The 54910-nt window shown below is 42.6% G+C and overlaps 1 protein-coding gene, 1 non-coding gene and 2 pseudogenes across 7 annotated transcripts; 1 reads left to right on the plus strand and 3 right to left on the minus strand.

The window, feature by feature from the left end:
- Positions 1-1758: 1758 nt before the first annotated feature.
- On the minus strand, positions 1759-28344 carry Rgmb (repulsive guidance molecule family member B). 6 transcript variants are annotated; one of them, NM_001372256.1, is made up of 6 exons: positions 28248-28344; positions 27719-27942; positions 26718-26793; positions 23110-23372; positions 17768-18276; positions 1759-4899 (listed from the first exon to the last, which is right to left on the minus strand). In NM_001372256.1, exons 3-6 carry the CDS (start codon positions 26720-26722, stop codon positions 4243-4245), a joined length of 1434 nt encoding a protein of 477 aa, NP_001359185.1. In that variant the 5' UTR covers positions 26723-26793; positions 27719-27942; positions 28248-28344; the 3' UTR covers positions 1759-4242. The 6 variants fall into 6 exon arrangements, with proteins under 6 accessions (NP_001359185.1, NP_001359186.1, NP_001359187.1 ...); NM_001372257.1 differs by lacking the exon at positions 28248-28344 and having other exon boundaries at positions 27719-28163; NM_001372258.1 differs by lacking the exon at positions 28248-28344 and having other exon boundaries at positions 26718-26840; positions 27719-28163.
- A 1879-nt stretch (positions 28345-30223) lies between these two features.
- Positions 30224-30739, minus strand: Gm3292 (annotated as a pseudogene).
- A 3907-nt stretch (positions 30740-34646) lies between these two features.
- On the minus strand, positions 34647-34753 carry Gm25598. The gene has a single exon (XR_003952467.1). It is a non-coding gene; the product is annotated as a U6 spliceosomal RNA (small nuclear RNA).
- Positions 42340-43901, plus strand: Eif3s6-ps3 (eukaryotic translation initiation factor 3, subunit 6, pseudogene 3; annotated as a pseudogene).

Consider the following 54910-nt stretch of genomic DNA (forward strand, 5'->3'; position numbering starts at 1 on the left):
CAGTACATCTAGATCTGAACCTGGATCCTCAGGATTGTGTGGCCAACAGCGGACTCCCTTCCCAGATCCTGAAATAGTCCCAGCTGTATAGATTGCTTATTGATGGCGGGTGCATTTGCACTTTGCCAATACATTTGTGGTTTAGTCTTACCTATTTGATTTGGTTACAGAATCCTTTCCTTTCCTTTCCTTTCCTTTCCTTTCCTTTCCTTTCCTTTCCTTTCCTTTCCTTTCCTTTCCTTTCCTTTCCTTTCCTTTCCTTCCTTTCCTTTCTTTTCTTTTTTTAAATTTGGACTGTTTTCATTTTTTTTTTTAATAAATGGATCATAGCTAGATCACTTATAAAGAATTAATTAGAGGTTGGGAAGACATGCTTAGCCATTAAATTCATTCATGACCATAGAAAAAAGAACCTTCAATTAGGAAACACTGCCCCGTTTTTGTTTCCTTCTCATGGTAGTTTGCTAGGCCTCCCTTAATATGTTCTGGATAACAGAATCAGTCTACTCAGCTGATCTGACCTCATTCTCATAAAACCAGAGCGAGAACTGGATGTCTGCAGTGTGTCCTGCTGGCCCTGGGTGCCAGTCTCTGTCAGTCTGCAAGCAAGCTACAAGAGAGAAGACACAGACACCACCACCCCAAATACGGTGACAGCACATTGGGGGAGCATTGTATTATGTAGTTGACAATGTGAAAGAGCATACTAAGGGTTCTCTGGAGGAAGGGGAGTGAATTAAAAAAAACAACCCACATCATTGATTTAATTTCCCTTTAAAGGACAAAGAGAAACGGGAAGTAGAAACAGAATTCTGAACGTCTTCCTTTCTGCCTTCTTGGGGATGGGGGCGGGGGTGGGGCGGAGAGCGGCTCCTTGATTCACACAGAAATTGACATTTGGTTATAGGAATACAGGGTAAATCTATAATGATCTAAGACTGTCTTACCTTGGTCCACTCTAGGCAACAAAATAGCGACATACACACACATTAAAAAATGAAATTAATCAGGCAACATACAGGATTCTTAGATTCTTGAATTCCAGAAAACTCAAATTCGCTTGCTGTTTAGGACAACAGAAATCTTCTCTGGGTATCTGGAAAACTGGATGTCTGCTATGGAGAAAACCTGGGTGTGTACACTTCTGTTATACACACAGCTACTCAGCACCGGTAACTGTATCTTTGGCTTCTGTAGCTCACACGATCCAGTTGACATATAATTTCCCATTTATGTGCTCTGAACTGCAAAACACACAGCAAGCTCTCTACTCAAGAACTCTGGGTCCCTCTGCCCGGGCTTACTCCACTCAGCATCCCGCCTGGCACCAGGTGGCGCTTTCCTGAGCCTGTTTCTTCTCCCAATTATTCTACCCTCTATTTCTTCAACACAGATAACTTATAGTCACAGGACATCTCCTTTTAAAACACCCAAGAAATGAGGGTTTGCAAGTCTTCAAAGACAAGAAAACCAATCCTACCTCCCACATATTTTCGGTATGGTTAAGTTGCCGATTTCCAGTTGGTCTTCACAAGACCTGGAGTGCAGTGTCCTCAAGGGGCAAAGGTACTCGTTTAAAGACAGATCTTAGGACCAGTCGGACACTGCTTTATTTGAGATTGCTTAAGAGTGAGCTAGGGGAGCAGGCAGTACATCCCATCAAAAACGATTAGGGTTTTGTGAATTCCCTTCCTTTTTTTCTTCTGCAGAGGTTCCTCGGCTCGTCCAGTAGGTGTCACTATAAGCAGAGAACAAACATCGGGCAGCATGGTCTGGAACCTTTATTTTTCTAGCATAATAATTTAACGTATTTACATACTACACACTCACTGTTTTTACACAGAAACTTACTCAATATACCTATGAACCACATCTACAGGTTTCTCTGCAAAGATTCGACACAATGGGGGGGGGGGTCAAGCACAGCAGAGGGGGCAATGTGGTTTTGAGTATTTCCAAAGAGAGACATGGGAAGATCTGTGAAAATCAGGGTTTTGCCCCAAGTTTTAAGCTCTCCCAGGAGACCCGTGAAAAGCTATAGCCTATTTGCTTGGCAGTATGGTCTGAAATTCTTCTGGCTTTGGACTTCATAGGACAAGTTCAAGCAATTTATGTTCCTTAGAAACCCCAAAGAAAACCTGGCCCTTCTCTACAAAAGTACTTGATTTCTAAAAGTTATCTGTGGGAACTGTAAAGGACACACAGGGACACCAATTCTGAAGGAGAACACTAACACATTATTACTAACGCCACTGCTGTAGGACATCTCAGGGCACCCTCTCCAGCTAAACAATACAGCTAAATAAGGAAACTTTCTTTTCCAAACTATTGGGTGGACACGGTGGCTTTGTTCTCCTCAAAAGGATAAAAGGTGTAGCAATCACACACTCTAAAGGCAGACCTTGTAGAAACGTCTATTGTTTTTACTTTTATATTTGCACAGAAATAGTGGTTCAAAGTATCCAACATTTTCCCTTCCTTGTTCAACGCAATCACAAGTTAATAGCTATTGACAACTTCTGAACTTGGCACATGGCTACACAGGTGAACCAAAGTGGCCATGCTTGAAAGCTCAGGGTTGGTCAGTCCTAAAGCAGCTTTCCTAGAAGGATCGTCTTTTACAGATCTAGGTCCTAACTCTCTGGAGCTCAATCTTTAAGAATACAAAGCAGGGTGCCTTCATAGCTGCCCCCAAGGTGAGACTCTGCCGCCTCTAGATCAACACACAATCCCACCCATTGGCAATATCACTTCTAAGAAACACATCTTCACAAAAGACTCCCCGTTTCCTGCCAGCCTTTGTCTGTCAGTCCCACTGGCCAACAGGACATGTCAAAAGGCATCGCCTTGTCCCAACAACGTTATTTAAGGTTTGTTATCTTTTGCTTGTGAAAATGAAAACTTTAAATATTAAAACACAAATCGTATCACTTCTTGGAACCAAAACACAGTTAGTTATAATAATACAAAGCTACCTATTCAGGAGTTAACTTTGCTAGCCTCACTGTCTTCTGTTACGTCCCCTTTATAGCTGACACCAGCAATACAATGCAGGAGGCATGGGAAGACTTTACCTGGTGAGGATCTCACTAAGCTGGCAGAGAGTTGAAAAGACGGCGATGACTTGGGGAGTGAAATGCCTAGTTATGACCATCAGGACGCATAGGCATCCACAGGCAAGTGCATACTAATACACACCAAGACAGATTTTCTCTTCTTCAGGCCGTACTCCTGGACCTCAGTATCAGAGGAACACTAACAGCCAGTGCTTGGAATCCAGAGGGGAGGTTAAGGAGATGCTGGAGCAGAGCCAGAGAGCACTGTCAGGACTCCAAGCAGCCAAGGAGAAAGTCAAGAATGTGACTTTTACAAATTACAAAGGAGGGCAAAGCATGATCTCTTCTGAGTTGATTTTGTTTTGCTTAAAGAGTTAATGGAGGGGAAACTACAATTTACACCGGGATAGAGGATGAGATAGAGTTACCAGCTGGGGCACAGCAAGATGCCTGGTATTTACTTGAAATGGCCACCTCCAGACTGGTACATAACAAACATCAGCTTCAGAAGGGTCACCCTAGTAGGCCATATGTGCTCAAATGCACATAAGCGAAGGCTGAAGTTGTAGCACTAATGTGCCCATGTACTGAAAAAGCGAATTGTTAGAAACAGGGCTCGTTAGTGAGATCCACATTTTAAGAATCAAAAGTACTTACAAGTGAGGGGACAACTTTCCTCTCAAATTGACACTTCAAAGGAAGGGAGACAGCTCCATCAGGAACTGAGTGCCTTGGTAAATCAGTAGCAATCAGTAGCCATGGGAAGTGCAGGGGGAGCAAGCAGAGGCGGTACAAACTAGTCACCTCCAAATGGATCGCTGTGGTTGGTGTCTGTGTATATGCACTGTACATACTAACCAGGTACACACATAAATATTTAATATATAAAAAATAAAGTGCTTTCTAAGAGGCCCCTAGGCAGGGACGTTATAAAACATTTCACAAAACAGCAAAACAAAATTGATACAATCAAAAAAACAACACTATAACCAACATAGGTGAAAACAGCCAAACACATAATGTACAATCTGGTGTTCCAGGACAAACATCTGTCATATACATGGTATATACATATATACTTTTTCACTCAATATATTATGACAATATATATTTAAAATTTTGTTATAGACAAAAAAAAAAGAAACTCAGAAAAACAAAAAAACAAAACAAAGACAAGAAACAACTCCTACAAAAACATAATAAGGATCAAGCATGTGAGTCCAAGACCAACAGGCAAATCCCTACATCCCCCACAGCTGCTGGGGAAGATGTGCCAGCGTTCCTTTCTTGGGTGCAGCGCTTCCACATCCTCCAAGGCACTGTGGGCTGCAGCAGTAAAGTTGGCATCACCAGTGGTGAGCAGGTCGAAGACACACGATTGGAAATAGATGTCCTTCACCGGCATCTTCTCGTGGCATTGGGTGCTGGCAGTCTCCAGTGTGTAGCCAGGCCAGGCCTGCACTGAGGTGGTGTGAGGCAGGCTGTGCCCCAGGATAGCAGACACCTGGCCTTGTCCATCATCAATGCATTCACTCATGGGGCAGCCATTCACACACAGCTGCAAGTCCTGGCTTTCCTCATAGGACATGGCCAAGTCTTCGGGCATCCGGATAGCGAGGGTTAGGTAGCGACCCAGCTGTCGCACAAACACTGTGGTGCCTATGTAGCGGGCATGCATCTCTACGTAGCGGCCACTCTCCTTCTCCACGATGTGAAGACTCTTCACGTCACCGTCCCCCCCACTGGTGGTGCCATCTACAAAGGCGGCCGGCAGGTCATCTGTCACAGCTTGGTACACCTTCTGATCCGTGCACTCGTGCTGTGCTTTGAAGATAATCGTGACCTGTGGGGTGGAAGATGCACAAGTTAACACAGCTGGGGGGAGGGCGCCACTCCACAGCAGAGCTCCCTACGCCTGCTTTGGAGCGAGCCTTGGGAACAGTACATTTATTTGTCTCCTTCTAAAACTAACTAAAGTAGAGCATAGTTGGGGTGAGGGTGGAGGTTCCTGGCTAAGATGAACAGAAGCTTCTAGGGGCTTAATTAATGATATATCTAACAGAGCCCTGCCTTCTACAGAGATCATTCACTGACTATCTCCATTTTGCACGACTCATCACTATTAATATAAATACTGAGAGACAAGACAGAGGCTCTTTGGGGGTGGGGGTGGGGTATCCGCAACAACTACCAATCATGTGCCTCGGGAGAGATCTCTTTAAGTCTCTTAATCAAATGTTTTGCATAAGTGCTTAATCCCTGTGACAGGGAATTATTTGGCAAGCATGGCTCTCAAGCACTGGCAGAGATAACATGCTCCAAACCTCGGAACAGAAGATGGTTTCCTTAAACTCCACCAGGGGCCTGACTCCTCACAGCTTTTCCCAGTAAGCTCTTAATTTTCCAAATGAAGCAAATAGTTCAGAGAGGGAAAAAAAACCCTTACCCATTGATAAATACAAAACCTTCCTCAGTAAGACCGCTCTTGTCCTTGCGGAATCCTTTTGTTATAACAATTATAAAAAACTGTAGCAAATGAACCTGTTCCCAGTTTTGCAGTCAGCTTCTGAGGGGACAGGTTAAGTAGGAAGGGGCAGAGTTCTGTGTGCCCCTCCCCCAGCACCATCTGACAGAGCCTCTGAGATTCAGTTTACGCAGTAGCAGTTTGTTACAGAGCCAGTTATGCAGTAAGTTTGTTTGTTCCGGTTTTTTTTTTTAAATTAAAAAAAAAAAAGAATAAAGGACTGGGTGACTTGAGTCAAGAAGGCAGATAAGCCACACACTCCACGAAACTCTGATGCCGTGAGACTTAGCTCCTGCAAGGAAACTAGTCAAAACAATGGACCCTTGTTTAAGAGGCCAGAAATGCCCCCCAAATCCTGACTACCACCCTCAAGCTCACGTCTGAAGTTTCTCCCCAAGTCAGCCAGCAGTTGCTCACACTATTTAATTCCACATGTTCCCACTGGTGGTACTTGACTGGAATTTTCCAGTCATTTCATTTGACTTCAGCCAGTTACAAAGCCCAGCTCTGAGGCAGCTGCACTGCAGCAACTGGCTAAGTTCATATCCGTTGTTTGCAGCTGCAACTGAAAGCCAGACAATGTGCTGTGAAACCCTGGGCTTTCTCCCCTAATTACCCAGAGCCACAATTTGATTTCACGACGACCAGCCCTTCTCACATTTCAACACCTTCTTTACAAGCCAGAGAAGGTGACTAGAGATGACTTGAGGAGAACTGCTGACTCTAACCATGGGACCTTCCCCTGTGAGGCGGTCTGAGGTGGGTATCTAAGGAGACTATAAAACACATTTATTTGGTGGCTCTAAAGTCAGTTTGACAAGTCCTTTTTTAAGACAAGCTGGGATTGCTAGGAGGTGAAAAGATTAAATTCAAGTAAATTCCGTACCTGGAAACACTGGGGGAAGGATAGAAAACACTGAAGGTTAACCAACACAGACAGCTAAGAGCAAAGTCAGTAACATTGTTTCACATAGTCCTGAGCACAGATCGGCTCAGCTGAAACACAGTCAAAAACTGAGAAAATCCAACAACTCAGTAACGTGTCTTTCTGGTCTAACAAACTTGTTTAAACCAACTTGGCATTGCATGCAAGGACTATGAACATTTTGTTCACATTAGGAAGAGAGAAAAGGAATTCAGTTTTGTTGGGGCAACAAAGCAGAGCTATCCAATTGCAAACCAGTTACCAAAAAAGACACACAGGAGTCAATGCTAAGATGAGTGGAATAGTTTCATGTTTAACCAAGCCTGCCGTTTTCATTAGGCACAGCAATTCCAACGTGGAACTCAGGACTAGTTTTAAACACCCCTCACCCACTTATCCTCTGTGATACAGCAGGGCACATGGAAAACTAGTGTTCTCTTGGGCCTGTACCTATCGAATATTCTACTCTACCTTATAGATTTTGTCTACTCATTTTACTTGATGAGACTTTCTGTCTGATAAAATTACAGTGCTATCTTTCAGTTGGCCATGTGTGTAGAATTATCTGTTGAATCAACATGGCAAGGGGCTGAAAGAACCTCAGAGCATGGGGAAGGGTCCCTGAGAAGTCCCTTGTAGTTTAAGTGTGTACCTGAGCAGGGACCTAGATTCATAATCAATGCAGTGTAGAAAAAACTCTGGGTAGCAGTTTCACATGACTTGAGTTTTGTAATTCCATGCCACTCCTCAGAACAATTACAACACAAGCTCTCAACAAGCAAGCACTCAGCTGTGACCAGCATGAAATCCATTTTAGATTGTCTACCTCTCCAGGAAAGCAAAGCTGTTCGTCCGTACTAATTCTCACTTTAAAAATATACAAAATTTCACTGGAATTTTTGCAAATTCCAAACCTTAAGAATGTTCACATAGCAGCCATCACAATCCTAAAATGGGTATTCAAGTTGTTTACAGCTTTCACTTAGCACTTAGAAACTGTAAAACACCGGCCATGCTGCTTGCTTCCCCTCCACTAACTGATCCATATTCAGTAATAACTCAATTTGTCACATCTGCTCATGCCACACCATTTATTATTGATGGGTGGCATTTCTGTGCATTTAAAACATCGATGTCTTTTGTTAAACCTCCTCCATGTAGTTCCTCTTAACCCCGCCTTAGACAAACTACTCTAGCTTTCCTCATTCATTTTTAATCTCACTCCAGAGATCTCCACCACCCACAGGGTCTATAAGGAAGAGAGGGAGAGCAGCTACCACATACGAAAGACAAAAGGAACTTAAGGGCTGTTATAAAATGAAGAACAGCGAGCGGCTCTCAACCTTCCTAATGCTGTGACCTTTTAATATAAATATAGTTCCTTGTGTTGTAGTGACCTCAACCATGACATTATTTGTTGCTACTTCATAACTGTAATTTTGCTACTGTTATGAATCATAATAGAAATATCTGTGATTTCCAATGGTCTAAGGCCACCCCTTGTGAAAAAGGTGTTTGAGATGCTCAAGAGGTCACAGCCCACAGTTTGGGTACCACTGGTTAAGGCGCACCTGCCTGCCTCTCTTTCCAGCCAGCAAGTCAAGGAAATACACGAAATGGAATTGAACAAGTCCTGAGGAAGATCTAAGCCCTGCCTCACCAGTATACAGAGAAATCTTCCCAAGGTACACTACTAGCCTGGAAAACACCACACTCAGGTTTTAAAACACAAGCCCACAAAGTCGGTTCTCTGTATAATCTGTAGCTCTAAATACATCGTGGAAAACAGTTACCAGGGTTCAGTCAGCCCACTTAGCATTACAAGTACAAAGAACTTTCTGGAATGAATCCTCAACAAGAGAACTGGGCTTTCAGAGCTAAAAATGGGACTAGAAATGAACCCAAAGCAATGAAATGGAATTGAAAGGTAATTTGATTAGTATCTGGTCAAAATTCTGCCCATGTACAAGGGAGTTAAAATGAATTTTATTTCATCTAATTAACTGATATGTCCACGTTGTCAAGTCACCTGGGTGTAATTATGTTGAAAAAACAGCAGACCCTCAAGGAGACCAAGCCTGGGCTCAGGCTCCCTCGGGCCTGCACATCCTCTAGACAGAATAACAAGATCATTCCAACAGCAGAGCACACTGTAGTACACTGGCTTCGTCTCCATCCCTAACACACCCAAATTCTACTCATGAGGCCAGTTTTTCTCAGTGTGAAGAAGCTCACTGAGGAAGATCTCGACTGTACTTTATTTCCAGGGTCACCAGAGTGTGGACTGTAGCTGGGGCCTCTTCTGTGTAGGCAAGGAGGGGACTGATCTTTAGTTATATAAAACTGAGGGTAACTCTATTTTTCACTTTTGTGAAACAGGGAGGAAATTCTCTCTCACACACACACACTTAGATTAACTTTTTGTCTGAACAATTTGATGCAGAGCCCAGACAAGATTTTATATGTAGTATACTAAATGGAGGGTGGTAGATACATGCTGTCACTGACAATGTCCCCCAAACATCAGGAAGGTGGTCTGTTAGGAAGCTGCAAACTCAATAAACTGGAAAGCAATTTTACAACCACTATTTAGATTCCAACAAATATTATACTCACAGAAAGTCTAAGAATTGCAGAAGTATAAGCTGTTAAATGCTTTTATTGGTTAGAACGATATACTAACAGTTAAGACAACACATGTTTATAAGGCGAGCAGCATATTAAAAATCTTACCCTAGATTCCTTTTAGGGTTTAGGCAAGACTAAGGTTATATATACCTTCAAAACAGGTATCAAGCATGTTTGCTTCTACAGAGCTCACTGCTCAGAGCCCTCACGGGCAGGATGCAGCCTTCGGTGTTGCCCTAGGTAATGAACACAAGCAAGAACAGGGGCTGCTTTGGCCGCTGAAGGGGTACTTGGCAGCAGATGGAGAATTAAGAAGCCAAACCAAAGGGGAAGGACACCCACTGCTGAAGGCTGCTAGGGTGGTCCAGAGACGCACCGAGCCCAGTCGCTGGAAAAAGCTCTGAGAAGGAAAGCAATCTGGCCCAGGGATAAGACACGAAACGGACAAGCACAGAAATGCCAACTTTCAAAAACCAGTTTCTATATAATTAAAACAAGGAAGGCGGGAAGCGTAAATAGGCAGAGAGACGGGGAAGTTAGCCAACTTCCTTCCACACACCAGAGTAACACCATGCAGAGCATGAGGAGGCAAGCCCTCTGGGCCTGCACATCTCAGCAACTTCAAAACCTCCAAAAGTCTGGGTTCAGAGTTTGTACCTCGAGGAGGCCGAGAAGTATTACAGACTAAGGCTGCCACTATTTCAGATCAGAGGCTAAAAACACTTCAAAGGTTGAGAGCTGTGGTGGGGGCAGTAGCCCTCAGCTAGGCAGAATCTGTCACAGCAGGTCCCAGTTTCCAGGAGGCATCCTCTCTGGATAAAGGGCAGGACTACAGATCCTTCAAGTGCTCAGGGTAGAGGTTCCACTGTAGTTCCCAAACCGATGGACAGTGGGAAAGCATGGCCTCTGACTACTTCTCTGCATTAGGAGAGGGAGAGAAATCCTCAACTTCTTCACAATACACACAATCTTGACATCTCTAGGTTCAATCAAGTTCCCAAAGACAAAAAAGAAAAGGATTGAAACTGTTAGAATTGGTTAGTAGCCGGGTGTGGTGGTGCACGCCTTTAATCCCAGCACTCGGGAGGCAATGGCAGGTGGATTTCTGAGTTCGAGGCCAGTCTGGTCTACAGCGTGAGTTCCAGGACAGCCAGAGCTATACAGAGAAACCCTGTCTCGAAAAAAAAACCATTAAAAAAAAAAAAAAAAGAACTGGTTAGTAACTGACCAAAAATCTCCTTGTGCCTGGGTAGGAAGAGGGGAGAGACGTCAGTACCTGACAAATGTCTGTAGGTCCAGACTGAACTCTGAGCACTTGCAGGGGAGATGAGAAGTTCTGTTTAAATGCTGTGGTACCCATCACATCCACAGTGCAGACAGTGTGCCAACGTAAGAGAAACCTACCAGAGTTAGCTGGACTCCCCCCTTCCCCAGCCCCAGCCCCAGCCCCAGCCCCAAATATTAAAATAATCAGCTAAGTGGAACAGAAAGAGCTCCCAATTCTCTAGCAAGCTGGTTTACTTGAGTTCTATTCTCTCCCCCAGTATCATAGGTTCACTCCAAGGCAGTCTAGTTTAATCTCTCTTAGGTGTGTTAGCTCTTCCTCCTTACCACTCAGATAGGCTGAGCACTTTGTTAAATTACCCCACCCACAAGAACACAAAATCCAAACACTGGAAGGGCAAGTTTCATGGCAGTCAAAACAAATAAAGAAAAACCAGGGAAGAGAACATTTTCATTGTTGGATTTTTCACTGTTTCTTTGTTGCAGTTTCATTGTTTCAATGTTTCATTTTCATTGTTGTACAGTTAGGTAACTCTCAGACCACATTCCACAGAGGCAGAAAGTGTTTGGTGAGCATTAATTGAAGCCAGCGGCAGCAACATCACAAGGGAACTCGAACCACCAGCTTTTCCTTCCCCATCCTTCCCCTCAAAGAAAACTGAACAGGGCACAGAGAGACATTTGGAAACTTGACAGAGAAACAAGTTCTGACTCTCAGTTGTGTATCAGACTTGGCTTCCTGCCCTTGCCTTAAACTATGGAGGAAACTATGGAGGAGAGCGGGTTTGCTTTGCAGCAGCAGAGGCCTACACCACACAAGGAATCCTGCCTGGCTTGGACAAACCTGTTTAATTTCACTTACCAAGGGGGATTTTTAGAAGGTGTCCTCCTTCCAAGGGCATCTGGAACTCGGGAGTGGGCAGTGTCAGGAAGGAAGATTCAAAGATGGCAAAGAACTTCTTACCCAGAGAATTTTAACACACGTGGGAAAACCAGGAAAACACAGCATAAAGACGAAGCAAGGAGGCCATCCATCTAACAGAATGCTCTTTCACTGTACACACCAGTCACCCAGTGAGACTCCTCCTTTCCCCTTTCTTCTCCAACATGCACTTGGAAAGCTTTCTGCCTCTGGGCAGTTTACTGAAACTATACCACACCGTAGTTCCTGCGGCTAACACCTTATAATCAGTACAAACAGCAGCCCTTCGGGAAATTGAGAGGGACAGCGGACCCAGTTTCACCCAGAAGCGGGGCTCATTTGTTCTTCTAAAACCCATTCTTTAACATTTCAGTGCTGCTTCTAAAATAAAAATTCAGGAATGACAAAAATGTCTAACATATTACTTAACAAGGGTTTTAAAAATTAGATGGGACCCTGAAAGTTAATCAAGACCGGTGACGGTGGAGATATGGAGGGTGGGCACTAACTGTGGGAGATGGGAAGCCAGAGTGTCAAATCCCAGGAGCAAGCAAGGCAGAAGGGGTCGGCCTTGGATGATGGCCCGTGACACCCTCCACGGCAGCTGCTCTCTCTGTATTGCTTCCTGACACCTGTGTCACCCTGCTAACTAATGTCTCTGGGAATCAATGCATTCTACCAAGAAGCTCTTAAGACAGCTGGGTCTGCACAGAAATCTACCCTTTCCTGATGCTGTACGTTTCAGGTATGTGCCCAGACAATGCAAAGGCTACATTCACCCCTACATCTCCTACATGATGATTAAGAAAAACAAACAAACAACAACAACAACAATAAAACCCCCAAAGGCAGCAGCACCAAATTAGTGACATTTTTTATCAGAAATTATTACACCAAGGGAGCTACAACTATAAACTAGCATCTTTGTAGTTAAGAAGGATCATACGGAACAAATGTATATATCAAAAGCAAATCTCAGGTTTCAATGACCAGATACTTCTAAAATTAGGCCCCTCACCACCATGCCTACCATCACGTGAAGGAATGGGGTCCATACTTCTAAGCACAATTCAACCAAAGCGAAAGAGGAACATCTTCATTGATAAAAATAAAAGGTCACTACTGTGTCACAGGTATCTACAGTTATTAAAACAAATCGTTGTAGAAACTTGGCTACAAGAAAGAAAATATTCTAAGGTGTGAGGTCAAGAGAGGACCGATTTCCAAACCTTGATCTGGAGATGCATTTAAAATGACAGCTGAAAGCTTGTGCAACGTGGGCATGTCTAAGCAATAGATAATAATCCAGAATGCTCTGCATGGCCACTCCTGCTGTGCAAGTGTCTAAGGGCTAGCAGAAAGAAATGGTCACAACATGTTCTAGTGCTACCAAGCACTGGTGGATTTTATCAGAATGGAAACCTTAGGCTACACAGCTCGAGAAAGACATTAGCCAAAAAGAAAGAAAACCAAGCTCTCTGCGTGTCTGATGGAAACTCTCAGAACTTCCAAGAAGCAGCTAAAGGATTTGAGACGTATAGATATTATGAAATTGTTTTGGCTAGGCACTGGGCACCACCCACAGGATAGCAGGAGCTGGCAGCCACTGTAAGAGCTAGAAGTGTCCTACCTGGCCAATAGTTACCTGGCTCAGGGAAGCCCAAGGAACAACCTCTTTCTTAAAGGCAACCTGCCGGGGCAGTGGTTGCACACGCCTTTAATCCCAGCACTTGGGAGGCGGAGGCAGAGGCAGAGGCAGAGGCAGAGGCAGAGGCAGAGGCAGAGGCAGGTGGATTTCTGAGTTCAAGGCCAGCCTGGTCTACAGAGTGAGTTCCAGGACAGCCAGGACTGCACAGAGAAACCCTGTCTCGAGAAACCAAAAAAAAAAAAAAAAAAAAAAAAAAAAAAAAAAGGCAACCTGCCTTACAGCAAACCCTTTCTCTGGCTCAAGGAAAGAGCCCAAGATGTGTGGTTCCCAATCTTCCCTACTTCTAATTTGTTTACATGAGATTTAAGTATTTTATAGAAAACCAGAGAAGTGGGAAAGACTATGATTACATACAAATTAATGGGAAAAATAAAGCAAATGAATACTTGTGAAAATCATTACTAAAAGCACGCCGTTGTTAGGAAGGTAACAAAGTATTTAAACTGAAGAGTACTTTGAAAGGTATACCTGAGAGCCTGACTTACTTTTAGTTTCTATATTACATTCTATCAGTTTATCACGTGTTTGCAAGGAGAGCTCATGCGGAAATCAGGGCACAGTTTGTAGAGTCCGGCCTCGCCTCCCACTTCAGTTCAGGAGCTGACCTCAGGTTGTAAGGCTTAGCTGCAGCTGCTTTACCCACTAAGCCATTTTGCTAGCCCGAGATTGAGGATTTAAAAAATGTCTACTTTCATTTTCATTCTTTGTAGGTCTGAGGAGGTAACTCACAGGAGGCAAACCCTCCACCACTAAACTCTACTCTTGTAACTTGAATACGTGGGCACATACGAAAGGATCAAGAACTTTACTTTTTAACCACCCCACCATCTGAGACCATGCATTTACATATCCTCTCTAAGGACCTCTGTTTAAGAACAGAAACCCAAGCCATTGAATGGGTATGTTGAGTCTGAGAGTGGCAAAGAAAACGTGAAGCAAGCCAGGCGTCCCTAGGATAGGTCACCTGACTCCTCTGGGGCATGTGAGGTACAGGCCAGCCACTGCCATGTGGTTCTCTGGAACTGACAAGGTATAACTGCCTCTTCCCCAACAGGAAACCCTTTTTCTCTTTGTGCTCCTAACGTTGTCAGTTGTAGCCCCCCCCCCCCCCCCCCCATTTCACGTTCTCAGAGCCTGCATGCCTGCAGCTGCCTCTCACAGCCGAAGGTGGGGAAGATGTCTATCTGAGATGAGGTGGTGTGTGTAGGTGTGCCAGAGACTCTTGCAGCCCCGGGGTGGAGAGATGAAAAACTTGCCCTGGCTCCCCACCCTGAGCAACATATCTACCTGGCAAGCTAGTCCACTCTTACAGTCTCTTCCAGCGAGCAAGGGTATAAACAAAAACACGGAGGCCCTGAGAAAACATACTTGTGCACACCGTGAGCACCTGGAAAACATGCCCTTCTTTACCCATAGGGAGGGGAGAGCCAGTGTGTGGCAAGAGGAGTGGATGAGGAGAGATAAAGCCACATTAGACCATAGGCCTACCTGTCTTAGTTCACTCACTGCTCATACGAGAAAAAAGTGTAGTTAATAAATGTCCCCGAATACAGTGACTTCATCTTACTTTAATCTGTTTCAGTGTCCTTTGGTGACAGGTGGGAGATATGTTTGGAAGAGAGACCTCACTAAGTTCAACTTGCAGGGAGCTGGCTCAAGAAGCCGGGTTCCCAGAAGCCAGTTGTCTTAGTGACCTCACACTGGGTAAAATACCCAGGGTCTAGCATTTCTCACAGTGAGATGCATGGATGTTTCAATGTAACACTTGAGCCTCTCTCAGCTGGCCTTCCACCTGGCATAGTTACTCTTTAAGTACACTGATACAGCATGCAGGTCTTGGAAAATGCCTGAGCACACAGGGAAGGTTGAGCTCAGCTTTGTACAGTGCTGACTCACTCCACACTGGTCTGAGTAGGTCCAGCAATTCTCAGTAAGAAAATGAAGTGTACCTCCCGAAGACTGGGTTGGTACCCTACTGTTTATCGGAAGTGTTCTAGCTGATGGAATAACACCTAGTGGATTCCTATAGGACAGAATTTGGGGATGGGGTGGAAAGCAGGTGGCATCTAGATGGAAGGAGCTGGCCATCTCCCCATCCAGTCACACCTTGTCCCTAGTCTCAAAGCGTGCAATCTTTCTTTTCTTTTCCTCTCTCTGGACAACTGGATGCTTGTATCTTGTCTTGCCTGAGGCTCAAAGCAGTAGATTCAGTCAAGCTAGGACTGAAACCCAAATGACCCTTCTCTCCTTTTTGCTGCTTCTCCTCAGGTACTTGTCACAGAGATAAAAGGGAGAAGGCTGCTGTGTGCTGAGATTCACATGAAGAAAAACCTTTCTTTCTTTCTTTTTTTTAATAAAGAGAAGGCATTTTAAAACAGATTTAGAAAAGAATTCAGATTTTGCTTAGAACGTGTTTTGTAAGGCACCGAGCCTCATTGCTATTAGTTTTATTACCACTTTTTCTTTAAAGTCCTTAAAGGCAGGTTTGCTGCATAATCGCAGGCCTTCGCTGATTTCAGCAACACGTACCATACTGGCCTTGAGACAGAGCATGGAAACTGGCCCTTTGGATACAGGGGCGCCCTGGAGAACACAAATACTAAAGCCAAGCGGCCGGTGCTGGGGTGGAGGACCACAGAGCAGGGCTGAGCAGCATGGGGGCAGGGCGCTAATGCACAGCTGAGAAAGCACACATTCCAGCTGTCTTCTGGAATCCCTGTCAGAAGGGTTTCCTCCATTTTGAAAGAACAAAGAATTTGGCTCTTACCAGATCAAGAAACAGACCTTTTTTTTTTTTTTTTTAAATATTATTATTAGTTTGCTAATCTAAATTGTTCTCTGTGTGTATATGTATATATAATAAATTATTATTTAATTTGAACAAAAGTCTTCCAAATCCTCAACTATTTGAACAATGGATGACTATTGCCATGTTTGGGGTGTCTTATGACTGTTGTAATCCTAGACTCCTAGACTTTTGGCAATGGTCTAACTTACAACTTCATAATCATTTGTTTTTTAACACACACATAATATATATATATGTATATATATATACATATATATATATATATGGCTATGTATCTATCGTAAGGGATTTTGTGTGTGTGTGTGTGTGTGTGTGAGTGTGTGCCTTGAGTTCATGTGCACCATGCACATATATGTAAGTGCCTTCAGAATCTAGAAGAGACCATCAGATTAAGGATCCTGAGTCATATGGTTGTGAGCTGTCAAGCTGGTGCTGGTAACTGAACCCAGTCTTCTGCAAGAGCAGTAGCTGCTCTTAATTGCTGAGCCATCTCACCAGCCTCCTAATCATATGTCCTTATAATCCAACTTTTACCAACCCCATAGTCTGAGATCTATGAAAGAAAAGTTATTTATAAACATATAGGGCCAGAGAAAGAAAGCTTTATTTTGAGATGTAGAATGTGCTAAGGCAAGAGGCAAGCCTGACATTTTACAGGTTTGAAGTATAAACATTTTGGAGATCCCCTAAAGTCTGCTGTGCTGGGACAGTCTCTGTGCTCAAGAGCAATGCCTTCTATTTTTAGATTTGTGACACTCCTGGGTGTCTCCAGATATCTCCCGAAGTGTTGTAAAATTCCCTTCACAAAATGCCAAGTAAAATAATTTAAACTCACTTAAAAATATGCCACACATTTGGAGGCAAAGGCAGGAGTCAAATGAACAGCCACAGGACTTCAAAAGCTTGATCTTGGTCAATTATATTTAGTCTATGACAACTAAAGAGCAGATATAATAAATACAGGAAATTAAAGCAAGATGAGCTAGTCTAACTGTGGCGTTCGTGGCTGGGGAAGACAGGGAAGGAGGGAGTTTAGTGGGACACTGGGAGAAACTCCTTTGACTTTATTTACGAATGGTAAGTTACTTAGCCCTGACTGGTACTTGGAGACCCTCTCCATACTTTCTTCCACCTTGCATTGCAGGAAGATATCAGTACCTTGCAGCTGGTATCAAAGGTCTCTCCCTATACATGATCAATTTCTTCAGAATAAACAAACAAGGAGCACAGACACTGGTTCAGGGTAAGCCTAACGTAATTTTGCCAACTTTCTTCTTAGCTTCTGACTTACAGTGTTAAAAGAGGGTGTGAGATTACACAGGGCTTATACAGCACTGTTCTGCAACAGCCAATCCTTAACTTCCTTGGTTACCAAGAGGTTAGTAACTAAAGCACCATTGTGGGTTTGCCACTGGGAAGCCTGGCTTATGGCCATAACATTTACTATAGCTTCTAACTCTCCAATAAAGTACGTTTCCTGATGGGCCACTGCCCCAGGCTTCACAGCTTTCTTTATTCAGAACACCCACTTTCATCATCGGATGAATTTGAACGTGGATTTCTTCGGGAAGAGTCTCTCACACACACATGAGCTCTCACAAGACCTCAGTGGGGAGGGCACATGTTTTTCTCATTAAACAGGCCCGCCTTTTCTCCCTGGAGAACTTGATTTCACTGTTTACGTTTTATCCTTCCTATCATTGTCTAGTTAAGTTTAGACCCACATCTTACATACCAGAGAAAATCTCTCATTAAATAATTTCAAACCTTTACCAACTCTGTTAATAACTTTCCAAGAAGATATACAAATGGTTCCTCTAAACTAGGCCTTTATAACAACACATTTTATAAGTTGTCTGAAGGACCGAACAACTTGAATGGAAAGGGGGGCGGGGGAAGATGCATACTCGCCTTGTTTGTAGCAGTTGCACTGGACCCGGGGACCACAGGCACGTTCGTCACTTGAACCGAAAGGTAATTGTTGTCTATGAGTGGCCAGGCCCCTTCCACTTTGCATGTCTGGAAGTGATCCTTGAAAGTTCGAAGGTGAGGGTCTCCAAACAAGCCACAGAAAAGGTAATTGGGAGGTCTCTGGTCCCCTCCCCCATGTTCTCTGACTCCCCCGTGGCTGTGGTAGTTACAGGGGTCATGGGTCACTTCCGGATTGGTGGAAGATGTGGGTCCATCCTTGGAACAGTTCCTCTGGCTCATGAGATCACTGATGCCTAACACAGCAGAATGGTACACCAGGTTGCCTCGGCAGGCCTTTGAAGTTCGCTGGGTGCAGCCAGCATAGGCGCGAAGTGCCTTGCAAAACTCAGAGTCAAACCCATCAGCGGCAGAGTTCAGGTGTGCAGTCAGGGCCACGAAGTCTGTGGTACATTTCTGGATTCGGCATTGAGTAGGCTGTTGGCAATCACCTATGGGAAAGAAGGCAGGATCAGGCATGCAACTGGGTCATCACTTCCTGGCCAGCATGAGGAGACGCTATTCTCCCTAGGAACTGTCTTTTCTATCTCATATACTCCCATTTTAAGACACCTTCACAAACAAGGTTATATTGTGTTATTACGTCTCTCAAATGAAGCCACCAGGAGAAAAACTTGATACAGTTAACTGAAACTTTGAAGCTTGGTCTTCGGTAACTGAACAAGAGTCTAGTCTAGAAATAATCACCAGGTTAAAATTGCAAATGAAATATTGTTTCTTGTTTGCTATTTTGACAAAGAGCCTTCTGCTCCAAAGCAAAGTCAAAGATATGGGCTGTTTTGATTTTTAAAGCTGTATGAGTAATTTGCTTTAAAAAGCAGTGGAGAGATACACTCTGCTCACAGCTATGATTAAAGCCTACACACCCAAAGAAAGGCTAAAATGCTAAATTATAGTTTGTTTAAAATAGCTTTACCTGGTTTTCTATGGCTACAAGGTAAGAAAATCAAAAGAAAAAAAATCAAGTAGTAAGTCACTGTACTTTCCCCGAAGTACATTACTAATAAGCTACATCAATGCATCCAGCCACAACGCCTTAGCTCCTATAAGACCTAAGTACTTGGCTAAAAAAGTGATTCACCTGACCAAGATCCAACTTTACTTCTCTTAACATGTCTGTCACACAGATCTCAAGCAAACCACAAGCACAAGACAACTAAAAAAGTATGCCACATCAAAATTGTTTTTCAAAGTGGAATCAGAGAACTGTAGAGTCAAGAATTCCGTGTGTGTGTGTGTGTGTGTGTGTGTGTGTGTGCTTGTGAACATACACAACTCACTTTCCCTTTTAACTCGGTTAAAAGAAAAAACAGTTTAAAAAAAAAGTTAAAATGAAAACCCAAGTATAAAAAGTTCTTTATTTAAAAAAAAAATCCAAATTATCTGTCACTTGTCTCTCATAGAGCAATTCATTAAATGTCTCAAAGCACAAGAGAAAAAGACAAAACAAAACACAGTTAGTCACCTGTACCAATTGATTACATATTGTTTCCAAAAGGTCTCCTGAAGAGAAACACTGGCCTATTTCAAATTGTATAAAATGAACTGTAACATATATTTGTTACTTAAAATTCCTTCTAGGTGTTTAACTTATGGAAGGAAGGCTTAGCTTAACATCTTCACATCTTAGCAGCATCCTCTTCTAAAGAATGTGCAAGTTGTAACCGCTGCATGGTTTCCAGGCATAACAATGTCTCACATTTTGTATTGGGGGGGGGGCGCTGACGTCACCGGATTATCCACTGGTTTTGGCTAGTTGTGTGTGTGTGTTTAGTATATGTATGAGTGTTTTGCTTGCACATATGTCTGTGCACCAAACGCATGCCTGGTGCCCTCGGAGGCCAGATAGATGATGGTGTTGGATTTCCTGGAACTGGAGTTACAGATGGCTGAGCCATCATGTGGGTACTGGGAATCACACTGGGATCCTCTGGTAGAGCAGCCTCTTAACTGATAAGCCATCTCTCCAGGGCCTAGCTTTGGTTTTGTTCGGAGACAAGGCAGGTTTCATTGAATTGTAGCCCAGGCTGACTTGAACTTGCAATCTTTCTGTATCAGCTCTCAGAATGTTCGATTACAGGTGAATGCCACCATGCCCGCCCCATTAAAGTCAGTCGGTTATTTTTTAAATATGTAATTATTACAATATGTGGATACAATAAACTTCAGGATTATCAGTACTTAAAATTTCACCTGATGGAAAACATCATTTAGTAATCTCTATATTGATTTGAAAGGTGCCTGAATGTTTTTAAGTTTTAATTAAATGGTAAACTTATTTCTGCTTTAGCTGGAGAGAAGTGTGGGAGGGTAACAGTCTGTCACTGTTGTGAGAGTTCAAAGACCCAGTTGAGCCTTTCTTTTCGTGTTTACCAGAATAGACGGGGTTAAAATTATTTTACTATTTTGGAGCTATGGACTTATAACACTCACTAGACCACTTTAAAAAAAAAATCACAAAGTCATCTTCATGTGCTTGGTCCATTCAGGGCTTGTTCAGTGCAGCACTGACAGAGACAGCTCGATTTACAAGGTCCCTGTCTCGAAAACAAATGGATTTACTTTCAACTACTTCTACCGAAGAACAAAACAATCAAACCAATTCACCATCCCATAAGCCTTCAAAGGAAAAGGGCATCCAAGGTCTTGCCTTGTCCTGGTGGGATTGTATACAACTAACTTGCCTTAAGGTCAGTCACTGATAGCTGAAGAAGCAGCGGGTGACAATGAGACCACTCTTCTTTTAAAATAAGATACACAGCAAGCACAAAACCAGTAAAAGCAGGGCCAAGATCACTCCCTAAGGAACAGCTCTTGGACCTTAAATAATGACAGCACTAGAACTTTCCGCTAAACTTGTAGGGCCTATTTGTTCTTTTTATGGTCTATAAAATCTATCTGAGCACACAGTTACTTATAATTATTTCAAATAGTCATAAAATATCAAAAGTAAGGACAGCAGGGAGATACAGAAGCCCAGTGTTTAGAAGAAGAAGATGCAGCATTTATTCCCAGTGTTCTTTTGTTCCCACCTGCCCCCCCCCCCCCCATTCTCAAGCTTTCCTTTTTTTATGGTGGGTAGGTGCTGACTGCTTTGAGATCACATACAAAAACAGCTCTTTTGCTTTGGCTGAGGGGCCTAACAGTCCTTGGCTGTATGAGGATCAGAGGGAGGAGGGCTAACTGAGGAGAAAATGCTTTGAGGTCAGCATTTCCAGCTCCATCACAGGCTCCGGGATAATGACTAATTTGTAGCATACACCCAGAAATATCCCAGCTTCATGAATTTATAATGACAATGCACACTTTGCCTGTTAGAAGCGGTAATGTAAGCCTCCTGTCAACATGCCAAGACAATGCAGGGCAGAAACACTCTCCAGGATGTGGCCAAGGAGGCCATGGAGGGTCTGAGTAAGCAAGAAGGCCTGTATGTGATTGTCACTCACGAACTGCAAAGGTCTTCTTAGAATAAAATCATAAGATAAAATACATGTGAAAATAAACAGGCCATCTCCCAAGGGCAGAATTCAAAAGATGCACTTACAAAGAAAAATGTCGTATTTTGGTGTCAGGTCATCTCCAATTGGCGTGTCTTGTACTTTCAGCCAGTTACTGTAAGTGCTAAAGGATTCGTGGTCTAGAGCTTTCGTTTCATTATTTTTTAATGAACATAAGCAAGACAGCTTCCTTCACACCAGGACGACGGCACAATTGCCAGGTTATCGTAAAGGAAATGAGCTCTGGTGAAGCTGAATTGAGTGAACTATGGAGCCATATGGGGCACAGCGGCAAATGATATGGACTAAGACGTAAAACATATGGCGGTCCATCTGCAAGTAGCACTGGCTAGGTTCCCTGGTCTGGAAAAGAACCCCTGCATTTCAAATAGAACGACTCTTCAAAGAGATCTCTCAAAGGCAGCTCTGCTTCAGCAAGTTGTTCACAGCAATGATACCCTTGGGTTCAATCTAAATGTGCGCGAAGTCTGCGTTACTGAAAGGAACCTTGTGGTCCAAAGCATCTCAATTCGGTAAACCTTTAGTCCAGTTTCTCATGCCTTTCACAGGGCAGCAAAGAAGTCTTCAGGAACTACACTCCAACCCTGTCAGGACCTCACAGCAACCAATATCCAAGCTGCCAAGAGCTCAACCTAGCTTTCCAGTTTCCCTTTCATAAAACACAGTTTGACATAATGGATACATATTTCTCACCCCAACACTCCTGAATACTGGAACATTAACAAAAAGTTTCCATGAAACCGCTTGCAGACATTTTTCTAAGGTTCTATCTAAAGCTACTAATTTAAAGCCTTAATCATTCCACAACTGGCTATTACATTAGCATAACTAGTCCATTTCCCCAAGGGACACTGGTACAATGCAGCTGTTATAACACCTCGAAGAATTGTCTCTTCAATGTCATTTTATTCTACCTAAAAGGCCTTTTCAGCTACTTTAGCACGGTTGGTATATCTTATCACATAAAAAGTTTTCTGTACAGCTGAGTGATATTAAACTAGGATTCTCCAGACTCGAGCGGAAGGGCCTCCAAAGAAATCTATGTAAAACAATGATCCTTTTAATTTTTGTACTATAGGGAAATTAACGCTCTAGGCAAAGTTAAAAAAAAAACAAAAAACACGGCACTTCCTTGTAAAGAAAACAAAAAACAGGCACCACACAAGGGCCAGGGTCAGGTATATCCACCCGAAGGGCACATTCCTCCCTCGGCAGGGGCCGTGCGGACCTTCACACCGCAGCAAGCATCTGTCAAGCCCGCTAGGAACCGAAAACACAAGGCTGCCCTCAAAGCACGTCTTCAACTCGCCAAACTCTGCGCTCAAAGCAGCATTCGCAAAACCGAAAGACATCCCGGTTAAGTTTCTTCGGAATTTACCCCCAAACTCCGGTGCAAATCTTTGCACCGTGTGCGATTCCGGGCTTCGCCGCCACCCCCAGCTGTAGAGGAGAAACAGCACAGGGCTCCCAGTCTCCGCTCGCAGGCGACCAGGGTGGTGGAAACCCGATCCGCAGCGGGCCCCAGTAAACACTCCTGCTGAGAGCAATAAAGGCCCGGGGTGTCTGTCCCGCACACGGGCCCCGCACGCTGGGACCCGACCACCGGCTGTCGCCGGCGAAGGCCAGAGGCGTAGGGCAGGAACGTGAACCCGAGACGGTGAGCGCCCTGCTCCCACGCCAGGGCCGTGGCGTTCCGGACCCAGAACAAAGCCCGCGAGGCCCGCTCCCCACCCGGCCCGCGCCTACCTGCGTGGAGCAGCCCAAGGCTGAGCAGCAGCAGCAGCAACAGCGGCGGCGGGGGCGACGGCGGCCAGAGCCCGGGGCGGCGGGACTGCTCAGCCCCGGCGGCGGCGGGGGCGGCGGCGCAGGAAGGTGCTGCTCTCACGCCCATGCCCGTCCATGCAGGTCTCGTGCGCTCCTGCGAGGGCGGCGGCGCGGGCGCAGTGGCTGGGCCGGGCCTCGGACTGCGGCATGGGCCGGGGCGCACGCCTCGCTTCCTCCTCTTCCTCCTTTCAGGCCAGCGTTCGAGGCCGGCCGCCACCGCCGCGATGAGCAGGGCGTCGCGAGCGCAGGGAGGCGGCAACAGGGCGCAGAGACATCGAGACGGCCGGACGTGGCGGGCGGGCAGAAAGAGGCGGGAGAAAAAGATACAAAGACCGTGAGCGAGCGCCGACGGCAGCCGGGAGCTCAAGGGCTGAGCCCTAGCTGGCGTGGGCTCGACGTGCGTGGATCGGAAGGACCTCACCAGCCGGAGCAGGCAGTGGCCCGGAGAGCTCCGCACCGCGGCCTGCGCGGTCAATCAATCTCAGCCCCGCACTTTAGCCCCGCCCTACCAGGCTCCCACCAATCCTTGGAGGCCCCGCCCCCGGTCAACCTCCTCCTCCACTTTCCATTGGCTGCGAGCGTGCCTCCCGCCCTCGCGTCTCACTCAAGTTCCGTGTCCGCCGCCCGCGGGTGGGGCAGCTTCTTCAAGGCTCAGCCTCCCTCCTGCCGGCTTCCTTGTGCTTTTTTTTCCTCCAACCCTTTCCGCGATCACGGTTTTCTGGTACCCAATAGAAATGGGCGACAGCGAACCGGCCTTTAACCTTTCCTTGAATTAATGAGCTTCAGGTTCAGCTTCCTCCTAGGTTTTTTTTTTTTTTTCTTCCTTGTTTTTAATGACCCTTCCCAACTCCTTTTCCTATCCCTGAGAGCTTCAGTTACTTGCAGGAAGCCAGCGCTTTCCCAAGCTCTGTGTAGCAGGTCCCCCTCAACCCCCACCCCTGTCTCAGCCAATCGCAACTGTTGGACGTCGTAGCAAATTTGTTGGGGTCTCTTGGCAGAACAAGAGTCTATCCGAGCCGCGTTAGATACTCAGATGACACCGAGGTCCGTAGCAGATGGGTGGACTGAGAAGGTACCTGCGAGCTCCCAGCGGAATTCGCTGGCAGCTGCGTGAGGCTCTGGTGTTTTGGTTTCTTTGACATTTTCCCAGCTTCAAAGCGGAGAACGGGAGTCAGGGATTGGGCGAACTTCAACGTGTTCGGTTACAAGGTAATTAGATTAATGAGAGTGGTGAGTTTTTATGCAGTGCAATTATGCCACGATTTCTTGTTGCTCGGTGGCTTTTCCACAAGTTTCCAGTCTATTAAATTAATCCAATGGTAGGTCTGTTTCTACCTGACTTGTCCTCCAAAACCTGGGGCAAACCCCCTCCAACTATCTCCAAGGAAAAGGGCTAGTAAACGGAGACAAAAGAAAGCACTTGTGGAGGAGTTGACGATAGGATCCAATTTGTCATCAGATAGTGTGAAGTGGCATCTCCTCTGGAGAGTGGCGTCAGTGCTCCTAAGAGCCACGTTACTTTCCCCCTGCCTCTGCCATTCTCCAAACTGTTGAGGACTGGCATTTAAAATGCACTTAGCGCAATCTAAATTACAGTTTGCAACTTCACCTGCTACATTACCCAGAATCTCTAATTAGGAATCTCCTATCAACTACAGGCACATTAATATTCCACATGTTACAGTGTGCTGATCAATGACCAAGGATAATTGGGGGGCAAGCCTTAAGTCTCCCCATCTTATTCATTAGACACACTGTGGATTCCTCAAACCACCAGATCCCTAATGAAGGAGACCTGTCTGTTTTTACTGTAATTTTTCATTACTTATTACAGGCCATGATGATTCAAGTGGTAAACACACCTTTCACTACTCAAGATATAATCCAAGCCTTATGTCTATCTTTAATATGCTTAATAATAGCCTCAGAGTTGCCTGGAGAAATGACTTTTCATGGGGGGAGGGCTGGAAGAATCTGACAGCTTTACATAATGGTGTATACTAAATGCTATCAGGACAAACATTTTTACCATCTTGCAGTTACTACATATAATAGACGAAACACAGTTCAGAAAATATTAATAAGCATCTTTCTTTTAAAGAGTGATCACATGATGCTCTTCTTAAAAGTTCTTTTAGCTTGGAGCTGTAGAGATGGTTGAGTGGTTAAGAGCAGTGGCTGCTCTCCCAAAAGACCTTAGGTTCACTTCTCAATGCCCACCGGCAACTCACGATAGTCTGTAACTCCAGTTCCAGGGGATTCGAGACCCCTTCACGTTCACAGGCACCAAACACACACATGGTGCACAGACACACATGCAGGCAAAATGTTCTTATACAAAGATTTTAAGTGCTTTTAGATAGCTGATTAACAGCAAAGTGTAGAGTTTTCTTACCTCAATATTTAATTATATCCCCAAAGGTACATTAGGCTATCATTACATCTCATATAAACAAAAGGTTAAAGATCAGTACATTCAATTTGGAGTCTTTCTGCTGATGACTTCGCTTTTTCTGCACTATCTTGTGTGTATATATGTATGTATATATATATATATATATATATATATATATTTTAAATACAAGGGGGTCTAGATATTCTTATCAGTAGAGGGCACCCTCGAGTTGCTTCAAATCCTGATATCAAGGAAAAAAAACTGGGGTGGTGGTGGTGGGGGAGGAGAATCATCTTTAAGGTGTTTTACTGCACCTCTGTTGTAAAATTTGACAAGCTTAAGACATGTATGCCTAACAATTCACTTTTTATTACAGCGAAGTGTTCAGCTGCTAGAGGAAAATGCTATTTTTTTTAAAAATAAAGTACAAGGTGGTTCCTATTTTCATGACATCGGGTTCATTGATACAGTCTGGGGTGAATCTGGATGTTAGTTAGCAAGATTTGAAATCAGCTTGGAAACCAAGAGCATGTTGAATGGCTGGTTATAGGGTGGCCACTCGTCAAAGCTCCCATGCATCAGGTTAAAGCAGAATTTGGGACGGGACAAAGAAAAACCCAGGGAGGAAGCTAGAACAAATGTGAGGATTATAAAAGTTTTACATTTTAATTAGGAAAAAAAGTGAGATGACTGGAAACTTGAGCAACCCCCAAATCCACCTTGTGTCTTGCCATCTGCATTCTTTCTCTCTTCCCCTTTGTTTTCGAGGAGTGGTGAGAACAGAACAGTGCATCTAAGAGACCCAGCAAAGCATACTACACCATGGGCATGCAATTGGGTAATTAAAACGGATGCCAGAAACGTTAATAGATTCTAAACATGATGCAGTTTCATTTCCCAAATCCTTACATAGTGTCTTAACTGTTCCCCAGGTACTGTATCTCCAAACCCAGAAACCTAACATGAGGGTCTCTGCTTAACAGCTCACCCAGGACAGAGAAGTCTGCAATAAGCTATTTGTGTAACCCATTCCGGAGTAAGGGCTCCCCTGCTGCTCGTTGCTCCACAGTGTTTGAAAATAAGGGGCTGGAATAGCCCAGAGTCCAGCAGCATGTAGCGCCTGGCTTGTACTTACATCATTGTTAACCCTTCTGCACCTGGAAGGGGCTCAGCGGGATCAGGATGCCCCCGAGCTCCGGAACACGCAGGACCTAGGTGTAAGAGAAGAGCCCCAGGGCTCCGTGTGAGCGCTGAGCCCCTGGAGAAAGAGAGAGAGACCACGGAGAGTGCAAGGGGTTGCATCCCCGGCCCCTTGATCCCTAACAGACTCCAGTAGGGCTCGCTTCTGGCTCTCAGGGCTAGAAGCGGCAGGTGCAAAAAGCATTTGGGAGCCGCTTGCCAGTGCTTGGAGGTAATGTGCTTCCTGTCCATTTATCTCAGGAAACCAGCACAGCCTTCCCTTCGAAACAAAATTAACCTCTCATTAGCCAGCCACTCACTCCCAAGAAGGCCTTAAAAGCTTTACCCTCTCACTAATGTATTTAGGCTTTTCTTCCAGGCAAACGAAGCCGAGGCTGTACTAACATCAGCCCCAGGGGTTCCTATGGGCTCCCTCAGGAGCCAGCCAGCCTTTCACCAGTCTAGTTTGGGAAATTGGCCAACACAGGATCCCAGTTTGTAGAAGCAGTCCGACCCAACACCCCTGAACGAACTTCACACCACCCCCGCCCCCACGATAAGTTTGTCTCTGTTTTCTTGGGCTCCTCTCACATTAAAGCTTCAGCTCCATTACCCCCGAGGAATGGGGAAGGGAATGGGGAAACTTCAGTGGCCAGCTGTTCCCAGGTCATAGGAGGCGACTGTCCCTTAGGGGAAGCGTCTACGGAAAGCTGGGGGTTGGGGAGCAGCCTTCCTTAGACTCTAGTCGGTTCCAGGCATTGCAAATTAAACGTGGCCAGGAGCTTTTGGAACGCCAGGGCTTTCTCACCCTGGACCCCACAGCCCGGAGCCTGGCAGATTTATACCACACAGGTGGACCAAGACCTAAACAAAACAGTCCCGGCCGCTGCCTGCTATTCGCCCCCCCCCCACCGTCCTCCGGGCCCACCGCAAACTTCAACAAAATAAACAACTCACCACAGGCATTCCCTTGTCTGCAGCGCGACGCTTGCCAGCTGGGAAAATAAGCCGCAAGCCACGCGGCCGGGGCGCAGGAGGGAGGCCACGCCGCGCCCGCCACTCTGCCCCAGGTGGGCGGCAGGCGGGCGGCTCCACCCGGGGGCCGCTCTCCAGATGCCGGTTCCCGAGTGAGCTCCGGGGCAGTGCTTGCACCCTGCCAGCCAGCGGGGCCTCTCTGTCACCTAGGCGGAGAGGGCGGGGAGACAGGTCCCTCTCCCCAACTTCCTCCAAACTGTTCTCTTCCCACCCCTGCCCCACGGCCACAGAGGCAGACAACCTCTGCAGCGCCGGTCCCCAGTCCACCGCTCTACCCTACTGTCCTGCTGGAGACCCGACGGCAGGGAGCGTGGTACGCCTCTCCCCGTTTCCAGGTCCTGCTCTCTCCTCTCCCGCGGTCCTACACACCGGCTTGCACAAAGGCGCCTTTCACGCCGCCAGCGCCGCCCTCTGCGCCGCCCTCCGGGCCCGCAGCGCTGCCTTTACCCACCCGGCTCATCACGGTCCTGCTGCGGGCTCTGCCTGTTGTCAGCCGGACGCGTGCGGTGTTCGCACTCCGCGCCGCCACGACGGCAACAGACCCCCCTCCCCTCGATTTTTCTCCTCGCTTTTTATAGCTGTCCATCAGTGCCCTCAAAAGCACGTCCCTCCAACTATCCTCTAGGGTCTTCCTACTGCGTGTAACTGTGAAGGAGGTGACAGGGATGGTCCTCTGGACGTGTGCGAGCACAAGAGGGTTATCGTTCCTGTCCACCTGAGGTGCCAATATGACTTGGCTTCACGTCGAGAGAAAGGGTAGAAAGAAACCCCTTAGACCCAAATGAGAAAGTGTATTGTAAAAGAACTGGCTCAGGAAATGTTTCAGGACGACGTCCTTTGCATCCCGTGGAAGGAGATGGGGGAGGGGAGATCGAGCTATGTTCTCCAGGGTGATTCTTTTTTTTTTTTTTTTAATAATACAAAGTAAATTATGATTTTATTGTGAAATTCTCATAGATGGAAAATTAAATTGAATATTTATTCTGTCCATTTTTCAATTTACAATAATCTTACCACTTATTTTTGTACCATGTATTTCAATTGTCTGTTTAGTGAAAAATAAACCTGTAATTTCTGGCTTATTTTTAGTTTAATATTTTATCATTAAAGACCTCCAGGGTGATTCTTGAGCTTCATAGATAGTTAGCGGCAGCTCACTCATTCTAGAACAAGAGTGCGGTTTTGTTTTGTTTTCTTTAGTTAAGACAAAACTCTAAGCATCTGGGCTCAGGTAGTTAGTTAATCCTTATCCTCCCCAGATCGCCTTCTCTCCACTAACCTTTACCTGCAGTTTCTCCATCTAACGGTAGGGGCAGCATAGGGTAGTATAAAAAAGGGCGGGACTTCGAGGGTTTAACTTCTGAACCTTGGGTTCACTATCAAGAAAAATGTGGAAGGTTGAGGACTCAGAACTCCCAGGTTCAGAAATTCAATAACAAAAGACCCCTCGTCATATTCCCTGTCTGGATTTTTGCATTTCATTTTCCGTTATCTTCTCTAAATACCAATCAAATTGGGGAGAAAACCAAACCAAACCAAACCAAACCAAACCAAACAAAAATACCTTGAGTCCGTTTAAGGTGTCTGTAAGATACACTGGAACCTGCTCTATTTGGTATTGAGAACAACAACAACAACAACAACAACAACAACAACAACAAAAGGTGGCGGTGGTGGTGTTGGGCTCAGTTAGTGGTCCTACAGAAACAGGAATTTTAATGTCCCCACTTGTTTTGCCTTTGAAAAGCCACTTGAGCAATCAGCCCAGCAGAGCTTTAATTTAGAAACTAAAGCCTAGTCTCCTGTGTTTTTCCTTCTCCTTCTACCAACACAAAGACAAGCTGCTGCATAGCATAATGTTGAAAACGAGTTCAAAGGAAATCCAGAGAGTCAGCTCAGAAGGCGACTTCTGATGCAGCCCAGTTCTTCACTCCTCTGCACAGCTAGCTAGACTTCACATAAACACAGACACAAATCATCACAATCCCCTTTTCCATAATACTGGCCGATGCAAAAATGGATGCCAATTGTTATGCAAATCGCCTCAGCTTGTATTTATTTAAATGATACATTTAACTTTTCCACAGTCTCGTTTTTTTTTTTTTTTTTTGTCCCACTTTGAAAGCTTGGGCTTTAGTCCCCTCTGTGGTCATCTGTGCCTTATTTCCTTGTAGAGTTTTTGAAATTAATGCACAAAAAGGCTGAAATTTCATGACGTGCTAGTCTGTCTGTCTTTCTTTCTTTCTTTTCTTAGATCATCTGAATTTTCTAATCCTTCTTTACAGGTTACCTAGACCATTTTTGATTAAGAAAACTGTAGAAAGTTGGTAACTGTCACACACAGATGCCGGTTGGTGGCACATGTCAGTTTTCCAGATTTGTGCTTTGTGGGGTATCTGAATACACTGCACCAGGTTATGGTAGATTTTAGTCCACAGGTCGATTTTCCCCCATTTTTTTTAAAAATGTAAACCCTAAAGTATTCTTACAGAATTTTCTACGGTACTTAGAGAATTCTTCAGCTAGGTCAGCCCAGAGTGGGTACGGAGGCTGGGGCTGTTCACCAGTGCTGCCAGGGGCTGAATTGCTTGGCCAGTCTTGGTGGCTAGGTTCCAGTTTTCAGCAGTAATTACCTGCAGACAGATCTGCCCCTTTTCATCAATGTCAGGGTGGTAGATCTTTGTTTTAAATGTGATGTTGGGTGGTTTGAGTGGATACTTTGCTGGAAAGTTTATTTCAGTTCTGAAGGCATCATATGGAGGGCCGTCAGGAACAATAAGCCCTTGTCAAGTCAGTCAATTACGTTTGTCAACCTGGGTGTTAGGGAAGATTTCATCCCACATTTTCAGGTCTCTTCACACTCCTTCATCAGCCTCCTGCTGGCTGCCATCTATGAAGTGCTGCTTAGAAACTATACATCTCATCTCCTGTTTAAACAAAACCTAAAACCATGCCTAGCTTTTACTAGCAATATACACTTTTTAAAATAGAACTAGTAAGGAGAATTTCCTTGAGTTCAAATTTATGGGGAAGAGACATGACAGCTTATAATGCAAGTATATATTGTTTAATGATTAAATCAAGGTTGTTTGACATTTCCATTTCCTCTAACAAGTGTCTCAACACACAGGATAAGAAGCCCCCCTCTTAAAAAATATTTGTACACATTTATGGATTAAAGCATGATATTTTAGTACAGGAATACAGCATGTATTGATCAAATCAGGATAATTAATGTTTCCATTTCAGCATGACTTTGTGTTTAAGTACTCCTCATGTTAGAAAATAAAAATTTGTTCGAAAATAAATAGTAGTGAGAAATGTGAACTTTGAAAATTGTGTTGCTATTATGTAAAAATTTTAACTTAGAAATGATAATTACATATATTTATCATGACAACACAATGCTTTGGAGTAGGTATACATTGTAGAATGCCTAAATTTAATATCGACTTGATATGCTTAGGGTTTATTGTTTTGGAGGGGATGAGAATATTTACCATCTAGTCTCAGTGATTTTTTTTAAGAGTTCCTTCAGGTTGTTATTAGCTATGGTCAATTATATTGTATAACAGTTCAACTTCAACACTCCCACTGTCTCATTCACATAGGCTAAAATATTTAAGTGTCTAATTAGATCTTGGATGTTCCATCAATAAAAGGATATGACTTGTGTTTTTCATCATCAAATTTTTTTTTCTTTTTTTCTCTTGGATATTTTGTTTATTTACATTTCAAATGTTATCATTGTTCCTGGTTTCTCCTCTGCAAACCTCCTATCCCTCTCCCACTGCTTCTATGAAGGTGCTTCCCCATCCACCCACCCACTCTCACCTCACTGCCCTAGCATTCCCCTACACTGGGGCATCTATCCTTCACAGGACCAAGATCCTCCCCTCCCATTGATAAGGCCATCCTCTGCTACATATGCCGCTGGAGCCATGTATACTCTTTAGTTGGTGGTTTAGGCCCTGGGAGCTCTGAGGGGTCTGGTTGGTTGATATTGTTGTTCTTCCTATAAGGTTGCAAACCCCTTAAGCTCCTTCCTTCAGTCCTTCCCCTAACTCCTACATTGGGGGCCTTGTGCTCAGTCTGATGGTTGACTGCGGGCCACATCTGTATTGCATAGGCTCTGGCAGAGCCTATCAGGGGATAGCTATACCAGGCTCCTGTTAGCAAGCACTTCTTGGCATCAGCAGTAGTGTCTGGGTTTGGTGGCTGCATAAGGGATGGATTCCTAGGTGGGGCAATTTCTGGATGACCTTTCCTTCAGTCTCTGCTCCAGTCTTTGTCCCTGTATTTCCTTTAGACAGGAGCAATTCTAGGCTAATATTTTGGAGATGGGTGGGTGGTCCCATCCCTCAATCAGGGGCCATGCCCATCCTCTGGATATGGTCTCTACAGGTTCTCTCTCTCCTTTGTTGGGTATTTCAGCTAAAGTCATCCCCATTGGGTCCTGGGAGCCTCTTGTTTCTTGGCTTTTGGGACTTTCTGGTGGTTATGCCCAGTTCCCCATCCCCCATTGCTACACACCTCTGTTCAATTTCCTGACCCTCTGTACATCTCCCCAGTCTCCTCCCCTACTTGATCCTGCCCCCCTTTTCCCTCTCCTCCTTCTCTCTTCCTCTCAAGTCCCTTCTATCCTCTACCTCCCGTGATTATTTTGTTCCCCCTTCTAAATAGGACTGATGCACCCACACTTTGGTCTTCCTTCTTTGTGAGCTTCATATGGTCTGTAAATTGTATCTTGGATATTCTGAGCCTTTTGCTCAGTGTGTTCTTTTGTTACCTCTCTCAGAATGATATTTCCTAGTTCCATCCATCTACCTGCGAATTTCATGAAGTCATTGTTTTTAATAGCTGAGTAGTACTACATTGTGTACTTTTCTGTATCCATTCATCTGTTGAGGGACATCTAGGTTCTTTCCAGCTTCTGGCTATTTTAAGTAAGGCTGCTATGAACATAGTGGAGCATGTGTTCTTGTTATATGTTTGAGCATCTTTTGGGTATATGCCCAGGAGTGGTATAGCTGAATCTTCCCGTAGTACTATGTCAAATTTTCTGAGGAACCACCAGACTGATTTTCAGAGTGGTTGTTCCAGCTTGCAATCCCACCAACAATGGGCGAATGTTCCTCTTTCTCCACATCCTTGCCAGCATCTGCTGTCACCTGAGTTTTTGATCTTAGCCATTCTGACTGGTGTGAGGTGGAATCTCAGGGTTGTTTTGATTTGCATTTCCCTGATGACTAAGGATGGTGAATATTTCTTTAGGTGCTTCTCAGCCATTTGAGATTCCTCAGTTGAAAATTCTTTGTTTAGCTCTCTACCCCATTTTTAAATGTGGTTATTTGATTCTCTAGAGTCTAACTTCTTGAGTTCTTTTTATATATTGGACATTAGCCCTCTATTGGATGTAAGATTGTTAAAGATCTTTTCCCAATCTGTTGGTTGCCTTTTTGTCTTATTGACAGTGTCCTTTGCCTTACAGAAGTTTTGCAATTTTATGAGGTCCCATTTGTCGATTCTTGATCTTAGAGCATAAGCCATTGGTGTTCTGTTCAAGAAAATTTCCCCTGTGCCCATGTGCTCAAGGCTCTTCCCCACTTCCTTTTTCTTTCTTTCTTTCTTTCTTTCTTTCTTTCTTTCTTTCTTTCTTTCTTTCTTTCTTTCTTCCTTCCTTCCTTCCTTCCTTCCTTTCTTTCTTTTTAAAGATTTATTTACTTATTATATGTAAGTACACTGTAGCTGTCTTCAGACACTCCAGAAGAGGGCATCAGATCTTGTTATGGATGGTTGTGAGCCACCATGTGGGTGCTGGGATTTGAACTTAGGACCTTTGAAAGAGCTGTCAGTGCTCTTACCCGCTGAGCCATCTCGCCAGCCCTCTTCCCCACTTTCTCTTCTATTAGTTTCAGTGTATCTGATTTTATGTGTGATCCTTTATCCACTTGGACTTGAGCTTTGTACAGGGAAATAAGAATGGATCAATTTGCATTCTTCTACATGTTGACTGCCAGTTGAACCAGTACCATTTGTTGAAAATGCTGTCTTTTTTCCACTGGATGGTTTTAGCTCCTTTGTCAATGATCATGTGACCATAGGTGTGTGGGTTCATTTCTGGATTTTCAATTCTATTCCATTGATCTTCCTGCCTGTCTCTGTACCAATACCATGCATTTTTTTTTTAATCATGATTGCTCTGTAGTACAGCTTGAGGTCAGGCATTCCACCAGAGGTTCTTCTATTGTTGAGAATCGTTTTACTAACCTGAGATTTTTGTTATTCCAAATGAATTTGAAAATTGTTCTTTCTAACTCTATGAAGAATTGAACTGGAATTTTGATGGGGATTGCATTGATTCTGTAGATTGCTTTAGGTAAGATGGCCATTTTTTACTATATTAATCCTGCCAATCCATGAGCATAGGAGATCTTTCCATCTTCTGAGATCTTCTATTTCTTTCTTCAGGAACTTAAAGTTCTTGTCATACAGATCTTTCAATTGCTTGGTTAGAGTCACACCAAGATATTTTATATTATTTGTGAGTATTGTGAAGGGTGTCGCTTCCCTAATTTCTTTCTCAGCCTGTTTATCCTCTGAGTATAGGAAGGCTACTGATTCGTTTGAGTTCATTTTATATCCATCCACTTTGCTGAAATTGTTTATCAGCTGTAGGAGTTCTCTGGTGGAATTTTTGGGGTCACTTAAGTGTACTATCATATCATCTGCAAATAATGATATTTTGACTTCTTCCTTTTCAATTTTTATCCCTTTGACTTCCTTTTGTTGTCTAATTGCTCTGGCTAGGACTTCAAGTATTGTATTGAATAGATAAGAAGAGAGTGGGAAAAATATGAAACAGTTCACAAATTTGTGTGTCATCCTTGCGCAGGGACCATGCTAATCTTCTCTGTGTTATTCCAATTTTAGTATATGTACTGCCAAAGATAGCACCATCCTCAAAATCTTTATCTTGCTTAAAGCTACACAATCCTTACAGCCTCAACTTATGTTCATGTTCCCTCCTCTTAAAGCAACACAAATAAATCAAAGATAGGCATAGGAAGGAATGATAGTGACAAGGAGGTGACATTTGCTTCCATGTTTGCTTTCTAAGCATGGGGACCTGAGCTGGATCCTTAGAATATGAACACACACACACACACACACACACACACACACACACACACACACACTATATGGGATAAGAAGTCCCTTTTTCCCCCAGTAAAATTCCTTTATTATTTTTCTAGTGACTGTTAAGAAATGTTTACTGATACAGTTTGGGGAATATCAATTTAATGGTGATGAAATTTTAAATTTTAATAAGACTAGCTAGTGCATCAAGTACTCCAATTGTAAATGCCATAGCTTGCTTAGTTTTTGACGTTTTTGCAATTTCCCTTCTGTAAATCGTGGGCATCTTCTCTATTATCAAGAAATACAAGGAGCTGGAGAGATGACTCAATAGTTCAAATTGCTCCCCACTTTCCCAGAGGACCCAAGTTCTGTTCCCAGAACCACGTCAGGTGTCTTACACCTTAGGTTTAGGGCAGTTGAGGCCCTTTTCTGACCTTCGTTGGCCCTTCTAGACAAAAAAAAAAAAAGAAACATATGGACCTTTTGTTTTTGTTTTTCTTGTATTTCTTCTCATATGTATGTTTTGTGTGTGTGTGTGTGTGTGTGTGTGTGTGTGTGTGTGTGTACTTGCACATGTGTGTATCTGTGAGTGCAGGCTAGTGGTCAAATTCAGGTATTGCTCCTCAGACGCCATCTGTTGGGTACTAGCCTCAGGTCATGAAGAACTGAGTAAGGCAGTACTGGGCAACAGCCTCTCATCATACAGACTTGCTTGGCTCCAGCCCAACCTGTCTGCTTCACCTGCAGAAACAATATGTCCTGATATGGAAAACAGCCCATCCTGCTCCCAACTCAAACCACACAAAGTAGCTCTAACTTCCTGGTAGCTACCTATGCATATAGGTAGATCTCCCAGCCGCTGTAAATGTACTCAACCTGCATCCTATGGAAAGCTTGGACTCCCTCACTGTTCTAATGCAGAAGTCTCAGCCTGATGAAATCAAGACTGTCGGCTTCTCTGCCCCACTTTTTTTTTTTTTTCTTCTTGAGACAAGGTCTCTCTCTTGGTGGAGAACTTAACAATTATGATATACAACCTAGTTGGCCTGTGAGTTCCAGGGGACCATGTAGCCTCCCTTGGAGCACTGAGGCTACAAGTGCAGACCACCATGCCTTTTAAATGTATGTAGTGGGGATTAAATTCAGGCTTCCATAGCAAGCTCTTAGCCTTCGAAGCCTCCCCCTTATCTTTCTTGCTCTTCTTTTCTTTGCTTGCATGTTTTGTTGAAAATCTTTGAACCATTTTCAGAGGATGCCCAGCTCAGTAGCCCAGTTATTAACTCATAATATTTGAGAATTATTATTGCTAACATTATTCTGCACTAAATAGTAACAGGTCTAATAATATGATTAGTAAGCCATATAATATTTGTAAATAATAGATAACATGCTACTTGAAGTATGATGTAATAAATATGTTTTAGTTAAATCTTATTGAAGTTTACATTTTTATCTTATGGGCTTAATGTTCAAACTGAATGAAAAAGATAGACTTTCCTTTAAATTTAAGATGGTAAAAATTTACTTTACTTCTTACCCTACTGTACAAGGAGCCAAAATAGCTTTCTTGAATCACTTTTTGTAGTGGTTAAAGTATGGAATTCTGTAAAATTGTAAATGCGAAATATAAAACTTGTAGTCACAGAGATAAGGAACAAAAGGAAGTGTAAGTGTGTTGTGGATAGCTCTGTGGGAATGGACTGACCTCGAATGCACGAGGCCCGAAGTATGATTTCCCCAGCAGAAAAATAAAATAGTAAGCAAATAAGTAATACAAATCTTATGTTCTATTAGTATTATAAGCCTGATAGTCAAAGGAAATCCTACAGTGCTAATGTGTTCCTACAGAGGCACATAATGAAACAGATACGTGGATGCATATTAAATTAACAAAGTCATAATTCATGAGGAATATGCAAATAAAGAGAAAATTGACAATTTCTTTGAAGTATCATGAGAAAATATTTTTGGGTTCTTTTACTGTAAGGAAAACTTGATTTGTTGTTTAGCCATCCACCTCTCTGGAAGGTAGTAGAAGAGAGAGATTAGGAACTCTTTCGATTATATCTGCAGACTACAGTTGGAGACTAATTCGACTCACACATGCAGAATATTTTTAGATCTTGTAAGTCTTGAGGAAAACCTGTGCCAAAGGCTACACATGCTACACTTTGTCTATGACAAGAGAGCTCTGAGAAGCTGATGAAGAACCTTTGTAGAAAAGTGAGTAGTGAAGACGCTGCACATACACGAAACCATTTAGACCAGCCAGCATCACTCAGAGCTTCGTTCACAGACAAAATCTCTATCCCTACATTCACCTCTATTCCTAACGGCCAGAACATTACAGAGAAACGGCAAATGGAAGATACTACAATCAGTCTTTAAAGTACCACAAAAATGGGGACCCTGTGTTCCATCCAATAGCTGACTGTGAGCATCCACTTCTGTGTTTGCCAGGCCCTGGCATAGCCTCGCAAGAGACAGCTATATCAGGGTCCTTTCAGCAACATCTTGGTGGCGTATGCAATGGTGTCTGTGTTTGGAGGCTGATTATGGGATGGATCCCCGGGTGTGGCAGTCTCTAGATGGTCCATCCTTTCGTCTCAGCTCCAAACTTTGTCTCTGTAACTCCTTCCATGGATGTTTTGTTCCCAATTCTAAGAAGGGGCAAAGTGACCACACTTTGGTCTTCATTCTTCTTGAGTTTCATGAGTTTTGCAACTAGAGAAAGTACCCAAGGAGCTAAAGGGGTCTGCAACCCTATAGGAGGAACAACAACATGAACTAACCAGTACCTCCAGAGCTCGTATCTCTAGCTACCTATGTAGCAGAAGATGGCCTAGTTGGCCATTATTGGGAAGAGAGGCCCCTTGGTCTTGCAAACTTTATATACCTCAGTACAGGGGAACACCAGGGCCAAGAAGTGGGAGTGGGTGGGTAGGGGAGTATGTGTGGGGGAGGGTATGGGGGACTTTTGGGATAGCATTTGGCATGTAAATGAAGAAAATACCTAATTAAAAAAAGAATATATTGCCGGGCGTGGTGGCTCATGCCTTTAACCCCAGCACTCGGGAGGCAGAGGCAGGCGGATTTCTGAGTTCGAGGCCAGTTTGGTCTACAGAGTGAGTTCCAGGACAGCCAGGGCTACACAGAGAAACCCTGCCTCGAAAAATTAAAAAAAAAAAAGAATATATATATATATATATATATATATATATATGTATATACACATATATACATATATATACACATATAAAGAATATACATATATTCTTTAGTTCTAAATGTTTATTGGAAAAAAAAGTACCACAAAACGTGTGTGTGAAACAGAAAACTGGATATCCTTTATTCTAAGAGCCGATTGTACTCATTAATAGTTTAAATTAGGAAAAGCAATTGAGTATACTTTAATATACAGATAAAATGTATCTAGACCAATACTATAAAAATTGCAAGTATATTTTAAGATAACTCGATAAATTATACTTAGTACATAGAAATCATTGTAGAAATTATTACGAATGTACAAATATTAAACGTTCTCCTTTTTTCTTCTCATATTTGAGCCTTATAAGCTATTTGAGCCACACAGAGGCCTCAGGTAGTATTCAGTGCCAGAATCAAGTTGATAATGGACAAAGAGGAAACAGTACATGCTAATAAGATGTTTACAACAAAACTCTGGAGAATATAGGAGTAGGGCGTGATGCAAAAGATGGCAGCTTGGGAGCAGGAAGGGATTGTCTGAGGTCTGGGCTCTTGCTAGTGACTTGTTTTGCACTCATCAGCTGTCACAGCTGGAATTGTCTATCACTGAAGAATGTCAGGAATGTATGATTGGCTAGGACTTCTATTTGAAACAAGTTTTCTTTTCCTCAAGACCCTGAAGGAATGGGAGGTGAGGAACCATACCTTTCTGTTTCTTGGAAAGGATTTCACATCTTTCATATTTGCTCCTTGTGAAAGAACGAATCTGACACAAGTCAAACCTTACTTGTTTCATTAGTCAATGCTGATTTTGTTTTGTTTTGCTTTCAGATGGAGTCTTGCTTTGTAGTGAAGAACCATCCTCCCTCCATCTTCGGCTTATAAAAGCCATCTTATAGTAAAGACAAAGTAGGTTCATTCCTGTTTATGATGAAACCTATTTCTAAAGGATTGGGCTTTGCCCCACTGATAAGTTATTTTTCTGCCAGTGAAGTGAGCCAGTTCAGGCCAGATTTGATTATATTAAATGCAGGTTTATTGGGAAGCTGCTTTGGGGTGAATTCACTGGCCCCAAGGAGGCCAGTGAATGGGAAGGGAAGAGAGGAGAGGGGGAAGAGAAAGACAGAAAGAACACAAGCTCAGAGATAGAGACAGAGACAGAGACAGAGACAGAGACAGAGGGTGAGAGAGGAGGGGAAGATAGAGGGGATACCAAAATGGATTATATAGAAAGGAGCATCTGGGGGAAATACAGCCCAGCCCCTGGGCTGGAAAGTGCATTGTTGACGGCAGGATATGCTAGGTAGGGATGAAGGGATACTGGGAGAACCTGGAAGCCAGATCTGCTTTGGTATGTTAAGATAGGCACCTCAGTCCCTGTCCCAGGGTCTGAAACTAAACCCCTCCCTACAACCTTAACTACAAATGGTTCTGTACTGTCTTTTCCATGACTGGCAATCATGTCTTTATTTCAAAAAGTTAAAACCTCTAGAGAAAATCTCTTGTGAACTGTGTATAAACATTACCTGACAATAAAGAAGCCTATGGCCAATGAGCTAAAGCAGGAAACAGGAGATGGGACATCCGTCGTCAGGGATAGAGAATTCTAGAAAATAATCAGCGATGAGGGAGATTTGCCCCTGGACCGCTGAGGAGACAGACGTAAGAAGAAACCAGTCACATAGCTGAACCCAGTTTAAAATAAAAGGGATAACTAAGTTAAGAGCTAGTTGTAAAACAAGGTAAAGTTTATGGCCTAAGCACTTATTAATAAATAATTAGTTTCAGATTTCTGGGAATTAAGTGGTTGGGAAGGACAGCCTAAAATTTACAGTAACCATCTTGCAACCCTACCTTTTGTTTCAAAAAGGTCGTTATGGCTATCTTCTTATGGTTACCTGTTGTTACAATCACTTTGCAATCATGTCTTTGTTTCAGGAGAAACAAATCAAACAGACAAGCAAAGCTGACCAGCAGTCTTTGTGCATCTCTTGGCTTCCTTGTGCTTCTTCTTATGGCAATTTAGGCTGATTTTCTTTAGCTACAAAGTGTGATGTCAATCAAATCTCATATTCTGGTGTACAATTTCTAGGTCTGTTTGGGTTCCAAACAACCTTAAAAGTCATGCTTTTGCTTTCTTAAAAATTCCAAAGCTGGAGTATGGTGATGCATATATCTTTGGTCTAAGCCCTTAAAAGCAGGGGGATTGAAAGTTCAAAGCCAGCCAGTGTGACATATCAAGACACTGCAAACAAGCAAATACATACTCGAGTAGTAAACCATCTCAACAAAACGCAACTTGAAATTTTATTCTTTTTTTTCCTTTTTGTTATTTGTAAGAGGATATTTCTAAGCACGAGGACTAAAAATGATGTGATACATTTTAAATTAAATGGAAGAACTCTGTTACCTCTCTCATTACCCTCCTTTGTTCTGTGAATACAGGCACTTGACAACATATTTGGAGCTTTGCAATCATCTACCCCTTGGCCTCCGATCTGGCAGGTGTATAGTTAGCATCTTCATGCTATAATTTAAAGATGTACAAAACCACACTGGATTTATGAATTTAAAACATGGCTTTGATTCCATCACTACTGCATGAATTCTTAATCGACTCATAGCAGAATGCTGGATACTTTTCTTTTATTGGAAATAGATTTTCTTTATACAATATATTCTGATTACTGTTTCTTCTTCCTCTACTCCTTCCCTTCCCATCAGGCTCTACGTTCTTTCTGTCTTTCATTAGAAACCCAACAGGCTATTTGAAGCTGGGCTTTGGTGGCACATGCCTTTAATCCCAGCACTTGGGAGGTAGAGGCAGGCAAATTTCTGAGTTCAAGGACAGCCTGGTCTACAGAGTGAGTGCCCGGACAGCCAGGGCTATACAGAGAAACCCTGTCTCGAACCCCCACCACCCCCAAAAAAAAACCCCCAAAACCCAAAAAACCAACAAGCATCTAAGGGGTAATAAGATAAAATAAAATTTTAAGTAAAACAAAAGCAAAGACATTGAAATAGGACAAAACAAACAAACAGAAGGAGACGAGCTCACAAAAAGACACAAGATAGAGACTCAGAGACATGCTCTTTGCACATTCAGGAATCTCATGTAAACATAAAACTGGAGGCCATCATATATATACAAGAGACCTATAGTATAAAAATAGGTAAGTAAGTGAAAAATGAAAAAGGGAATATACTGAAAAAAGACCCTGGCATGACATGAGACAAGAAACCTCCAAAGATATTCTTGAGTTCGTTTTCTGTTGGCCATCTACAGCTGGGCATTGGGCTTACCCTTAAGAGTAGTTTGTTTCCCCAGAGAAACTTCCTTGAGAAAAACTAAAATTTCATTTTTGTGGTGGTTTGAATATACTTGGCCCAGGGAGTGGCACTATTAGGAGGAGTAGCCTTGTTGGAATAGGTGTGGACTTGTTGGAGGAAGTGTATCATTGGGGGCGTGGGCTTTGAGGCTGTCCTCCTAGCTGCCTAGAAGTCAGTCTTTGTCTGATTTCCTTTGGAACAAGACTAGAACTCTCAGCAAATTCTCTAGCTTCTTCATGCTTCCCTCCTTGAGGATAATGGACTGAACCTCTGAACCTGTATGCTATTCCCAATTAAATGTTGTTTTTATAAGAGTTGCCTTGGTCATGGTGTCTGTTCACAGTAGTAAAACCCTAACTAAGACAGAAGCTGGGCCGGGCAGTGGTGGCGCATGCCTTTAATCCCAGCACTTGGGAGGTAGAGGCAGATGGATTTCTGGGTTCGAGGTCAGCCTGGTCTACAAAGTGAGTTCCAGGACAGCCAGGGCTACACAGAGAAACCCTGTCTCGAAAAAAACAAAACAAAACAAAACAAAACAAAACAAAACAAAACGACAGAAGCTGGTACCAGTGACTGGGATATTGTTGTGGTAGGGCTGACCATGCTTTTGTTTGGAGGTATGTAGATTTTGGGACTTTGTAAAGCAGTGGAATCCTTTAAGTAGGGCTTAATGGGCCATTCTAGTAGAAACATGGAAGACAGTGTTCTTGAGGGTATTTTGAACTATAGGGTCCTAGCTCAAGAGGTTTTAGAGGAAAATGTGGTAATCTATACAAAGGTACACTATTCAGCTATTAAAAACAAAGACATCATGAATTTTGCAGGCAAGTGGATGGAACTTTTAGAAAATAATCATCCTGGAACAAGTGCTCCTCCTCCCCTCCTCCGTGTGCGCAAGATGGTGGCGTACAACTTGACTACTTGCATCACACACTTTCTGTATCGGTATCTGGTCTTTTGGCTTTTTGAGTTTCTCTCTGTGAAAGAGATTTATAATGAAAAAGAATTATTGCAAGGAAAATTGGATCTTCTTAGTGATACCAATATGGTGGACTTTGCTGTGGATGTCTACAAAAACCTTTATTCTGATGATATCCCTCATGCTTTGAGAGAAAAAAGAACCACAGTTGTTGTGCAGCTGAGACAGCTCCAGGCAAACAGAACCAATTATGAAGATGTTTGAAGATCCAGAAACTACAAGGCAGATGTAGTCAACCAGGGATGGCCGGATGTTATTTGACTACCTGGCAGACAAGCATGGGTTTAAGCAAGAGGGCTTATTTATATACACTCTACAGATACGCAAAATTCCAGTATGAGTGTGGAAATTACTCTGGAGCAGCCAAGTATCTTTACTTCTTTAGAGTTTTGGTTCCAGCAACAAATAGAATTGCTTTAGGTTCACTCTGGGGGAAAATGGCCTCTGAAATCTTAATGCAGAATTGGGATGCAGCCACAGAAGACCTTAGTCCATCAAAAGAGACCATAGACAATAATTCTGTGAGTTCTCCACTCCAGTCTCTTTAGCAGAGAACATGGCTTATTCATTGGTCTTTATTTGTTTTTTATTTTTTCAACCATCCAAAAGGTCGTGACAATATTATTGATCTTTTCCTTTACCAACCATAGTACCTTAATGCAATTCAGACAATGTGTCCACATATTCTCCTCTATTTGACCACTGCCGTCACAACCAGCGAAAATGTGCGGAAACACCGGCAGATGGGAAAAGATCTAGTGAAAGTTACTCAACAGGAGTCTTACACGCATAAAGACCCAATTACAGAATTTGTTGAATGCCTATATGTTAACTTTGATTTTGACGGGGCTCAGAAAAAGCTGGGAGAATGTGAATCGTGGATGACTTCTTCCTGGTAGCGTGTCTTGAGGACTTCATTGAGAATTTCCGTCTCTTCATATTTGAGACTTTTTGTCGTATCCACCAGTGTATCAGCATTAAGATGTTAGCAGATAAACTGAATATGACTCCAGAAGAAGCTGAAAGATGGATTGGGAATTTGATTAGAAATGCAAGGTTGGATGCCAAGATTGATTCTAAACTAGGTCATGTGGTAATGGGCAACAATGCAGTCTCGCCCTACCAGCAAGTGATAGAAAAGACTAAACGTCTTTCTGTTAGAAGTCAAATGTTGCCCATGAATATTGAAAAGAAACTCAATCAGAGCAGCAGATCCGAGGCTCCCAGCTGGGCAGCCCAAGACTCTGGCTTCTATTAAAGGATTATAAAGAAAAGAAGAAAAGTAACCATTATAAAGAAAATAGTTACTGTGTCCTTCACTTACTTGTGTAAGTGGAAGACACAGTAACCATTGTGTATAAAGGATGACATACAGTTTTAGAAGCAATTAACACATTTGCTACAAATTTTGAAGAATTTGAATAAAATTGGTCATGATTCATTAAAAAAAAAAAGAAAGAAAGAAAGAAAAGAAAAGAATCATCCCAGACCCAGAAAGACATGCATGGTGTATCCTCACTTATAGGTGGATATTAGCTGTAAAGTACAGGATAACCATGCTAAAATCAACAGACTCAAAGAATCTAAGCAATAAAGAGGGCCAAGAGGAGGATCCGTGAGTCTCACTGTGAAATAAAATAGACATTGGAGGTGGATAGAGGGCAAGAACTGGGTGGGAGAGGGGTGAACATAGGAATGAGGATGGGGATCAGGTGTGAGAGAAGGCTGGGAGTGAGTATGGCAATGGGGGGGTATATCTGGGAATAATGGGAGAACTGTATGGGGGAGATTCTGGGGAGCCTATTAAGGTGACACTAGTGAGACACCTACCAGTGGAGGATATGGAAGCCTATAGCCTTTGTAACAGCCTGCTTTGCTTAAGGGTTCCCCTGGGATCCTTTGACTAACAAGTTGATTATGTGTAACTCATTTCAGGTGATGAATCTTTATTTGTTATTCTTTTAGAGTCTGTAGAACATCTATCCAGGCCCTTCTGGCTTTTAGAGATTTCCCTGAAAAGTCAGGTTTAATTCTGATAGATCTACCAATGTATGTAATTTGATCCTTTTCCTTTACAGCTTTTAATATTCGCTGCTTGTTCTGTATGTTTAGTGCTTTATTTATTATGTGTCATGGGGAATTTCTTTCCTGGTCTATTCTATTAGGTGTTCTGTATGCTTCATGTACCTTGATAGGTACCATCTTCTTTATAGTGGAAACGTTTTCTTCTTTTATGATTTTGTTGAAAATATTTTCTGTGTCTGACCTGGGTTTCTTCTCCTCCCTCTATCCTTATTATTCTTAGATTTGGTCTTTTCATATTTTCCACATTTCCTGGATGTTTTCTGATAAGAGGTTCTTAGGTTAATGTTTTCTTTGACCAAAGTATCCATTTCTTCTATCTTGTTTTCACTGCCTGAGATTCTCTCTTCCATCTTTTGGTTTCTGTTGGTGAGACTTACCTCTGAAGTACTTGTTTGAGTTCCTAATTTTTTTCATTTCCAAATTTCCATCAGTTTGGGTTTTCTTTGTTAATTCTATTCCCACTTTCAGGTATTGACCAGTTTTCTTTATGTCCTTTCACTTTGTGTTTGTGTGATCATAGGTTTCTTCTAGGTACATATTCATTTCCTCTTTAGGGACCTCTAACATATTCATAAAGGCTACTTAAGGTCCTTGCCTTATGCTTTAGCTGTGTTGACTCTCTCAGGGCTTATGGTTGCTGGGCTCTAGTCAGGATATGCTGTTCTGATTGCTATTTGTTGTGATTTTTAAACGGGAATCTAGACATCTGGATTTGGTATGATTGTAATTCTAGGCTCTGATATATGGCTTTGTCTTTGTTAGGTGGGTGTTTAGTTCTCTGGTTTCTGTTGCCTCTTCGATTCTTAGGAGAATGTGTCAGTTGTGAGGCCCAGAAGAGGGTGCTTCTGGGATCATGCTAGGTGTGACCACTGTGGAGCCCCTGTAAAATGTAAACACACTAGGTATTTGGAGCTGATGCTTCACAATGTGGAAGGGCTAGGATGGCGGCTAAGGGGTCTAACTGGGAGAAAAATCTGTTTTCCGCTAGGATGTGCTTAGTCTCCTGGTAATGGAGGCAGAGAAGGAGAGGCCACAGCAGGCAATCTGCCACAGAGCCAGGAATGAGACTGTGTGGCAGGGGATTTGGAGGAGAGAAGGGAGCGTGAAGCTCAGAAGCTCGCCTGCCTTCTTAGCGGGTCTGTGTGTGTCTCTGGCAGGCTTGGCTGGTGGGGTACCAGGAAATGCCTGCTGGAGCTGTTGGTTCAGACAGTGGGATGAGTGGGGAGGAAGGTTGAAGAACTCCCGCATGAAAGGAGACAGAGAGGAAGGCGAGGCCACAGCTGGTGGTTTCCTGCAGAGCTGGAAATGAGACTAGGGGGATTGGATTTAGAGGGGAGGAGGGAGAGGCGAAGAGCTGCAGTTAGCCTACTTGTGAATAGAGTAAGGTAGGGAAGACCCATTACTTTATTGATCCCCCCGCCCCGATTTACTAGAAGCACTGATTGTACTGCCTACTTGCCAATCATGACTTCTCTTGATACCTGGAGCAGAATGACCTGGAGAAAGAGTTGGGACGATGGGCCATTGCCTTGAACAACAGCCATGCAGGCTTCTGTATACTCTTGTTTGCTTCCCCAACCCACCTTGTGACTTTAAAGCATAAAATGAGAATAGAAACTAGACCCATTGTCAAAGCCTTTCAGGGGAGGTATTCTGGCTTAGGTCTGCCTATGACATCACTTCTCTCCTACTCTCATTGGTATTGGGAGTATTTATTCCAGAAAGATTTTGGAAATACCTGTTTCCTGGCCTGTAGGAATGCCTGTTGGGATTGGGGGTGGTGGTGTTGGGATGAAGAGGTGAGTGGGAGGAAGTTGAGGTTGGAAGAGAAGCTCTGTGTGGCCCGTGGAGATGGGGTTACAGAGGAAGGCGGGGCCACAGCTGGTAGTCTGCTGCCAAGCTAGAGGTGAAGGTGAAGACCTGCAAATAGCCTATCTGTCTCCTTCCTCTATATATCTTCTTTACAAACAGCTAGTTAAATGTCATTTTGATCCTGACATCAACACAATCCCAATTATTTATTAGATTAAACTGTGTTTTTATAGGGAAAAAATAAATATTTTTATTTTATCATTTTTAATATGTTTTATTATTTTGTGCTTGGAACTGTACTCAGGTCTTCTGGGTATATTAACATAATTGAAAATGGAATTCATATGAGGAATGAAAACAAACAAAAAAAGACTTTGCAGAAATAAAAATAAAAATTAGATCTCTAGTTTCCTAGCTTTAAATATATTTTTATTAATAAAATACTTTAAGTAATTGTACTGGAATAATGAGTAACAGCTCACCAGAGATATATGGGACACACAAATATATTTCTCTTTTTCATATGCAAATGACCTGTCAGAATGATTATTCTGGGACTCTTACTTATGGGAAAATGTTTTCTATATACAGAAGTCAACTCACACTTTAATAGTTTATGGTTTTCTTACTTTACATTATACAGTATGTTCATGAAAGGCACAGGTATGTATGCTTTGGAACAAAACACACAAGAAAGTAAACATACAATGAAAACAAGAATTCAAGATATTGGGGCTAGTGAGATGGCTCAGTGGGAAGAGCACTAACTGCTCTTATGAAGGTCCTGAGTTCAAATCCCAGAAACCACATGATGGCTCACAACCACCCATAATGAGATCTGACTCCCTCTTCTGGCATGTCTGAAGACAGATACAGTGTACTTATGTATAATAATAAATAAATCTCTATATAAAAAAAAGAATTCAAAACATTAAAATTTTGCCGAAATAGGTTGTATGCTATACTTAAAATCTATGAGAAAGGTCATTAGACTTTTTAAGATGTACTAAGAATGTGTTTTAAAGATTTTAATTATCTATCTATCTATCTATCTATCTATCTATCTATCTATCTATCTGTGTGTGAGCTTGTGGTCAGAATAAAACTTGTAGGCATTTGTTTCAGTCTTTACCATATGAGTTCTAAGAATATAACTCAGGTTGTCAGGCTTTTTGGCAAGCACTTGCTGAAACAGACCCCAGAGTATGCTTTTGAATAACCCATCCTTTGGTAGTCCTTAGTACATCAAAGTTTGGGTCGTACAGGGTTAGTCATTTATCATAAGGCCTTGGGGTGCGTAATGAATCACCAGGGACAATTTTAAAGGATTATTCTCAGAGATTCTAATGTAATGACTTTAAAATATTAGTTGCACACGTGCAGGGAAGGGTAGGTAGATGACAAAGTTCCGCAGCTCTTTCTGACAGGCAGGAATGCTCACAGTGCCAGGCAGTTTATTTTTGTCCTATCAAGCTTCCTCAGTTACTGTTGTTGCTCCTGGTTGCTAGGCAGGTGTTCATGGTGGTGTGTCTCCAGCATGGTTCCTGCCTCTCCAGACACTATTTTTCTGAAGGGAATCTTCTTAATCTTGCTAATGAGGAACAATCTAAGAGATAATTATTTCAGATCAGTGTAAATGACTACACCACAGTCAATGTTCTGTCTTTAGTTCTAAGCTCCCTTCTGAAGAAGATAGGAAAAAAAAATCACAAGCGACATTAAAAGAACAATCATCCCTGGGAGAATTGGGCATAGAAACCTTATGTTTTTATAGCATTCATCATGGCAGGTTCGTGGTGACATTTTCATACCACTATATTACTATTTCCTCCTCTTTCTCCTCTTCCTCCTCCTCCTTCTCCTCTTCCTCCTTCTCTCCTCCTCCTCTTCTTTCTCCTCCTCCTTCCCACCTCCTCCTCTTTCTCTTCCCCCTCCTCCTTCTTTTCCTCTTCTTCTTCTTCTATTTATTTACATTCCAGTTGTTGCCCCCCTCAGTCCTCCTCCCACAGTTCCTCATTCCATTCCTCATTCCCCTTGCCTCTAAGAGGGTGCTCACCCCCAGGCCTTCCCCTTTCCTGGGGCCTCAAGTCTCTCAATGATTAAGTGCATCTTCTCCCACTGAGGCCTGGCCAGGCAGACCTCTGCTATATTTGTGGCTTGGACAGGCTATACTTTATTCTTACCTGCACACCGTTGCTCTCCATGGTTCTCTCTTCCCCCTTGCACGTCTGTTCCTCCTCAAATCGTTCCTCTCCCTCTCCTGGTACCATTTCCTTTCTGATACCTTCCTGCACTCTTTAGATCTTTCTCCCCCTCATAGTCCCCTTTCTACCTTTCAATGTGTGTGTGTGTGTGTGTGTGTGTGTGTGTGTGTATGTGTGTGTGTGTGTGTGTGTATGTATGTGTGTGTGTGTATGTGTGTGTGTGTGTGTGAGAGAGAGAGAGAGAGAGAGAGAGAGAGAGAGAGAGAGAGAGAGAGAATTTAAAAACTACATTTTTTTTTATATGAGAGAAAACATGAGATATTTGTTGTCTGGGTCTGGCTTATTTTGCTAAACATAATGATTTCCAGTTTTGTGCTCTTTGAGGCCTATGTTGTAATTTTATTCTTGTTTACTGCTGAATAAAATTCTGCTATATATATAACATTTTTATCCTTCTATCTGTGAAAGGATTGTTATGCTTGTTCTAGATTTTATAAATTGTGAATCATGTTGCAATAAAATGGTTATGAGCATAGATCTATAATATGCTGTCTTAGAACCCTTTGGGTACAATACCAGAGTGGTATTGTTTGATCATTTGGTAGTTCTATTTTTAAATTAGTGTTTGTGTGTGTATGGGTGTCTTGCTTACATGTATATTGGTATACCAATGTGTACCTATCCCATAGGGGCCAGAAAAGGTATCAGATCCCCTGGAATTGGAGTTGTGACAATTTGAGCTGCCATGGACTTGTTGGGACCTGAACCCAGGTCCTTTGGAAAAGCAGCCAAGTGCTCTTAACCATTGACCCACCCCTCCAGCCCCATTTTATTTTTATTGTTTTAGATTTTTTGAGGATCTTTCAGTCTGATTTCCGTAGTAGCCACACTGGTTTGCATTTTCACCAGCAGTGACTAAAAGATTCCTCTTTCTATCCTCATTCACATTAGCTACCATTTGTTTTCTTGATGCTACACATTCTGATTATGGTAAGACAGAATCTCAAAGTTGTTTTAGTTTGCATTTTCTTGATGGCTAAGGGTGTTGAATACTTTCCAAAATAGTTATTGACTGTTAGTATTAATTCTGAGAATTGTTTGCTTAGGGTCGAGGCTTATTGTTAGTCAAATGATTTGTGCTATTTGATATTTAACGTTTACAACTTCTTACGCATCCTAGAGTTTGATTCCCTGTATGTTTTATGGTTGCCAAAGACTCTTTACAATTCTTCAGCTTTTTCCTTATTCTAGTGATTGTTAAGTTTACTATGCAGAAGCTTTTAAATTTTGAGTAATTTTGCTTGTTATTTCTTGAGATTGTCTCCTGTGCTATTGGAGTTTTCTTTAATAAGTCCTTGACTATGCATGTATCTTGAAGTGTTTTTTTTGTTTTGTTTTGTTTTGTTTTTTGTTTTTTTTGACCATTTTTTCTCTGGCAGTTTCAGAATTTCCAGTCTTCAGAACGGACTTTGATTCATTTTGAATTGGTTGTTGTGCCAACAAAAGGTAAAGATCTGGTTTCATTTTCAAAACCTGATTCCAGTTTCCCAGACTGTTTCTGGAAGAGGCAGGCTTTTTCTCGCTGTCTCTGTGTCTTTGACACCATTGCCAATGCTGATCTCAGAGTATACTGCAGGGCTCTAGGAACAAAAGGTGCTGCCACAAAACCCAACGTATAGATCAGTGGACTAGTGTAGAGGATCCATAAGTGGTCCTACAGGGGTCTAGGTCATTTGTGTGCACCAGGTTTGTGTCTAGGTCATCTGTTTATATCAGGTTGTCATTCTTGGTGCTTGTCACTAGCCGTCACCCTTACAAGTCCCTGAGTTCTTCCTTCTTGTACATAAGCTCAGACCCCACTTCTCTCTTTTTTTTTTTTTTTTTTTTTTTTTTGTCTCAGCCACATTCTCTAAAGTTCCTGGATTACTTTGAGATCTTTCTGTTCATGACATTTTCTGCTGCAGCTTCTGTTGTTGACACTACTGTTGTTGCTGTTGCTGCTGCTGTTGTTGTTGTTGCTGCTGTTGTTGCTGTTGCTGCTGCTGTTGTTGTTGTTGCTGCTGTTGTTGTTGTTGCTGTTTTTCCAGCCAAGCATCAACCTTCAAGTCTCCATTGAGTCAGGGAGGCTGCCTAGTATTCATCTCTTTCTTTTTCCTCTTTTTGTTTTTCAGGATCTTTATGAGATAAAACCCTGTTTAGTTTCCTGTTGACAGTCTGAATCATGATAATTTTCTGTAATGATCTTGTTTGCTCATTTACTTTTGTGTCCATTATCTTCTTCAGAAGAAGTTAAGTTGGATATAGGGGTCTTCTTGTTCAAATATTTAAAAATTTAATAATTATTGCTTATATTGATAGATGAAAAATATTTTTCACTGAATAATCACATAAGTGATTTATTTGAGAAAAGAATTCTACCCAAGAGTAGAAAAGGGGATTTGATAGTATGAGTGTGAATTTGCTCAAAATATGCATGAAAATGTAACAAGAAACCATTTATTGTGTATATTTAATATATGCCAATAGGAAGAAGTTTTATTTTTTCCACCTGTGAAAATTAAAACAAAAGAACTTATGCACACACAATTATAAAGCTAGCCACTTAGGAAAATCCATATATCAAGACTTCCATGCACCCGGTGTTTAAATGTGAGTACAGAAGATTGTGTTAATAGAGATATAGTTAACACTGCAGCTCATCTACAAAGGAACTTTGTCAGCACCGTCTCCATCAGTGGGAATGCATCGCTATAGAGTTGTATTCCTCTAGCAATGAGGAAGAGATTAGTGGCTGAGACGTTTCTCTCAATCGATAGTATCTGTGATCAGAGGAAATGTTTCACCCTCCACTTCACTCTGATCTTTAGATCAATTTCTGTATTTCTAGTTCTCAGGCCTCATCAAAGAGTTTCAGTGGACATTTCATGAGGAAACCTAGCAATATCCTCATATAGAAAACAAGCATAAAAATACACCATCTGTAACTGTTGAGAAAATGAAATTACCATTGCAACATGTCTGTATAATGGCTATCAAACCATGCAAGTAATTAGTGAAAGAATAGTAATCAACTAAGCACCAAGAAAATTTCTGTCTCATGTTGAGTTTTAGCAATTTCTTTTTATGTTGTTATCATTAAATTGTTTAGGAAGGTGCTCAGCGCTTACAGCTCATTTGGATGATTACTTCCCAGAATTGCTGATGAAGTTCTAACAGAGCTTAAGTAAGGTTCTGACTAATTAACAAGTTTAGAGTAGTTAGACTATAGTTTACCATAGCTACTGTTATGAATGCAACTGTTACCATAGTTACTTACATTGTGGAACTTTGGAAAAGACATTTAAATGGCCTGTGCTTATTTTCTGTTCTATAGTGGAAACCATCACTCATGGTTTTTATACTTCTAATCATCGGTTACATTTAATATTCTCTCTCTATTTTTTAATCTAGTTAGTACTTTGCCAAAATTTGTTGGTTTTGGGGTTCCTATAATTTACTAAAATTTATCTTTCTTGTTTCTTGTAAGTACACTTCTATAGTATTTCCTTCGTTGCCTGTTACACAATTTATCTTCTAATATAATGTTTATAGGAAATGGGGTAAAAAACAAGAGATATTGAGAATTTTCTTCAATAGCCATTATATAGACATTGCAAGCATGAATTAATTTTCTCAGCAGTTACGGATGATGTGTTTTTATGCTTATTTTTCTGTATGAGGCTACTGGGGAAGCCAGTGTGTCTGTAATATAACAAGTGGCTAGTTTGAACCTCCCTGTGCTTGCTCCTGCGTTTTCTCTCTACCTCTCTGTTCTATAAGTTAGGGTGAATATCTAGCACCTTCCCCAAGTTAAGCCAGAGGCTCCATAGATCTGCAACGAATGAGCCCTAATCCTCCTCTATGTGCAGTGCTTACTACAGAGAGGAGACAGGCCCACACAAATAAGATCTCTAGATCATCTGGACAATTGCAAATGGGAAGAATAAACAAATTCACACACAACATATTGAAGATAGTTATGATTCACAGATAAGCCAAGAAAAAAGGGAGAGGCACATTAATAAGATCTTGCGTGGGTATAAATCACTTTGTTTATATTCCCTTGATTTCCCATTCTGCTGTTCTCTCTCTGTCCCTCAGGAAACCCCCCCACCCCCGTAATTGTTTGTTGTTGTTGATGTTGTTTTAGACCCAGAGCCTGCTTATGAGGGAAAATGTGTGGAAACTGTCTGTGCATGACTGCTGCAGGCTCTTTGAGCTATTTCATAATTGCTTCCATCATTCTGCAGCCTGCCTCTACAGTGTGGTCCATAGGGGAGTGGGAACACAGAAGACCCATTACAGGTCTTGGCTTAGCTTCTAGTGCCAAGGCTGTGTTTTCCCTTTAGCTTCTTAGGTTTCTAGCTACTATAAAAATCAAAGTCTCTACTAGCAAGTCCCCTGCTCCTTTCTCCCCTCATCTCTTGTATATGTGAAATCTCATATCAGGCCTCAATTTCAAGCAGTGGGAGTCACTTCTGCCCCCAATTTGCATGGATTTAGTGGAATGAAATGGTTAGAAAGTTCATAAATTGAATGAAGTCAGAATGAGTTGCAGAGTGGGCCAGAGGACAGTGAGAAAATCATATAGCACTTAGAAATTTGCAGAAATACCAAGAAGAGATTCAAGCTTTTCTAGTGATGTAAGTCTATCATATCAGCTGGGTAACCCTACCACAAGTAGTTACAAAATCGAATTAGACTACGTGGAGAAAAGCACAAGGGGTGCTCTTGGCTAAGTGTGTGTGTTTGTGTGCATGTGCGCACGCGTGTGCACATGCATGTGTTTATGTGTGTGTTTGTGTATGTGTGTGAGTATGCACGTGTGAGTGTGTATTTGTGTGTGTATATGTGCATGCATCTGTGTATGTGTGTATGAGTGTGTGTACATGTGCACATGCGCATGTACTTGTGTATGTGTGTGCAAGTGTGTCTGTGAATGTATGTATGTGAGTGTGTATTTTCGTGTGTGTGTACATGTACGTATATGTGTTTGTATGTATGTGAATGTGTGTACATGTGTGTGTGTCTGAGTGCATGTGTATATCTGTGTGTGTTTGTGTAATGGTCCTTGACATCAACACAATGATGGGGTCATGATCAAGAACAATTTGAAGGTCAGTCTCTTTACCCTTATCTGGTCATTTGTATGTCTTAACCACAGCTTTTAGAGTTAATTCTCTGTATTAGCAGTAGATTGGCTGGGGTGAAGCTCAGTGATTGAAAACTTGCCTAGAATGTGCAAAGCCTAGATTTGGACACCAGAGTGGAAAAACAATAGGAAAATAATATTTATATATGAAACTCATTAGTTGAGGCTCCGAGACAAGGAGGGTTTATAAAGCATCAGAATAAAGATATAAAACCTGGGACTAGAATGCCAACTGCCCTTTAAAGGTTGGGGAAAGATCTCAGAGGTTGTGTCACATGGGCCACTGTGAAAATGTGTTAATTAAATAGGAACACTTTAAAGGCGATGAAGCTTTAAGAAGATCAGAATGGTAGGCACTTAATTAGCAACCTGAGTTTTTCTATCAGTTGTCAGGGTTGGAGAGAATGTGATGGAATTTTCTAAAGGGGCCATATTCTTGCTTAGTTTCTCTTTCCTCTGAGGAATGAACATCTTTAACTTTCAAGTTCTAGGGTAAGATAAGCAGGATGTGATAAGATAACGGAGCTGTACTAATTGAGTCACTCTGGAGCTAATTTTCTAAACTTGAATTCACTAGTACAATGTTTAACTTGATAATTTGATTATAGTCCCTAATGCTCTTGTATATGTTAGGAACTCACTGAGGTGCTTATTGTTATGAACTAAATTGAAGAAGACACAGTCTCTTAGATTACAAAAAGAGCCTAGTGATTTGGCCTTTGTTTATTTTCCCATGCTTTGAATCACTACACATCAGAGTGGGTTTCTGAAAGGCAGGAGCTGTGATAAGCAAGAAGACATTCATTCTCCTCACATTGCGTGGCCTGTGAGAGCTGGGGTCCTACTCTGCAAAGTCTCTGAGGCTTTTTAGAAAGTAATTTGATGAGATGATTCCACTTTAGGGATAGAAATGCGTGTACAAGTATGTATACAAAGCATGCCATAGAGATCGACTGGGACCTATCTAAGGTAAATGAAATCAGAGAGAGAAACATAAAAGGTATATGACTAACGCTCGTTCAACACGAGGGAAATCACACCTGGTACTGGAAACCTAGCCAACTACTCAAGGAGAGTGAAGTCATGGATCTTGGAGGAGAACCTACAGCCAGCACTTTGCTAAAAGCAGCATAATCCCTAACTACATTCCAAATATTTGT

This window comes from Mus musculus, chromosome 17 (genome assembly GCF_000001635.26).
Source record: "Mus musculus strain C57BL/6J chromosome 17, GRCm38.p6 C57BL/6J".
NCBI classification, from domain to species: Eukaryota; Metazoa; Chordata; class Mammalia; order Rodentia; family Muridae; genus Mus; species Mus musculus.

Bases quoted from the DNA above. Each gene is read 5' to 3' on its own strand.
- Rgmb (NM_001372256.1), bottom strand. The intron at 18,277-23,109 runs GTAGGCGCGGGC...TCTTTCCCATAG, and splicing joins CCTTGGGCTGCTCCACGCAG to GTGATTGCCAACAGCCTACT. The intron at 4,900-17,767 runs GCGAGTATGCAT...TCCACCCCACAG, and splicing joins GTGCAACTGCTACAAACAAG to GTCACGATTATCTTCAAAGC.